Source organism: Merops nubicus, unplaced genomic scaffold, assembly GCF_000691845.1.
Source record: "Merops nubicus isolate BGI_N331 unplaced genomic scaffold, ASM69184v1 scaffold14365, whole genome shotgun sequence".
Classification (NCBI taxonomy): domain Eukaryota; kingdom Metazoa; phylum Chordata; class Aves; order Coraciiformes; family Meropidae; genus Merops; species Merops nubicus.
Window position 1 is genome coordinate 1 of NW_008609041.1, and position 53,885 is coordinate 53,885.

The window sequence follows — 53,885 nt, forward strand, 5'->3', positions numbered from 1 at the left end:
GTGCCTCCCGATGCGCTGGGTCGAAGAATCTTGTGTGGCACGGAGTATGCGACTGTGCGCTACGTTGGCAGTGTTTCTTCTACAGCAGGTGAACATCCCAATAGCAATCGACGTTTCTATTTAGTGGTTGTTTTCAAAATTGTGGGCTTGATTTAAAAAGAAATTGTCAAGTAGAGCATGCCAATTTACAAATTGTTTTTTCCTTGTTGTTCTTATGTAAATATGGCAATTTCTGATCTAGATAAGTTGCTGGGTTTTTTTTAGAAGTCAGAGTTGTCAAAAGGAGTGTAAGAAGTACTTTTGTTGGAAATTAAGTTTTTTCTTAAGAGTGGAAAGATCCTATTGCTTTCCATTTTCCATTAGTTTTCATGAATGGTCTGTTCCCTGATCTCTGTATCCTGGCATAGCCAGGGGAAGAAAGAGACAGGCAGCAGGTCAACAGACTAGTCACTCTTTTGATAACATATTCAAATTCATGGGTACAAAAAAGGTTTAGCCCAGCTTCCTGAGAGATCTGGCCAGTCTTATTGTGAGAGCACTATACAAAATCTTCAAAAAATTGTGATGACAGGGTGGGGAGATTGCTGATGCTTGGAAGGTCTGTTAAGTGGCAAAGTGCTAACCAGTGACTTGGTGTCTGGTAGTGCACGAGCACGACAGAAATAAGTACAGCTGGGATCCGTATTGTTTAACACGTCAGTCAGTGAGTGCCTCAGATAGTGAACAGCATTCACCCTCAGCTGGCTGATGTGACAAACAGTAGACTTGCAATCCAGAGCAAGCTTTATGAACTTTAGCTTTGGACCTAAGCGGCTCAAGAAGGATAACTTTCCACATGTGGTGTGAAATGAACCCATGTATCAGTACAGACAGGAAACACTGGCAACCCACAGGGATTGTTGTAAAGGACTTGGGAGTTAAGGTGAATATGAACAACAGCGAGCGCCTGTCGCAAGCAAGATAAGCATTGTACTGGGTTACTTTAGAATGGTGAACATGGGGCTCTTGATAACACTGCAGCTGGAATGATGTATCTGGTTTGGGACCATCCCAAATCAAGAGGGGCGTGGGCAAACTTGAGAGGATCCAGCAGAGAGCTGCCAAGGTGGTCAAGGCCATAGACCACATACATGTGAAAGCAGTTGAGGTATCCGGGCTTGGTTAGCGTGGTGAAGAGAAGGTTAAGTGGCATCTAATAGCTGCCTGCAGCTGTTTAGCAGATGTTTACAAAGGTGACAGAGCCAAAGTCTTCTTCCTAGTAATATGTTATATACTAAGTGACAGTGGCCACAAATTGGCTGGGAATGTTCAAACTGGATAGCAGGAAAATCTTTTTCTCCAGAGAAGTAATGCATCACTGGAACAGGCTACCCAGATAAGCTGGAGTCTTTCTTTGCTTGGAGATTTTCAAAATCTGGCTAGGTAAAGACTTACCTGGCTGCCCTGTTTTAGTGCTGGTTATCATCTCCTGCTTTGAGGGAGGAGGTTAGGCTAGATGAATTTCAGAGGTTCCTTCCAGCCATGGTTTCTGTGGGTATGATGCCATCAGTCTGAAAATGTATCTACTGTACTTTTCAGGAATTTGGCTTGGTGTGGAATGGGATGATCCTCAGAGAGGAAAGCATGATGGTAGCTATGAAGGAACACAGTATTTTAAGTGCAGGTGAGTTGATTCATAGTGTTGGCATGTCATGCACATTGACAAGATGATTATGGGAAACTGCCTTTTGCAATTCTTAGGGCAAACCCTTTTGTAACCAGTTGGCTGATATTAAAAAGATAATAAATCTGAATGCTGTGACTAGCCATGCCATAAGTGCTGTTGTGTTATTATTAATCCAGTTAAAGGGATTAGCAAATGGTAAATATTTAGAAAATACAAGTCATGTTTTCAAAGGTGTATAATAAAATGTGACTTTTGGATGTTATTAGTATTACCTCTAGTAGGTTTAGGTTTTCTACTTTAGTGAGGAAATCAGTATGTCCTACTTGCCATCCTTGGGTACTTCTTAAGTGAAATATTGCTCTGTATTAACTGTTTCAAATATAGTTTAGATTTGGACTTAAGATGCCTTGTGTGTATTGCGTTAAGGGAAATTGTCAAGTTCCTGATAATGGTTTGGATTGTATTTCTAGCACTAAGGAATTCCTAAGTATGTTAACTTCCATTTAATAAATGCAAAACACAGAGTAGCTGTGTGGGGATTTTTTGAGTATATACACAGATTACATTTAAGTTTAAAGACCTGAGCACTTAGTGTGTTTGAAATTGGGGAATACAGGACTCTAGGGTTGATGCTAACAGCAGCAAGCTGTTGATTTTCATGTTGGAGGACACTGCAGCACCTAAAAAGTTTGTGAGTTAAAAACATTACAAGACAAATTCATAGAAGAAAAGCTATCAGTGGCTTTTAAGTGCTAAGGGCTACTAGCTCAGTGAGTTTCTGAGCACTGAAGTGGTGAAGGGTGAGAGAATGTTCTCTGTGTGTATCATTAAAATACTCGCCCTGTTGTCGTGTTTTTCCCAACCATTTTCTGTTGGCAGCTTCTGGAGAAAGGATGTGATGTTACATGGGTGTTTGTTTTGGCCACTGGATCGCAGCCAGTCTTTCCTTAATGAGATGAAGTGGAGAGATTTCTAGGTCTTTTTCCACCTCCTACTTTCCAAGGCTGGCAATAACTGCAAAAGGGAGGTTTGATGATAGTTTGTTTCTAAGTCTTCAAGTGCTCATTCAAATGAAGTGAATCTAATATAAGTCAAATCCTGTGACAATGAGCACTGAGAATTAATTGAGGGCTCTTAAAAACATGAAAGAAAGTGACAAATGAAGAAAATAAATTACATGTTTTCTGTGGTCTTACTTTTGGATGTGTTTTTGCTTGGGTTTGTTGGAAAGTGTAAGAAGGCTTTTTTCTAAAATTAATTCCTCGTATTAATTATCTTGAAAAAGTTAAAGCCATTGATGAGAGGATAAGCAAATAATTTTTTAAACTTGCATGTAAACGAATGTCATAAGAATAGCTGGATAAAGCCAATCCAAAGACGTGTCTTGCTTAGTTTCCTGCCTGACATTGGCTAGTAGCAGATGACTGGAAAAGTGTAAACAAGAAAACTATGTATTGGCAGTTTTCCAGAGTCTCACTAGCTTTTGCTCCTCGTGATTCAAAGATTTTTCCAGAGCTAGAGGTGGTGTATTTGAGCATGTGCTTTGTTTTGCTCTCAATGGATGACTTAACAGGGAAAATTTCATATGAGAATTTCCTCCAAAAGAGTAATTAAAAGCATGTAGTAACAGTGTATGCATTTGCTAACCTTTGAGTGTGTGCTTTTTGTGGCAGTTGTGATCATTTCTATTTTTTATGAGTAGATGAGTCTTGTCACCTTCTCCTGTCTGAATATAGGAATATTATATGCAAGGGACTTAGTTGCCAAAATGTCACACAGAAGACAAAAAAAGAGATATTAAAATTATTATTTCTATACTGTGGGGAAAGTAGGTCGATTTTTTGTATCTACCAAAAGGTCCTCTGAAGACAAATGGAATTCCCTCAGGCAGCAAAGGAGGCTACTGTATTTATGCCAAGACATGACAGCAGTTCAGGGCTTATTAAAGAATATTCTTCATTGTCAGATGAGATCAAAATTGTTCTCAAGCCAGCAAGTAAAGGCAGTCGGTCTCAGACTGAATCAGCAGAAGAATTTATCTGTTAAAAAATGCAAAATTAGAAAGTAGTTATTTTGAAATCCCTTGTGGGAATACTACCCCTTAGCTGTAGCCAAACAGGCATAAACAGGATAGATAATGTTCAGTAGTGCAAATCAGTATTCTTCTTAACTTGTATGTTTGTGTAAAGTGGAAGCCCTAGAGAACTCATTATCAGCAATCGAGATGATAAAACAAAATCTGTTCTTTAGAAAACTAAGTAACTAGATAAAAACCCACCTGTAAGGATGGTTTTCCCCTTGTACCTAATAAAAATAATAAAAACAAAGCAAGGCTTAAGGAGGATAAGCACACTTAATGCAAGAAAAAAATCCAACATTGCTGGATTTTTCTTAGCTAAAGATTTGGAAATTATGATCTGAGACCAACCACTTTGTTTGAATTAATGTATTGGCAGAGATTGCTTCTTAAATGCTTTAAATTGGCTTGAAGCAGTTTCCAAGCTGAAGTCAGTTATATTCTGCTGTGGGAGAAATAACAGTAATTAGCTGGTCATTCCAAATCTTTGGACAGAAGAAGCAACTGAACATGTTGTGGATGTTTTTCAGAAACCTGTGTGTTATGTTTGTGTGTGTATAATATTGATATACATGTATATAGACTCTTGCTTTTCTAGCAACCATTAGTGTGCTTCCAGGAGATGGGATCTCAATTGTTATTGTGAGAATTGACTTTTTGAGTGAAGCTGCGTACACCCATACCAAATGGAAATGTAGTGATCTCTAAATGTGTTCTTACAAAACCTGTTCTTTGTATTCTGCTTTCTTCCAATCAGAGGAAGTCCCTCTGAAGCGTAAGAAACCTCTAGCGGTCAGCCATGACTCACAGATATAACATTACCTGTGCAGACTGGTTGGTTTGTAGTTCATGTACCAATTGTAGGCAAACTTAAGTAAAAAGTGATTACCTTAATCATTAAGGTTGGAAACAGACTCTAAAATCATCCAAGTCCAACCGTGAGCCAAACACTACAATGAGCAATAAACCGTGTCCTGGAGGGGCACACACATCTACACAGTTTTTGAACACCTCCAGGGATGGTGACTCCATGACCTCCCTGGGCAGCCTGTTCCAATGCCTCATGACTCTTTCAGTAAAAAAATTCTTCCTTATATGCAGTCTAAACCTCCCCTGGCACAATTTAAGCCAGTTTCTTCTTGTCCTGTTCCTTGGGAGAAGAGACCAACACTCAGTTCTGTAACCTCCTTTCGGGTTGTCGTAGCGAGCAGTAAGGTCTCCCTTCAGCCTCCTCATCCTCAGACTAAGCAACCAGAGTTCCCTCAGCCACTCCTTATAAGCCATGTTCCCAGGCCCTTCACCAGCTTTGTTGCCTTTCTCTGGAACCACTCCAGCACCTCAATGTCTTTTTTAAGCTGTGGTGCCCAAAACAACCCAGTACTCAAGCCGTGGCCTCAGCAGTGCTGAGTACAGTGGCACGATGACCCCTACTCCTACTGGACACACTATATTTGTTACAGGCCAGGATGCCATTGGCCTTCTTGGCCATCTGGGCACACTGCTGGCTCATGTTCAGCCAGCTGGCCACCAGCAGCCCCAGGTACTTTTCCTTCTAGGCAACTTTCCAGCTGCTATTCCCCAAGCCTGTAATGTTGCCTGGGCTGTTTTGACCAAAGTAAAGGCAGGACCTGGCACTTGCCCTTGTTAAACATCATACAATTGACCCTGGCACGTTGATCCAACCTGTCCAGAAACTTCTGCATTTTATCAAAAAGGTGCTAAAAGTAGCCAAACCAAACCCCACAACCTAAAGTGTTACCTCTTTAGTAATGCTGTTTGGAGAGCAGGGCAGGGAGGGCATTTGGTTTCTTTATATAATGTATATACATATGTAAAAACAATTATTTTTTTTTTCCCCCTCTAGCCTTACTAGTAATATCCTTTGCTTGCAACCCTGCTTTGCTCACTCACTGAATTTTGATAAGCAGAAGCAGCTGATGGAGTATTGTAGGCTTGTACTGTGAGCACGTGCAATGAAAGGACATTTTTTGTAAATTCTTCTCAGGGTAATTTTCAAGAGAATGCTTTAAGAAAGCTTTTGAAATACGACTATGCTTTCAAATAAATCTTGTCCCATAGACTCATTATCACAGTTATATGCATGTGCTCCCCTGGAAGATGTGGGTTACAAGCTCGGGCACCTGCCCTGGGAACACGAGTGCCTTAGCTGCACACACCTCCTGTGGAAGATGTGGGTGCTCCAGCTTCTGTGTCCCTGTGCTGCTTCCTGCAGTCTGTTAACGTGCCAGCTGCTAGAAAGCACCCCTGAGGTCACGCATGTGCATTGAGGTGTGGGGTGTATGTGTTGCTCCCCATGGTGTCTGCTCTTGCTGGGTACAGGCTCACATCAGTATCTGACCAGGAAGCAGCTCTGTCTCTTCTGCTGGTGGGGTGACCTGGGGGCATCAAACCAGGTTTTGACTGCTGCTCTCATGCCATCTTCTTTCTCCCCACAGTTAAAGATGTCCAAGCATCTTCTATCCTTCCCATCAAGTGGAGTCCTCCCCCCTGTGTAATCTGGCAGAAGGGTCATCTTCCTCCTTAGCCCTCCTCTCAGTCAGTTTTGGGTATTCCATTCACACGTACTGTTTACACAGGCATTGTAATGACTGTTTTTAGCATTGCCATTTCATTGCCATTTTGCTGGGGGAGATGTGTGGATTCCTCAGCAGCAGGTTAAATAATTCCCTGCTTCCCTCACAGGATGGGAGTAACGTTCTGCTGTATCAGACATTGGGAGTTGGAATTGAAAGGAACATGTTTGTGCCCCCCCCCGCTAAAGAATGTTTTGTTCTTCCCAGATCATCTTCCAGAGGAATCCTGGTGTTTCAGCAGATGCTGTTGCTGGAAGTATTGACCATATTAAGTTGTAGTCAGTTTCCCAGGTTTGCCTTTCAAAGCAAGCCAGAGAAATGGAGAGAAGTATAGTAAAGCTTGTTCCTGGCAGAACTGAAATTTGTTCTCAGATCTTTGTGGCCTTTTTTCCCCACTTTGTGTTATTAAATTTTATTCTGGTGGGATCTTTGACTTTTGTGTGTCTGTGTGGTTCTGAAACGCAGTGTCCTGGCAAAGGCATTACACCCTTTTTAGTTTTTCCTTCTTCGGTGAGTTTTGTAAGTTGTATATGGGCATGGTTTAAAATTTACAGACAGCAGTTGTGACCAGTCAGGTGCTGTCGTCGTTTGTGTGATATTTATGTTCCTACCCAAAATAACATCTGTTTATACTATCTCTCCTTTAACAGTGACAGATTCAGCTCCTGGAATATCTACTTAAAGTATGAACAAACTTTTAAAATACGGGAAGATGTCAATATCATTTTAGTGTCTGCGAAGAAAAAGTGGTTGCTGTTTAGCAAGGGGTGAATGCACTCCCAAGGTTCCTAAAAGCCTCAGGTCTCCATTAGGAAGTTTAGATTGTTTCACTGCGTGTCACTGTACCCATCAGAGACTTCTACTCTCTGCTGTCCGTAGAACAGTGTTGAAACAAAACCGTTGTCCCCAGCTACTACTTGAATGTGTCCTGTGCTCCAGCAGAACCTTAAGATAGCTTCTGGAACTGCAGATGTCTGTCTGTCTGTCTGTCTTCCCTTGTTTTGTGAAGGCTCAGACTCAGCTTTTGTGTCTGTTTGACTGAAGTAAACTTGCAAGAACTTCAAGAACTTGCTGGTGTTTGCAAAGCTCCTGCTGTGCAGTCAGGAAATTGGTACACCACAGCAGGGGAGTGTTACAAGCATTGTTTGATGCCATGCCTGCCACAGACTCTTCTAAAATTTGAAGGGTTTTCTATGCTGCAGCGTGTAGATTCTTCTAAAAGAAGTCTGATCCGTCGAGCACCTTACCTTAAAAGGAAGCGATCTATTCAGAGCCTATCTGGAAAAGACCTGCATGGATTCAACTGGCTATATTTTATGACACTTTGAGCTTGGTAGTACATGTGCCCCAGTTATGATGAGAATTGCCTTGAGATAATCATTGCAAACAGCCAGTAGTGGGCAAAGAAGCCCTTGCATCCACCTTTACTATCTAGGTTGATTAAGCCAAGATCTTTCTACTTCACTCAGAAGCTTGTTTCTGCAGCCAGACAGCAGGGTGCAGCTGTTGGCAGAGCACAGTTCATGTACTACTGCATTATTCTTCAGGTACCAAGAAGTGTATCTGTGTGATGTCTCCCTAGCGCATGACGAGCCATCACAGATACCTGTAATGGTGAGCAGTGTCACTGCTTGCTTTACATTAGCAAAGAAGAATGATGCTGAATTTTCTCTTTATTTGGGGAAATGGGTAACCAATGGAAGCTGATAGCTAACTTGAATTTTAATTAATATCTTTCAAGGGCCCAGGGCGTGCTAGTAGATGAGCTGTATTGCTTCAGGCTACTGAATCACAAATAGGAGGTGTCCTACAAGCTGACTTCTGAGATTGGGGCCAACCTGTCGATTTTAAAAGTCAGGAAGAAGTGTCAGTATTAACCAGAGCCAGACGGTTGTCAGAGCCCCACTTGGGCATATTCCAACTTTTCTGCTTAAGGAAATTGGGGCACATCTTCTGTCACTTCATTTTTGCACAGTGTATGATCCTGGCTGCAGCACAAATTCATTCATGTGTCAGCAAAATCCCTGTTCTCGGACTTCTGAATGTTCAGCTTAAGTCAGGTTAATCAGTAGTCCACAGGTTCTTCCATGTCATGATATGTATGTTGGATGGCTCTTTGGATGAGGATTTATCTGTTTAGTTCCCAGTTGTGGAGACTGGTGGCTAAGAGGTGAGCTTTTTCATGAGTCTAGGTGCTGCATATTAGTTGTTGTGTACACATGGCTTGTACAGTTTGTATTCCCTACAGGCAGTGTATTTTAGGGAAAATGAGTTACAGGTAAGCGACCTCTCTTCTTGAACACACAATCTTTTTCCCTGAAAATAGGTTCATGTTGGAGTCTCCTTTTCTGTCCTTCTCTGTGACAGTTCTTGAAAAAGTAGATTAAATTAATGAAATAGAACTGAAAAAGAAACTTAGGTTGTGTAAGGGATTTGAGTATGCATTAGATAGCATGCATACTGCTTGGAAGTGATGGGAACAGGAAAGAGAAACCCTATGATAAAACAAAAAATAGAAGGGATTTGAGAGAGAAATGCATCATAGTTTTCCTGTAGCTTCAAATGACATGGGGCAAGGTAGCTAGTTTCCTTTGCACTTCTTCCTAGGAATAGCACTGTCTCCTCTGAAGACAATGAGCAAGGAGATGCCAATAGAAATGGTGACCTGAGGGGACAGAAATGTGCTTAGAAATAGGTATGGTGGTAGAGAGACCAAAGGGTTTGACTATGCCAGGGATAAACAGAGGGATGCAGATGTGGGGTCTAGATTAGCTCAGGTGAGAGGGCTGGGGAGAGCAGAGGAGGAAAAGGAGCAGAACTGCTGGGTGAGGAGGGATGATGATGGCAAAATGGGGAGAATCAAGGTGATAGGAAAAAGGGCAGGAGACATCAGAATAAACACACAGCAAGACCTAGGATGTATTGCATAGTGATATGCAGAGTCATACACTTCACAGATAAGAAATGTTATAGTTAGGATGATGAAAATGTCATTTACTGTTTTAAGAAGTAGCGTTCAGAAAAAGTTACATAATTTTTACATTTGAGAAAGTTTAACATTTAAATTAGCCAGATGTTTGCAATCTGTGAAGAACTTCAAAGGAATAGAAGAAAAAACTTGAGAGAAGTTTACTGGATTAAAAATGTAGTTAAAAATGCTTATTGAAAATAAAAGCACACACTGGATTTACATTTTCTAAGAGCATGTCCTTATATGTGTTTTGTAATCATTGCACTCTAAACTTAGTGACTACAAAACTAGACTGAATATATTTTAAAAGTAAATAATACCTGATTTCTACCCAAATCCTGCTTTAGGATATGAGAGTACTTAAGTATTAGAAAAGTTAATGAATTAAACTGGCACAAGGAATTGCTAGTACTGCTTTTTTTTAATAAAAATGTTAAGATACATGTTGCCCAAGCTATTCCATGTACTTGTAGTAGGGCCATAGGATTAAGGGTCCCTAGTTACTCTTTTTCCCGAGAGAACTGTGAGCTCTTTATATTAGTGTTAGTAGTGTTAGTGCTTTATATTACGGTTTGCTCTTTAGCCATTTGACATTTACATGCTGTTTTGAAAAGAGGAGTTTTATTTACATCAGTGGTTTCTTCTTCCTGGTTACTTTCCAAATAAAGTCTGCACTCTTCTCAGGTGGAAGGCAGACACGTAATCATAACTACCAGTTTTCTTCCTGCTGTTTTCTGCTGATCCTCCTATTGGATCTCTCTGTGATCCAATGTGATATCATTCCAAAAACTTGTCTCTGCCAGCTCTTCCTAGATACTGTGTTTCCTTGCTAAATTGGAGGGAAATTGTCAGAGCAATTGCATGGCAAGAAATTGTCATGCAAGAAAGTGTTTTCAGTGCTCAAGAAAAACTAAGAAACTTTACAGGACTGTGCAAAGTATTCTGTCTGTCAATGTGTTCCAAGTGATACAATCCATGTCATTTGTGTGGATGGAAGGACAAGGCTGCCTTCTCGAACTGCAAGTGAGTTTTTCAAGTCAAATACAAGAAGGCAGTGACTACTCTGAGTGTTTGTATGTGCATTAGCCTGTGGTAAGACTCCAGACATATTTGTTGTATGATTTAGGTAACTTCGTGTCTGTCCATAAGTAGAAATTTAATTTTCTGGAAAAACTAAGTTCGTAGTGAGTTTGGAAGCAACAGAGCAGCTATTTCTCATCACAGCACTGACATTGTGATTTTGATGCATAAGTACATTTGGAGATCTGGTGCTTCAGTTCTTGTGGCATCTCACAATGTGAACGTGGTGGTTCAAATACTATCAAAGATCCTTTGCAAGTCTTTCCTGGTCTCACTGACTGGGAACAGTGGTGTCTAAAGTTAGCCTCTAGAATGGCCTTTTGACTGCTTTTGTTCCCAGTATTTTAAAGAAGTAATAAGTAGTATTTTTGAGACTAGTTTTTCTTTTCTTAAAGAGATATTTTTTTGCAGTTCAGCTCTTCCTGGCTGCTTTGTTCTAGGCATCCTAGAGGAGGATCGTTTATCCGGCCAAACAAGGCAAATTTTGGAGTAGATTTTCTTAGTGCAGTAAAGGATCGGTATGCACTGAATGATGAGCGAGATGTTCAACACGGGACAGAGAATACACTTGTATTTGGAAAGAAGACTGTGGAATTCATTGGCATGGATTCTATTGCAGAACAACAAAGGCAAGTGTAATATATGAAAATCTAAGATACGCTCTTAGCAGCTGGTGAGTCAAGTATTAATTCAGCTTTAAGGAGACTAAGCTGGGTGCCTTGAACGTGATATTATCGTATCTCTAAAAGTAAGGCAAACTGTGCTATGGTGGAAGAGAGAAGAGATCTGCCTGTTGCGGCTTCATAACTTACCTGTTTTACAGATAGGAACTGGGATTATGTCATGTTTGAGTGCTCACAATCCTCATTTTGATTTCACAAAGTAGGAGGTGCTGATATTTGGAGAGGAATTAGTGAGATAAATTACCATGACATTGGCTATCGCTATATACACGCATGGTCCTTTTTAAGGAGTTGTATTTCAACATTAATATTGTACAGTACTATTTAATTTTTGTTTACTCATCAGTAATGACTATGTAACTAAGAGGAGGAAGGCAGAAAGTCATTGTGCTGCTAGTGAAGAAGTCTTTCAGTCAGTTCATGTCATGTTCATTTATCTGGAAGGGTGACAAAGTAAGCAACTTAATGATGTGTAGTAGATTGCAGTTTTAATGACCTCCAGCCGTAGAGAGATACTGTTTCATAGATGGCAGTCTTCTCTGATTTGATATTCCACAACTGTTCTCCCTTTGTGTCCCAGAACATACTGAGGAGTCAAAAATACTTATGTCTTTTTTGGTAAATGATACAAACAATGCCCAAATAACGTGGAACTTCTTGAAAATAAGTTTTGCAAGAAACCTGCTTAGCTTGGAACCTCTTATTCAGTTCTGATTTGCATTGCTGTATTTTGTCTGTTTCATCACTCTTCAGTTATTTGGGGGCTGGTTGGGGTTTTCTTTCTGGGGAGGTTGGGTGGGCTTGTGGTTCAACCAGACCTATTTTGCAGTAGCAACGTAAAGGCAAAAAATAGAGGAGGTGTGCCCGTTTTTGAGTAAGAATGACACTGCAATGTAGCAGTCTGTTCACTGCTAAGTCTAGAGGAGACAATATGTATGAAAAGAATGTTACTTAGCTGCAATAACCAGGTATTTATATAATGTACCTATTTCAGTTTGAAGATTGCTTAACAGATTGTACTTTCTCATTTAGCCAGCTGAACCAACTGGTCGATATCTCGGTGCGGGAGTGCGCCGTGAGCCACGCTGGTCAGGAGGAGGAAATCCTCAGAGCCTGTCCTAGTATCCTTTTTTTGCTGTGCTGCATGATACCACAAATGAAGTATATATTTTAGCATTCCAAGTGTTCACCTCTGAATGATTTGTTTATCCTTTTATTTAAAAATGTTTAAAACCACAGCTTATGTCTAGATGCTTAACACAATGTTTACAGAGTTAAAAGGTAGATGCCTACAGTTTTTGAGAGGGATTGCAAATTGTCAATAAAAGCAGAAAAATTATCACAGATTGTTACTGTGACTGCAATTTCAGAAGGTGCCAGCAATGGCGTTTTTTTTTTAATTTAACTCAAGAATAGAAAATCCCTTAAAAATCCTACTGATATGTTCTGTAGTCACCAGAGGTTTCCAATATATAATAATCTATTCAATATACTGTATGTTGTAGTGATGTTACAGAAATGCAAAGCAGGTATTATTTGTTCATTTATAAGGACCGATAAGAGTTCCTGTCAATACAGAAATGAATCCATTTTAGGATTTGTAAAGTTAAGCTTTTTAATAAAACTATAAGCCATTTCCATACCACATATCAAAATAAAATTTGTTGTAACTGAGCAGCAGTATCACTTAGACCAAACACATGTAATCTATTTCTGTTTATGTGGTTCAAAAAAAACACACCCAAATTTTAATTTCTGATGAAAAAAATTTAGATTTTACTTGAGTTTCTTTTTCTTAATGGGAAATTTCAGATATCAGGCATATAAATCTGTCAAAAAATCTTATATCATCTTGGGAGACAGTAACAGCAATCGCTTCTCAAGTTCAAAATCTGGAAACACTTAATATCAGGTATGAATATTCATATTTAAGTTTCTGTTCCTTTGGGGTAGGGACAAAAAAGAAGAGGGTGTTTAGGTATGGTGTCAACTTTCTAAAGGTAACTGGATACTGCAATAGTCATTGTAATGAGAGCAGAGTTTTTAAATACTTTTTTTTCAAGTCTTGTCCTTAAACAACTTGTGTGTGTGTATTTTTCAGACATCTTTTCAAGGAAAGACTAGAACCCTAGGAGATGAGCATCTATGTAAAACTAAATTCTGGAGGAGTGCTCAGCACAGGCAGATGTTTACTGGAGTTTTGTAAAACTAGAAAAATCCAGTTGTCTGAAAAAGAATACATATTTCAACCATTAAACATTTACAGAAATTTATGTGTCTGTCAACGTGTTCCATGTAACACATTTCACCATTTTTATGCAAATTGGCTCATTGGTTAGGGAGACTGGATTAAAGCACATTATAGATTGTTACAGGTTGCTGTAGACTCTTTTAGGTAGTTAGACTGAAGGTAAAGAAATACTTGAGTACTTTTATAGAAATATGGAAACAGGGAGTATGGAAACATGTTTAAAGTGTCATAAAGATGTACTTACACACATCTGTGACATCTAAGACAATTAATTCTCTTGATTTTAAAGCTTTGCTTGCCCCAAGGCAGAACTGACTTTTACGTGTGCAGTGGGTCTGAGTCAGCAAGGAGACGGGTTTCACAGCAAATGTAGCCAGATTTGCTCTGTGCCTGTGCAGCAGGTCAGGCTCTGGACACTTGTGCATAGGGTCTGCATGGCACTGGCAGGGTGCAGAGACTGCTGGCAGATGGGCCCCTCAGAAGAAGCCAAGACCTTGAGGTGGCACTGCTGCAGGAGGCTGCAGCCTGCTTCTGAAAGCACTAGTAGCATGTCCTTAGCACTTAAACTCTCACTGAGCGTTTTTTATTTAGGTTTAGCAGTAGCTGTTTGCCTGCTAGGATTGCAAACCTGTTTGGGTATTTTCATGAGTTTAGATTTTTTTTCCTACATAGAAAACTGGTAAAGTAAATATATTTTCATTTTCAATTTTAAAGTCATTACAAGTGTCTTAAGACTTTTTTCCTCCATTTCTTATTGTTGTTGATAGAATCTGGCTACCCAGGCAAGTCTTTATTTAGGAGCCCACTTTTGTTTAAGTGTGATGCTTACCAACAGTGTCTTGACACCAAACTGAAATGTCCATAATGCTCTAACCAAACGTTAAGTATCCCAGGACCCAGTCTGTTCCTGTCATGGTCTATTCCTGTCCTGAAATGATGCTGATAAGAACTGTGGATCATGGTGACAGAACTGGAAGAAAATCTCTTGTACAGTGATGACATAGGAAAAAAAGAGAGGATGTTGTTAAATAAAGCTGCAGTTCCATCAAAACAAGGAAGAATTCACAAAATAATTTCAAAATAAAGAATGTTTCTAGTACACACCTATACGCTGTAGCTGGCACATGCAGAATAATTCTCTGGTGTAAAGTAACAGAATGGAGTACAGTTATTAAACAGATAGCAGCCTAAACCAGTAATTTAGAGAAGCTGATGTCACAGCTGCAACTTTAGGAAGTTTGTTTTATTGTATACTGCTGACTCTTCAAGCAGAGTTGCTTAGCTGCTGGGGGGGGTCATACTAGTCACTGAAGACAGCAGTAGGGCAATAGGACTGGAGGTAGAAAAATAAAATACGATTTTTTTTAGTCTTTGAGATATGCGTAGAGATGAGCAACTTCCAAAGCCTTCATTCCTTATACAGCACATACAATGTAACTAAGACAATTGAAAGTGACATAAGCTAAATTGATATAAATACCAAGTTAATTTAATAAAAACGTTACCCCAGTTTTTATATTTGTTCTTATAGATAATTTGACAAAAATTTATTTTTTACAAGAGATGTAAGTGTTCCATTTTCTTCAATAATTAGCACTGAACAGCTGTTTGCAACCTGGGTGCTCTCTGTAAGTCTGACTTTGCCTAGAGCATATGTTGCCATGATTTATTATCAGCAGCATTCATGAGAATACAGAGAATTTATTTTAATTTGCCCAGAACATTTTTTTCCATATTTTGTTGTTGAGAAGTGTAGTCTAGACTGGTTTTCAGAAATTATTTGTGAAAACACTGGAAAGCAAAATGGGATTGATGCTGGAATCTGACACTTAGGACTACAAACTGAAATAGTATTTGTTTTTTATTCTTTTGGCCTTCTGTTTACTTTAAAAAAAGAAAGACATTAGCAGGTAAGCCTGTTACTGATTTTTTTTGTGCAAGGAATGTTGGCAAAACATTAAAAAAAAGAATAAATTAAAAAGTAAGAGTGATCAGCTATCCACCAGGCCTAAGAGCTTGTTTAAATGGGGAAATTTAACCCGTAAGTGTAACTACACTGAGAGATTTTTATCATAACACGCAGGTAGATCAAACCTTAGGGAAGAAATGAAAACTCTTTTTTGAGGGTGAGTAATGAAAACTATTTTAAAGACTGCAGATTTTGAGAATCTTTTAACCATTTTATAGTGATATTTTGCTATTGAGAGTGGATTTTACATAATTTTGTTTTAGTAGGGCCTGGATAGTTATGTGGGCTCTTTACTTTCGATTGACACTAAGGAGTTTAAGCCCAAAATCTGACTTGGTTTGATTTAAAAATGAAAATCATTGTTTTCATATTAAAAACTTTGGGGAGAAAAAGGAGAGGAGGCCACAGAAGAATAAATATGCATTCACAAGGTAGAATTATAAATTAGGAGAGTATGTTTGAATATAACTAGAAGGATATTTTATAACATTTTAAAAAATTGGATTTGTCTTTAATATATGATTCCAAATTAGTGACTTAAATAAATGAAGTTATTAATTATGCTAGTAATTATTCTTTTTACACAGTGAAAACAAAATGAAATTCCCACCTACATCAACTTCTGTATCCAGTGTATTTTCAAAATTGAGGATTCTGGCACTTAATCAGACACAGATAACATGGACAGAGGTAATATGTAATAACTTTTCCCAGTTTTGTTTTTATTTATACTGTTAGATTTTTGAGGCAGGGAAAGCAGAATAAACATTTATGCATTGTATTGTTCTAGTGAATTGTAATCATCCTTAGGAAAGGTGCTGTGGTGTAACTGTATTAGTTACGTAGCTCCTGTGTGATGTGGGCAGTTACATTGGCACGGGAGTCTAATAAGAGACATTTAACTTCATCTACATTTGTAAATTACAAAGTCAGAATAAAGCAGTTGGTGTATAATACAACTGCATGTCCCAAAGGTTTGTGTGGATGAAAACTTGTTGGTTTATCTGTGTTTTTATGAATGCAATAGAACAAATGCAGATGGAAAGAAGGTATATCATTATGACACAAAGTACTTGTTTTGGCATCACTTTGCATTGGCTTAGTGTCTTTGTGTATGCTGAAGTTCTTCAAATACATCTCAGTGGTGCCATGTTACTTATAATGCCTTGTAAATTTTAGCCTATTAATTGGATTCCTCAGGGGCAGGTTTTTTGTATATACTGCATCATGAAATTACCTGAATTGTCAAATTTTTAGCTGCTAGCAACTATCCAGTAATAGAGCACTTACCAACACTAGAGCTTGAGTTAAAGTAGAAAGAAACTTATTTAGTCTCTTTTCTTGCAGCAGGGCTGGAGAAGGGTCATCACTATATTTTTCTTCAGTATCTATTCACTGTGCTCTTAAACCATCAGTGCGGGTTATTCTAGGACAGTTGGTAGGCCTTCCATAACAGCAGCAATGTGAATGGTGAACTGACTGGAAGAACTAAGTCACTACAAACACTTTCAGTGTCACCTAGTGCTCACCAGAGTAAATCTGAGCATTATAGCATTTAAAATGTTGGCAGCTGCCAGCAGCTCTCTCCTCTGTACCAGGGTGGGGAAGTCTGCTCTCAGCTGTTCCTGCAGGCAGGCTAGAGTTCTCTAGGGGTAGCTCAGATTCAGAGAGAAGCCCCAGGTTACTCAGAGCACTTTAAAATGATAATTTTAAAATTATTAGCTTTTGCATTTGTTGTTAAAACTCCTCTAGTTGGCAATTCCTCATAGGTGGTGAAGACATTTTTGGTTCCAAAATCTTTTTTTATTACTCTGAAATTTGTTTGATTCATTCCCTGAAGTGGGGAGACTTAAGCCTGTGTTTAAAAGTGGTGTTCCAGGGCAGCCAAACAAAAGGGGAAAAAATAAAGGAACCTACCTGACAATACCCTGTGAACAAACCACTTGAAAATATGACTGCTTAAGCAGTATGGGGAGTTACTTTGAAAAGTCAACTTTCTAATAGAAAACAATATGAATATGATCCAGGCAAAACACAAACACAGTAATTGTCAATGGAAATATAAGCAAAGTCTGAAAAACTAGGAGTGTCTTAAGTAACATTTAAAAAAAATTAATGGTGAACAGTGTTTCAAAATATCTTATTGCCATGTAAGAGTGTATGGCATGGGGTTAGTTTTAAAAAAGAAAACAAGACTTGAATACTTGTGGGTTTGTTGGTTTTGTTTGTTTGTTTTTTAATTTGTTCCTGTTTTGAAATATTTTTCATAGCAGAAGGACATACTTAACTGTTACACAATTATGCATAACTCTACATTTCCAAACATTTCTCTCCTTTGTATATCATATGCATATGTTTATATATATCTGAGAGCTCTATTCATAGATCAGTAGAAGATCTTATTACTATATAATTGTCAACTGACTGCTCAAAACATAGCATACAACCTTTAAGGGGGGAAGATGTCCTGTAAAATATCTTACAGTTAGAAACTATTGACTTGGAAATTAAATTAATGTATTTGTGAGTAATGAATTTATATTTATGGCTTCAAAAATACTTTTTCATATTCAGCATTTAGATCATAATGTTATATTTGTCATTCTGTTTCCAAATTAAGATTTTACATTTATAAAATAATCTACTAAATACAGGGTAAAAGAAAAATCCGGATTAGAGCAGAGATGCAGGATCACATTTCTGACACCAGCAAGTAGCAGGTAGTTGGGAAAAATTCTAGGCAAAGGGCAAGCATGTGGGAAGAGCTTCTTATAAAGTAATCTGGAATTCAGGGGCTTCCCGAGCTGGAGACTGTATGTCTGTTTCATTAGTCTTTGTGGTTTTTTTGTCTCATGATTTATCTAACCATATTAAGAACCCATTTGAAGAGTTTTATATCCACATCTTTTAACATCAGTTTAATCATGTGCTGTATGAAAAAAATATCCTTTTGGGTTTTTGATCTTGATGCCTGGTAATTTCATTTAATATTTCCCAGTATTTTATCTGCAGGTAACTGAGAAGAGCTATTTTCTGTTTCATTGCTTTGATGTTTCTTCATAAGCTTCTTTGTGCCTTTCCCATTTAGATTACTTGCTTCCTGGGATAAAGAGTCTAAAAATAAAGGAACATCATGGACTTACATGGTGGCAATTGTTTCTCATTATCTTTATTTCCTGTGCACTGGGATTTGGATTTCCATTTTTCTTTTTTGATGAGCAGTGGCTACTCCACTGGCTGTTTGCCCCAACCTTCCCACCAGCTATCTGCAGCAAGCCCCTAATCTTTTCCCAGTGTTAATCTGGTGTCAGATCTGTGAACTTCTGTTTCAATGTAGAAACTGTTTAAGTGATAGTTGAAAATTTGGCAGTTCAAGTTTCTTAGAATTGTGATGCGTCTATAGTTTGGTTTTGGCAATTTTCTAGTCATTTGGTCAGTCTATTGAGAAGTCTTCAGATTTCTGCAGTTTTTCTGTGCCATCCTTCACAATGAAGGGCTTCGGGGGGGGGAATATACCTGATTTCTTCTGACTCTGCAAGGGCCTTTTCATTCTTCCTCATCACTAATAGATAAACGATTTTGGTCCGTTTTGTTGGCGTAGGGCAACACTACCCAAATTAAAGAGATAAAATATTGGTGTTTCTTATATCCGAGTTCATAAGTTTACGTGTGTTGCAGATGTGGCAACAGGATGATGTTTCATATTTTGGGGTGTAAAGCAGTTGAGCCCCAAATGATATGCCACCAGTTGAAAACATCTCAAGAGTTAATATTTTGTATTGTATGCATAATAATTAAGTTAAATACATCTACCTTTATAAATTCTGACAACTATTACAGACAGAATGAAGAATAATTGATGACAGGAGGCTTTTTAGTGTCTAGGATAGTGGACATTTATAGGAGAATTTCTTAGCTATATACATAACAAATAGAATTTAATTCTCCAGGTATCTGAACTTCACTGCTTTATAAACTGTATAAAACAAGCTTTAGGTCATTATGTTGTGCATGTATATGTCTGTGCTCTTGCATCTCAAAAACTTTGAATATGCCAGCCAATTTCAAACACATTTTGAAAAGAGGTAGGGGCTTAAAAATGGTTTTGTTACCTGCAAGTTCCATGAAAATAGGAATGGAGATGGAGGAAAGAGCCCCTTTTGAGTTTCCTAACCAAGGAAAGTATAACAGGATGAGATCACACTTAATTTGACTCTGGAGAATACACACAAGAAAAAACTCATAAGAAAGAAAAAAAAAATTGTGACTCACAGGCACAAATCTGTAGAAAACCAGTCAGTTCCAGTGTTTATGGAACTCCACTTGTTAAAACTGCAGAATTTTTGACACTGCCATAGCTGCATTCAAAACTGGGGTTTATGACAGCAATTTCTATTGTTTTGTAGTAAGTGTTTATTTTTAAAAGTTTCAGTATCCTCAATAGATGTTTGGAAAAATAAATCTGTATAAAATAATCATTTTAATGTGATTTCTGGATATAAGATGAAAATGCGTCTTTGTTCAATTTGTAGACTTTTTGAACTAGTTTGTTTTCTTTAGGGTACTCAAAAACTTCAGGATATGTACTAGCTTAATGCAGTTCTTAGATTTTAGTGGCTTCCTGTGCTGACAGTCTCAAGACAGAGAAGCCTCCTTCCAGCTCTGATAAATTAAGACATTTTAAAAGCCTGTCTGACCTGATGAGAGGTGCAGAAGTTGCAGAGCTGTGAGCAGTCAAGTATATACTGCCATTTCCTCACCTCATCACAGGGAAAATCTGATCTCTCCAACACTGTTGAATAAAGTAAACTCAGTTTTTGAGGTTACACGGTCCTGAGGTGGGGCCACTACTATCCCCAAGCCCAGAACTGCAGGTCCTGTGGCTGGGCAGAACTCCTTTGATATCATCTGTGCTGGCAGATGCAGACCCAGGAAAGAACCAGCTGGAAGAAAGGGAGGGCTAGGCAATCTCTAATACTTGTTTCTCTGGGTTTGGGAGCTATGGCTTGTTCTGAATGAGGAAATGTGCATGAAGCATAATTTCTGGAATATTTTTTTCCTAAATTTTGTTATATTAAATAAAGTTTTGCTCTTAGGTTCTTCTTTGTGCTCCAGGATGGCCAGCTCTTGAAGAATTGTACCTTACTTCTAATAATATTACAGCTTTGGAAAGGTAAGATGGGTAAAATAAGTCAGTTGCTGTCAGACTGATTGATAGACTGCAAAGTTATACAGCAGGTTAAGTCACATTCCTGTAATGTTTACATCACCGTGATATAATTGTAAAATAAATTGTGAACTTCACACGATGTGCCTCAAAAAGTTTATAAATGTACACAATTATTTGCATGCAGCTATATACTTAGAAAATGAGTGGGTTTATTAACAAATAACTTTAAATATTCTGTGTTTGTGTTTGCTTTTTTCCAATGTGTCAGGCCTGATAATGTCCTGCAGACCCTGAAGCTGTTAGACCTTTCAGACAACCAGTTAGTGGATGGAAATCAGCTGCATCAAATAGCACATCTTCCCAGGTAGCTGGTAAACAAATTTGCTGGGAATCCTTTGTCCTGGATATTCATCTCCATAGTCTTTGTTGACTGAAATAGATAATTATATACTTCTGCAACAGAAGTGATTTGTCATGCTACGGAGTTCTTTATAGTTTAGTATGCGCAGGGTTTTACCCAGGGTGACAGGCCTATAGAGTCTGTGTGGTGTGGCAAAGTAAAGGAGCTATGGAAGTCATTAATTATGGAGAAGGTTACTGTTGTTACTTTATTGGTAAAAGTGTGGGGCACGTTCTCTGCACAGGCACTTTCTTTTGGAAGTTTCAGTGCTTTTTTGGGGTAGCTTAAAGACTTTGAGACATGCCTCAAAATTAAACAAAACAAAACAAAACAAAACAACCCAAAATCCCAGTATAATTCCCACGCTGCATTGGATAAGTGTACTTCTACTTTATTAAAAGAATGTCTCTGGTAATACCCTTTACACAGATTCTTCTGGCTTACTGCACTCCCAGTAGCAGTGTCTTTATGGTAGCTCAGGGTTAAGCTATGATTCCTTGCTGTGGGGTTCCAGCCAGGGAAAGCAGGTGTGTGTTCCTTAAGCACTTCAATTACAGCAACTGGAAAATTGTGGGACAGATACAATAGTTCTTCTGATTTCTGGAGTTATTATCTTGCACTATACACCAAAATAGCAGCCATGATTTTAAATAGCAACAAGGTATTTTAAAAAATCATCTGGCAAGTCACACTGTTTAAATCCCAGAGCCGTTTTGAAAGCTTGAAATTATTGCACTTATTCTCTGAAGAATTTATTCCCTCTGCTGAAGTCTGTGAAGCTGCTGTTCATCTGTCAGCGAGTATGCATGTCAGAAGTTTATTACGCCTTTGTTTAAAAAAAAAAAACACTAGTATTTCTTTACAAAAAAGAAATTCTTCCTTTGCCATGTACAGTCATCATTGCACCTATTATATTTCAGATTAGAACACCTAATACTGAGAAACACTGGAATATCTTCTATACACTTTCCTGATGCTGGATTTGGTATGTAAAAGAAGTAATTTATTTACAGCTTTATAGTTCTGTTCTGTTTATCTAAAGTTTTCACTATTGTCTTGTAAATTTACTCTTTTCCCTAGGGTGCAAGACTAAAATGTTTCCTTCACTAAAGCACCTTGTAATAAGAGACAATAAAATATCAGAGGTAGGTTAAATTGTGATAGTTTCACATTTTGTCACATTTGGTTATTTTTAAGACTAACTTGCAGTTTGTTTTTTTAAAAGAATTTCTGTGATTGTATGTGTAAGATCCTGAGGTGTAACTATTGAATACTTCATTCAACACAGAGGCATAATCTAAAAATGTTAAAACATTTTGTAACATCTCAGTTAAACGTGTTTATGGTATCTAGTCATATCCCTCTGCTGCCTCATGATTCCTCTTACAGAATTTTAATGATCTAAAATGCTGAGTAGTTGCTTTTTTGTTTTGGCTTGAGTGGGGTGGTTTTGGGGGTTTGGTGGATTGTTTGGGGTTTGTGTTTTTTTTTTTTTACTTAATTAAATGTAGTGCAGTTTTTTTCTTTAGCTAAATGAACGTGATGAAAGTACCAAAAGATGAAGTGACCGAAAGAATTTAGTCATGATCATGGAAACGTGAAAAGTGACTGTTACCGTGTATTGTTCCAAAACTAAGTATGTTTTATGTTTCCACAAAAGACTATTCCCTTTCATTTCAGTGGTCGTCTATCAATGAGCTTGATAAACTGCCAAGTTTAGTGTCACTGCAGTGTCACAATAACCCTTTGATGGATACAGAGAAGAACCCAGAGACCCTGAGACAGCTAATTATTGCCAAGATAAGTCAATTGGAGGTTTTGAACAAGTCTGAGGTACGTGACATTTCAACAAATTGCATGAATCTGGGGAAAAAGGTTAAATCATTGCCTGAGGAATTGTTTTCAGTTTAAGATAACTGACTTTCAAGGTGCAGGAAAAGTGCCAACTATTCCATCCCCTAGTAATGGAGCACTCAGTAGGGCTGCAAGGTCCAGCCCTGTTTATGAATGCTGCTAACTCAGCAGGGATGTAGGAACACTGTTTTTTTCAGTCATGCTGAAGTTGCAGGACTGTTAACAAAAACCATACTTTGAAAAAAAAAAAAAATCCAGTGTAGTTGAATCTGTCTCAGTGATAGTAATACAGGCCTTTGCTTTCTGTAATAGGAAAATAGCATTATGTAAACCAAATCAAACCTGATTATAAAAGAGAGCAGAAGCAGCATCTGGTCCTTAGCTATAAAACCCATCCTTGTGGCATCATATACAGTAACATCTTTGCTTAGACACTCATTTATGGACCAGTCTGTACACAGAGGTGGGTGCTGTGAGTGTTGGGGACTCTCAAGAGCTGTAAAATGTACTGAATACATGGATCAGCCAGTACGTGGAGATGGGGTTTGTGAGAGTCTTGGTAGTATTAAAACACACCAAACACGCAAGTAAGAGCAAGGAGTCGGTGTCATTAATTAGATTTTTCTCCTCTGGAAAGTTGTATGATTATATTACGTGCCATTCCTGGGTCAGTACAGATCCCTCCCGCTGAACGAAAAGGAGCGGAGCTTGATTATCGCAAAATATTTGGAAATGACTGGTTAGCAGCTGGTGGGAATTGGGACCCAGAGAAGAACAAACCAAGTGAAGGATTTCTTGCTGCCCATCCCAGATACCCGTCACTTTGCCTCAGTAAGTACAAGTACAGTAAAATTAGCATTTCCTCACTTGTGGCGTTGTGGTAGCGCTGCTTTTTCCATGCCCTAGGAAAGCCCAGCAGCTGGCTGGCCTGTGGGCAAACGTCTCCTGCTCCTGGGGGGCGGCCGCAGAGCACGGCAGGCTCCCGGGCTCTCTCTGCCTCCGGGGCGACTCCTGCGAGCAGCACCCCACAACTCCACTGGTGAGCTGGGGGCAGCTTTCTCCACGGGGGGCTTTACTGCAGCACCTCCATATGTCTGCCACCTGCTCCACCCCACAGTGCTCCAGCCGAGGGTCACGCCCGCAGCACTTTACAGTTCAGGAGCTGCCACTTGCTATGCTCAGTGTCCTAGCTGCTGAGGGAACTGGGGCAGCAGGCTTGTGCCTGGTCCAACAACATGGTCCCCTTAGGGCTACAGTTGAGTTTTAGTCTTTTAGTTTTTACTTTTTAAAACTTTTTAGTCTTTGGCAGGTTTGTGTTTACATGCACTTTCCTTCACACAGAGTATGGTGCCCCTGAAGAAGGAGAACTGAAGGGACAACAGCCTTTGACACTGAAAAACCAGCTTCTGAGTAAGAGGCCAGGAACGGTCAAAATTGTTCCTTCTGCATTTAGACTATTTTATGAGCTTAGTGTTTCCTGAGTGTATATGGAGAACAAAAGGTTCAAAAGCTTTTGAGATGTAACAGACTTCCATCTTGTAATTCTGCTTCTCTGAACTGTGGGCATTGATGAGTTTGACTAGATAAGTGTACGAAGAAGCAGGTATCTCATGTCCTCCTCAGCCAAATTATTTTATTAATTAAGACTTAGTGGAGAATAGAGGTAATCAATACTCTCATTGTGATAACGTGAATGGCTTCTCTGCAGAAGCCTTTTGAGGTTTTAACCTTGATATATTATCAAAAAACAATGAAGCTATTTTTTAATAGCTTCTTAACTTTAGGACAGTCAAAATAAATACAGCTAGCTTTGGTATTTGGGTCTGTCTACATATTTAAACCAGGTTACATCTCAGACTTACAAATTCATTTATCTTTGTTTCCCAGTTGATAGAACTGAACCTTTTTTTTACTTCATCTGCAAAACAGTATTTTAAGGCATTAGATTCTAATGCATTTAGGTGGAAGACTAGATGGAACAAGGAATCTAGTTGGCTGGATATAATAGAAACCTTTTTTTAAGGATGACTTTTAATTTTGTAAAAGAATTAGGCTAATAACTTCCTTAAAATGTGCTTGTACAGTGCTTTTGAGATACCATGGGTCAAAAGCGTGCTTTAAACTGAGTAAGCAGTTTCCATTCCACTGCAAGCTATTTTAAAAAGCTAACTAAAAATTAAGCATTTTTATGTAAATACTCCTTTTGACAAAAAAAAGGTATTAGGGGAGTAGGGGAGTCAATTCTAAAATATGTCCCCTATTTTATCAGAGGTGAATAGAAACTCAATTATTTTGCCAAAGTTACTTTTAATTTTTCTAAGAATGACTAAATGCTCTTAGCTGCTCAGCTACAGGCTATTCTGGTTTTTAGAAGCTCAGGCTGAGCTAAGGGGAGCAATCTGTAATAAAAACAGGCCAGAAAGACTCTGTGGTCCTGTCAGAACAGGGCTTAATGTTCATTCACGAATGCCTTGCTTGTTCTTCCTTAAGCTTTGACAATTAAATGTCCTGAGAAACCTGAACAGAAGCCAGTAGAGAAAAAGCTACCAGGTAAGAAGTGTGGGCTTGTGTTTAAACAGTTGATTTGTGACTCCTTTCCAAATAATTACATTAAAGAATGGCAGCTGCTGCTGGCTTTGTCAGCTCCTGGAGATTCTCCCCTGAAGATTCTGTCATATAAAGAAATATCACAAGTAGAAATTGTTTGAAAAAGTCACAACTTTTCAGACCTTCACACTTACTTTCACTCCAGCTTGAAGACAAAGTTGGTGGTTGTCTTATGACCTCTGCTGTTGGGTTCATGGTTTATCAGAGGCAACCAGAGGCTGATTAACGGGTATGAAATCTAGTGGATGTGTTAACTACATAAAAAGAACATGAAGCTGTAAGAGCCAACTACGTAGCCTGCAGTTCTAGGTACTGAGGTCCAGTACTTAACACATTAAGTTAGAAATCAAGTTCTGACCAGTATCAAATTTATCTTTTGAAATTTTAGTGCCTGTAGTGAGACTAGAATGAATAGATCTTGTTCTAAATCAAACGTTTTTGAAAGATGTGTCAGAATGGAGTCTGAGAGAAAATACTTACTCAAGCTTTATTCTAAAATAAAAATCACATTTATTATCACAAGTTGCATAAAATCAGATAGATACAGCTTTTACAAAAATGTTTGATAGAAAAATATTTGTCTAAGTACAACGTGTAGTATTATAGGAATAACTCACTATTGCTGTGCCTGTAGATAAAGCTTCAAAAGAAGTGAAAGTTCAACCAAAATATTGAGTATATCTATTGCAAACATAGGTCTCACCGCTGGAACAAACTATATTTACTCATTCAAGATTCATTACAAAAGGTAACCTTTTGTGTAACTGACTTCATAATATAAACCACTCTACTCCCAAACAAATTGCCAACAGAGTTGTAATGTCATACCATTTCTAAGCATGGCACTAGTTCCACAGTGACATCCATTTAGCTGTGCTGGGAAAGCCAGTTCCTGGTAATGAAGACTTCAAGGAACAGTTGCCAGATGCAAGCAGTCAGAACCTGACTGGGTATGTCCCAAAGGTCACTTAGTTTAGCATGTCGTAAATGCAAACTCAAAAGCAGGTAAACTATGAAGCCCTAACACTTTAATTTGGTGTATGGGATCAAAGCACTTAACCCATAGTTAGCACATCCTGTCCTACCCACCAGAGATTAAACCATTTTCAGTTTGATTAGCAGTTATGGTTTCAGGTATAAAAAGACATTATTGCAGTGTTAGAACTGAAGCAGCAATACAGCCTTTCACTGTTGCTATAAGCAAGTATAGTTGCAGCACTAGTACTTCGCTACAGCTCAGTGGTAGCAGCATTTTTCTAATAACCTTTCTTTCTTTCTTTCCCCTTGACAGAGTCTATGACTATTCAGAGGGTCAAAGGACTGCTGTATCGCCTACTTAAAATTCCTGGTTCAGAACTGAAACTGTCCTATGAAAGTTCTAAAGTGAGTGAAAAATGAGTAATTCAACAATAAAATACTGCAGGCTGCTGAAGGTCAATAGAGTTCTAAACCACCACCCCATCAAACTGATTTCACTTAAGGAGGGCAGTCTTCATGCTGTAATTTAGGACCCAGTTTCATTCCTGTCATATGACAGGTCCTCCCTGACTGCAGCTGTCTGATCTGTATTTGGTTTACATTAACAGATTTCCATTTAAGTCTGATCAGGGCTTTTTCCTTTCTTAATTCTAGCTGGAAGGAAAAGAAGTTGAACTGGACAATGACTTAAAGCCTCTGCAGTTCTACTCGATAGAAAATGGAGACTGCGTGTTGGTGCGGTGGTGAGCGGGGCCTCCCCGGCTCGGCCGGCACTGGGGCGGCGGGGGCCAGGCAGCCCGTGCCCAGCACACAGAGCTCCCCGTTCCTGGCACCAGAGGACTGCACAAGGACACCTTCAGCTCCATGGAAGCATTGGCTTGGGCTGAACTGCCTTACTTGAGAGATACCAAACACTGCTTCAGTGCTTCAATTAAATAAAACTCAAGGTACCTCTTTTGCCAAGATTTTATACTACCTGCTTGTAGATCAGTATGTGATTTGAGTTGTGATCACTTTACTTACATAAGAGGACAAAATTAGTGCTGCACTCAAAGAGGCTACTTGCTCTTTGTTTTCACCTAGTTCCAAAGACCTTAAAGCAAAACAGAAGTAAAACAGCAGTAATTGTAGAAGTATCTACACAGCCTTAGTCTATTTAAGATCAAAATCTGACAGGCCTTTATTCTACCCTATGGCATTAACATACCACAGTATAAGTAAGTTCTCAGCATACTTACTGCAAAGTGTTGCTATTTATTTTACATTCTTCAGTATCCTATTTTACTTTCACTTGTGTATCCTGATTCATTTCTAGTAACACATTGAGCTGTCAGAAATCCCTCCTAATCAGGCCAAGTTTGCAGTACTTCAAGATTTGGTATAAGCAAACTTTGATACTGGTCTTATCTAAAATGGCAATGGTATAAACAAACTAAACCTAAATCCTAACCTAAAGCTGTTCCAGCCCCTGCACAGTTGAGGGCAGCCCCTCAGGCAGCACAGAACCTGCAGCAGATGCCCTGGTGCTTAGCACAGCTCTATACAGAATTAAATCAGTAGTACTTTAATTTAAAAAAAAACAGGCCAGTTGGCATTCTTATGTGCATTTATTAATTACAAGTAGTCTTTGACTTTATATAAAAAGGAGGTTTTTTTCTCCTAAACATTTTTTGTCAGATCAACATCTATACTATAGAAAATTAATAGTATCAGTCCACTTGGTAACTATCAAAAGGGATGTGCAAATAGTTCTACTTGAGTTGAAACCCAGCACTAAACGATACCTTAATATTCCTTATTGTTCCAAGAATGAATCCAAATGGACACTTTTCCATGATCAGTCTATGCTACCCTGTTTTCCAAAGCAAGTCCATCATCTTTCCTCGCATCTACAAGGATCTCCACACAGTTCCTTTAATCTCCAGAGCTCCGTCAGTTCCTGTGGAGAATACTGGGGGGAAGACAGCATGCCACTCTCACATGTCTTCTCACACAACCAGAGACTATCCTGTTAGAGAGAGAATCAGTTCAATAATAGTTTTCTTACATAGGCTTCAGTCTTAACAATCTTCACTTCCAAGAAGAACTTGGTGCAGGGGGAATTTCTTCAGACTTACTTGGTATCGTTTCGGTCCTACAGCTGCCATCCAGATGCCCATACTCACATCTTCACCCTAAGACAACACATAAAATGAAAATTACAGGTATTAGCAGCAGGAAAGCATGCATCGTGACTTTGTGACCCAGGATAAGTTTCATTAGGTACCATCAGTAAAAAATGTTAACTACAAAAACACATGCTTGACTGACTTAGAGGTGTTAAATTAATCCTCTTAGCTCTCCTGTGATAATACATTGTTCTTAAAAGAGTAAAAAAAAAAATACAAGACTACAGCTCCAGAGGTTCTCATTCCAAAACAGTTGCGCTTTGACCTAAACCAGACACTACACAAAGCGACCAAAAGCCCGGCAGAAAGCCAGCATTCACCAGGAGAACCCAGCACTAACGCTGGAGCTACCTCCTTTCCAGCTCATCCAGTACACACGCTGTTCTCCCACACCAGTTGAAAACAGAAAAATTGAACCAACACTTTAGCACCTGGTATGTCTTTAATCTTTCAGAGTTGCTTGCCAGCCACTGAACAATGTCCCTGGAGATGACGTAGCCGGATCCACAAGCAAAGGCTGGATATGCAGGACTCGGGTACTCCAGCTCTTGCCATTTCCCGGTTCGATCAACTGCCCAATTTAGTCTGAAACTGAAGAGCATGTTAGATGTGAGATGTTTACACAAAGCCCTCTGTGAAACCTATGAACAGAGCTAACCACTGACATAATGATGGTAATAGACAATACTAAGAAGAAGAAGTAAGAAGGTGATCCTTATTATAGTTCCAGCCATATTTCTTTAGGGCACGCATCTAATCGAACAGAGCAGCTGAAAGTAGGACTACTGCTCAGTCTCAGTCTTGGGTGAGAAGAGAAAGTTCTGAGAACAAAAACAAAGGCAATACTGAGGGTCAGGTCTTCAGCACATCTGCACCCGCTGCTGGGCTTTGATCCAGGCCCTTTCCTGCGTTCTGCAACAGGCACATCTGTCCAACCCCCTTTGGTTAATCAGGGCGACACAAAGGTGGTGCCTCCAGTAGCACGTGGCTACTATACAACCCATACTCCTGATAAAACAAGTGACTGCTTAAAATCCAGGAAGCATGGCAAAGTACTGGGGTTTTATATGACTTCTCTAAACCATTTTCCAAATGAAACACAACAAAGTGGCTGTTCAACCAAGGCTGCCATCACTCAATTACAAAAAGCTTTCATGCCTGTTGCCTCTCTAGGGAAGACTACGTGCTGCTGGAGGCCTGCAGAAAGCCATCAGTGCTCTGCCTGCAGTCCTAACAGGCTGATGTTACAGCCCTCTTGACCTGCAAGTACTTCTTGCGCTCACAGCGAAGTGGTGTAAACGTGCCAGTGCAGCAGGTTCTCCCTGCTTCTGCAAGCAGGTCCAAGGATTGCCGAATTTGGTTACGAGCACAAGCAGCTACAAGCTTTAGTGAGCTACAAAGAACTGTCACCTCAGACAACAGCCCCATAAGGGAGGAACTACAGTTGAGTGGCAGATCTGTTATCAGTCTACACCTTCATAGCTGAAGCTGACATGTTAAAGCACCAAGTAGATAAGTCACATCTGATACTCTAATTCACTTTAGACTCAGTATCTTCCACTTAAAGGTACAACCCCCTCCAGACTGAGGGCACCTGCTCTGCTAATCTGCAGTGATTTCAGCACTGTTCACTACACCTCACACTTGCCTTACCTGAAGGCTGTGACTATGAGAGACTTTACACTCAAAGACGTCCCCTCTACATAAAATTCTTCAGACACAGAAAAGGTGATGTTTTGTCCAACTCTTCTCTCTTCCTTTTATCAGTAACCTAATAAAATTACTTGGTATTTTACTTCTACCCCAAGACTCAGCAAGACTGATTTTTCTCTCTGCAGAAGAAAGCATTAGCCATCCTCTCAGGTTCATTCGATGGCTCTTTTAAGGCCATCGTCCAGGAACACATCAGAACATGAAGCACGTCACACTCAACAGTGTATCTTAGACCCCAGGAAAAGGGGAGGTTCAGATTACAAATGAAACATTCTTCATGGAAAACCTGGAGTATCTGAAGTTTATTTTTGGCCTAAAGAAGGTCAAGGAAAGGTGCCACTCTGAACTCCCCCTGCTTTCCATAGCATGGTATAAAAGCCAACTTCAGCTGAACTGCCTTTTCCTTTACAGCATTCATACTAGATTCAGCCTCGGCCAGAATCAGCTTGGCACAGTGTACCCCACCATAGATTCGGCCATTTGCAGACACAGTCGGTGATCTGTCACAGGCACTGCTCCCATGCCTGAGGGTGACTGATCTTCTGACTGCAGCTGTCAAAGAACAGAGCAGCAGTACCTCAAGATAAGTATGCTTTCTCCAGGATGAGCCGAAGTCCTGAAGTAGAATACCTGGACCATTTATTTTTCTGAAGTGCTCTAGATTAGCTAGAGAAAAATTTTAAATGGCACAAAACTACAAGAATATGAAATGGTATCAGAAGAGGGCTATTAACTGACAGCACATGCAAGTGCTGCTCAGTCCAAAGCATTCCATTCCCAGTTTCACTGAGATCTCATCCTTGTTTTCTGCCACAGTAAACTGTTCATTTCAGAGTTCACAAGAATTCCCAGTAAGTTTCTCTAGTAATACAGGAATTAAGTATTAACAGATTATAAGGAACACTGGACAACAAACAAATTGTCTGAACTAGAGAGAGCTTAACAAGGTATAGGTGAAGAACGCCAAGTCAGTTCTTGGACACATGTTCAGAGGAGCAGAAGGAAGGTAGACCATCAATAACATCACTGCAAGGGCCAGATACACTCACCTTCTGCTCAGGAAGTTCAGGTCTCCACAGACCAGACCAGAACCAGCTCTCAGAGAATCCTAACAGCATTTCATTTGCCCTTCCACTAACGCTCAAGTCTAAATATACAAGGGATCACTAAGTTGAAAAGGAGAGCTTGGAAGGGTCCCCCCAAAAAACACCGAGAAGCCTCCTGTACACCCAATGCTTACCCACAAAGCTGAACACATAACCAGAAAACTCTGTCCAAGGAGCAGCCCCATAGTAGGCAGCAACACAATGGTAGGGACACATACCATTGCATAGATAGGGGCACTAGGGAGAAGGAGGGAGATACCTTTCTAACACATTGTCAGATCTTACAGCCAAGAAGATACTCCAGAAGAGCTTTCCCGACATCAGCCAGAACAGTAGCCCAGGCTGCTTACACAAAGTGCTGTTTTTGCTTTTGCAAGTTGGCTTCCACATTGTCATCGAGTTCCTGACCTTTTACATTGCTAGAATGAACCTATCTTATCTTCACTATTGGCCTTGCCTTGTGGTAAAGGCAGCCCCCAAATAATTGACAGGCACCAGGCAATCAGGGTTTTTGTACAGGCTAGGGAATGGATGCCCACCACTCAGATCTTTGAGATCATCACAAGATAGCCAGCTATTCCACACACACCTTATTAAATCACCTTACAGGTAGGCAAGAGTCAGCACCAGGTTTGTAAAGCGAGTCACCTTGAGCAGCAAAGGCAGCTTTGCTTCAATGAGATGGCAACAGGGAGACACATGGTGCCACTGTGGGATATTAAATGGTACAGCAGTGTAGCATCCTGCCACATTGGTTCCACCAGCGTAGCAACACGTGCCATAGGTGGAAGAGATGGGCTATTTGGAGCCTCCTAGTTATTCACAAGGTGATAGAGGCTGAGGAACCTCACTCAAGAATTCATGAATCACATCTACCATTTCAGACAGCAGCAAAATGGGTAGCAACACCTGTCATTCACAGGCTTCAAAATAAAGTGCAGGCTATAAAGGCAATTTTGTTTCTTATGTTTACCCCATTTCTTCAACCCAGCAAAAAAATCATCGGCTTCAAAAAAGTAACATAATTATAGTATGTACTGGCTTTTAACATCACTGTACTGCTGGAATACTTTTATTTACTTAAGTACTATGGCAGAGACATACATGACACGTTAAAATTAGGCAAGACATTCAGCAAGTCAACTCCTTGTAAAGGCACACTCTGGAAAGCTGTTGTGAGGGACTGATTTGTGTATTCTGAGGTTCAAATTTCTACATGTACAAAAGTTCTGCTTTTTATAACCAGCTTCCATAGGGTAGAAAAGGGGAACTCACATGAAAACAGACTGAAAGCAGTAAACTGTTCACTAAAGACATGGTATCTCTTAAAGACAAGTTTTAAAAAAAAAAACAAAAACAAAAACAACTCACTTTCCCCACCAAATGTTTGGCCTGTCCAATTTTTTCTGCATTATCCTGTTAAAAACAGCCTCCAAATCAATGTAACAGTCATCATCTGTCTTCAGCAACAAATCAAAACTCGTTGATTCAACTGTCCTGTAGCCAAAAAGAAAAGTGATGAGATGCTGAGCTGCAGCCCACGAATTAGTTACACAACAGAACGCTCCACAAGGGTTTTTAGGAAGCAGAGGGGGAAGGAAAAGGAACATCTTTCATACCCTTGACTTTTAAATGTTTTCCCTGTTGACCAAGGCTGACTGCTCATCCTATTGAAGGGAGATGCAGCTGCATCCTATGATGATCTTACAACATGGATTTGTGTACGAGCTGAATTAAAACTTGAAGTTTTGTTCTCCAGGACAGATGGTGCATTTATTAACGAATCTGCCCTCAGAAGGATATGAATCCCTGATGATGATGGCAGCACAGCTGCTAAAAGCAAGTGGCTACCTGTCAGTAGCCTACTCTTCAGGATGAAACAGTCAGTCCAAAGGCAATACAACTGTAGAAGGTTGTAAAACATCTGTGAAAACAACTTGGTACTCGCTCTTCCTCAGTAAAGCACTCTTTGTGCAAAAAAGTAATCTTTAACTCTTTGAAATGGCGGAATATCTGTCACTTGTAAAATAACCAAAGAAGCTTAAAATTCTAGGGATTATTCCTAGGCTGATCAAGCAACATTGTTTTTAAGGGTAATTTCTCTTAACAAGAAAGGCATTTTCCTTAAGACCTTTATTACTAAATCTGGAAAAATTTGCTAACCTGTAAGAAATGACCACAAAGACCTAAATCTTTACATTTAAACTCCCTTTTTAGAACTGAAAGTATGCTTCAGTTTTTGAGTTACATTCATAGCCATGAAGTTTGTTAAATAAGTGCATAATCTTGCAAGCAACTAAAACTGTCAGCTGTATTTCTTACTCCACAGCAACAACAATTAATTGAAACAGTTGCCTCAGCGTAAGAACGAGAATTACAAAATAGAAGTTATACCTTATTACATTCATCACAAATGAAATATACTGTGAAAATTCTTCCTTTCAACCTTCTGCCCCACCCTGTACACAAGCTGCCTGTCCTTCCCCTCTGCTCAGCACTGGTGAGACCACATCTGGAGTACAGTGAGCAGTCTTAGGTACCTCGGTACAAGAGAGACTCAAACATACTGGATGGAGAGTCCAGCAAAGGGCCACCAAGATGATTAAGCCACTGGAGCATCTCTTAAGAGGAATGGCTGGGAGAGCTGGGACTGTTGAGCCTGGAGAGAGGAGGCTCAGCAGGGAGCTCATCAATGTATACAAGTACCTGAAGGGAGTGTGTAAAGAGAGGGAGCCAGGCTGTTTTCAGTGGTGCCTAGCAACAGCACAAGAGTCAATGGCCACAAATTGAAACACTAAGTACACAAGCAGGCCAAAAGGCATCCTTCGAAAGACTAAAGCTGCTAGTTTTCACTCAAAGAAATCAAAGGAAATTACAAGGAGATGGCAAAATTTTCACACCTGGACTCCTAGAGCAGAAGCCTGTCTTGCCAGCTCATGCTTATTTGAGGCACCTAGGTTCAGCGTTCAAGAAATACAGATCCTGTTATGTTACTCACTACATCCCCCCAAAAATGTGAGAGAGAAGTACAGCTTAATGAAATCAGTCACGTAAGGCATGTATTTCATGGAACCTGTCAGGTAATGTAACATACTGGATCACCTTGCACTATGAACAGCAACATTCTAAGAGAGAATACTTTGTTTTCAACTTACCATCGGTAGAAGTTCAGCAGCTTGGCTGGAACGTTTCTGTAAGTGTCAATAACATCTACAAAAACAATATCGTCATAGGTACTGCTTTCTTCCTTCAATAAAGCATCTTCTTCTTCAAGATTTTTAATGTGACTTGTAAACCTTTCTGGGCGAGTATGGAGACTTTTTAAAAGAGCATCACCTTCTGAAGGAAAGAGCACCATCATTAGACACAGATCCAGACTGTCTCTTGGGTTGTACATGACATGCTGACAACATCAATCTGAAGAAGAGTTCAACTCAATGAGGTTATGAAAATGCTACAATTAATTGAAAAATTTCTGCAAAATGTTAAAAGTTGTAGAACAACACAGAAATCTATTTTTGTGTAAGGCCTGATACAGACAGTTTAAAGTAAAACAGTACTCTCTTCCTTTTCAGCCATAAAAGGATTCAGCTTTTTAAGGTTCTTTAATATAACGGCCTGTCTAGGAATTCACTATTACTCTTACCAGTAGAGTAAAAAAGTGACTGCTAACATCAGTTACTCCTCAGTACATATATCTGGCATAAAAAACTAAACACCATAACAAACAAAAAATTCCTGTGCTAAATGTAATAAATTTGTCATTGCTTTGATGTAGCATATGTGGTCTCTACTGAACCACATCACATAACTGACTGAAGGTAAAAGCTAAAGAAATATTGCAAGAATACTGATGGGCATAAAAAAAACAAATAAATTAATTGTTTCTCCTAAAAGAAAACCTAAGATAATCAAGTTCATAAAGATAGCACAAATTTTACCTCAGAAATGCAAAAGTTCCTGTTTTATCATAACATCAAATGTGATTCTACATTTTGCAAACTTACCTTGAATAGTATAGATAAAACCACCCGCTATTCCTTCCACACCCTCTGTGAGTTCATGTGGCAGCAAGCCTTCTCCTGCCTGCTAGAGACACATTAATGGCAAAAAATAAATTTGTTCATCTCTCACTGTGGATGTGTTTTTCCCTAAAGTTTTAAGGTGTGTAGTTTTCTGGCAACCGAGAATGAAAATAGTTTAAAGCTCTTCTGGTTTAGGTACCTGCATAATGAAAGGCTAAGATTCCTAAGATTTTTAATTGTAAGGTTTTGTGTTTTTTGAAGCTTCACCCAAAACTAGCAGTACTACTGAACTTTTAGACAACGAGTTTCAAAGCTGAAAGCACAAGGTGAAGTTATTCTGGCTAAATGGCACAGCATGTTTAAGCAGTTTTTGACTGGAAGAGATATACTGCCAAAAAGCAAAAACCAGGCCTTAATCACATTGCTTGGGATTTTAGCACAGCATTTTTGACCCACATTTTGCCACCTCCGATACACTGATACTACTTCACACCTGACAAAGACAACAGATGAACTTTACTCCCTGCATCAGTTTTTGCATGCCCTTGTCCTTTTCCCAGACAAAGCAAATTTCCCCTCTGAGACAAGAGGCGAAGCCAAACTGATTAACAATTTACAGAGAAACACAGGAAAGCAAAATGCGAAAAGCCCAAGACTTATAGGAAGAACAGGAACATGGTGGAAGTGCAGGTGAGGTGACTCACTGTAATGACTCTGAAAACACCCCCTCCATCATTCACCGTCACTTTATGAAGGTTTCTTGAAACGAGGCCCTGAAGATCCTGGCTTTCCCACACAATGGTACCTTCAAAACTCTGGCAAGAGAGCAGAACACTGTTATCCAAATATTCAAAGTCTTCAAAGGATGAAAATCAATTTGTTTGGTTTTGTTTTTTTTAAGTCAACTTAATGCAACATAGAGCTTGACCATACAACACAGATGTTTTACTTACACTTCAGTAAAAGTAAGTTACACGTAAGAGAAATAAGTCTTTAAACCTCAGTAACATAATCATGCTCTTAAGACTAATCATGAATCTCTATATTAGGAACATCAAACTTTTAACAGAAGTCTAACATAAAAGGCTTTGGCTTTCTAACATCATTAACATGGCATTTAAGGGTGACCTGAAGTGAATTTTCAAAAATAAACTATAAAATCCCGTAATACAAAGAGAATACATTAAAAGATATTTGGAATAGGTGCTGCTTTTTAGTTATCTGCCAAAACCAGAGATCAGAGACTCAATCCTGACATCAGCAAAACTCACAAGGAAAATGCAGCCACCTTTATCCTGGCAAAGCTGTCACAAGCTACTGTAGGAGAGTCACAGAACTCTGACCTCACATCTTGGCTGGTATGGAAAAGAGTAGAAAAACAAGTGAATATCTAAAAAAAATTCTGTTTTTAACTGTCAAGTTACATCACTCCATGTTTTTTATATATGTGTGCATATGTGCTAATTCTTGCATTTAAGAACATTTCATCTCAACTTTAAACTAATCCATCTAACAGTCCAACTATTACCCGTTTTATATAAGACTTTCCTGAAGGCCCCTGAGAACATGCAAAGGGAAAGTGGTACATTGTACAAGTAAGTGTACTGATAGTATTATATTTTTTAATATTTTAAGGCAGTTTCACCCCTACGACAAGTTATTATAGGGTAGTAGGGTCTACTCCTCACTGCTACATGAGAGCATTCCGTTTTGTTTCTTCTAATTTCACGGGAAAAACACTAGTAGTTAGTGCAGACCTTGGAACAGAGAAACCATTAGTTTCAGATACTTGTAGATATATCTCTGTTGCTGTAGAAAGTCTGCTTACTTGTATTAGCCTCTCAGCTCTTCCCCACTTTAGCCTCACTGTACTCCAGAAACATTCCCCAGACAACTATGTATCTTACAAGTCTCCCATTTATTACTTATAATGCCAGTTTTATAATCTAATAATGGAGCCCGTCAGAGTTTATTCAAGCCTGACGTGCATGCTCAATACCTTCCCCTTTTTTGTTTAATTACCTGTCAGTTATCAAAACAAATGGAGCACTACTAAGACTTTTCTTAGCGGCAGAACACCTGAACACCCTGCACCCACCACAGGCTCAGTTTCTCCATTTGCAGTGGCTTCACCTCCCGTTCCAATGTTTTCTGCTGTAGGGACTGGGCTCTAATCCCATTTTGGTGCCTGTTTTACAGACACAACCTTTGGCAGGTTGTTTAGTGATCCGGAGAGTCCTTTCATTCCTCAGCAACAAAACCATTAAAATTCTCACCGCTGACTATTACTGATACTGAGTTCAAACATGTACTGAGAGTTTTAATCAGTACATGTCCAAAACACCTGCAAGGTGTCCTAAAGCTGCAAACTGTCATTACTTTGCAGGTTGCCAGACTTGTAAGCAAATTTTCTAATGACTTCATCCTTCAGCTATTCTTTCTCTAAGCTGCTTAATGAAAGCGAAGGCCTGGAAATGCTTAAAGCAAAACATGAGGAGCACACCCGAGACTACATCATCTGGTTTTGCCATTTAAATCCCAGGCTCGTTGCTGCCGCAGCGAGTCCCGAAGAGGTGCCGTGACGTAAGGTGCAGCCCTGCCAAACCCTCTCCTGACGTGGAAGCGCAGGGTGCTTTTTGCTCCTCCAACTGCTCCCCACTAGTAACACAGAACAGGCCCAGCACGGAGTCCCCTTTTCATGCAAGCGGCCTGTGCGTTTGACAAAATAAGTGCATTGCTAAGACTTGGCTGTAAGAGTCCCTGTGTGAGTTCCAGTTATCTGCTAGGGCTTCTGCCCCTCCGTGCTTTCAGTCGTTCCCAAGCTGAATGATTGATTCTGTCTTTGACAATCTGGCCTGACAGATGCTTATTCTAATGCTGCATTTCCCTCCCTTTCCCCAAAATGAGCCAAAAGAGCAGCACTGCAGCTGGAAGATAAATGAAGCTCTTCAGCAGTCTGGACAATCCATTACTGCTTGAAGGTGGAAGGCAGAGAAGAGATACTGTCTCAGAAACCATCCTGAGACAATTAAACAGTTCACTAAATTTACTGCTCTCAAACAAGCAGATAGGAACATGTGGGCGTCCTATCTGCTCTGAATCATCTAGTATGGTTCAGCATCCTAAGTATCACAGGAGACTACATGCTGTGCACAAGCCCTATTAATCTACATTAGAAACATCATGTTCTCCTGTAAGCATTCAGCGCACGGCAAGTCAGATTAAGGAAGCCCACACAAAGAAATATATGAATACTAATATCCCCTTTATAAACGAAATACTTCCCATCTGCTTCTCAGGAAAAATGCAATCATTTATAGCAAAATTACAACTGCCTAGAATTTTAGTATCTTGGAACAAAGTCTTACATGTTATTCCACCGAATTAGTGGGTAAACAATACTCTCTTTAAAAAAGTAAAAATCCCTGAATCATTTTGGTTTCAAATTAGCTTGTCAAAACATATGCACAAACTATTGTGCACCCAAGAGGTCTCCTGCCAGCATAAACTTGCACAGTATTGAGTAAAAAATGTTTAAGATGATAAACCAATTAATCACCTTCAGATTTCCCTTAAAATAAAGTTTCCAAATGCATGCATTCTTCTAGAGCCAGAGGCATAAATGAATGATTAAACTGGCCCCAGAAGTCCTCTCCTCCCACTTCAGTCTTCTCTTGCTCTATTCTTTCACAAAACAATTTATTGCATAATAAAACAACCCAGGCCCAAAGACAACAAACAGAAATAACAGCAAGGGCCCAGTCTAATAGAAGGATACTTAAATGAAGAGAAAAAGCCTAAAGTGGCAGCTGACACATCTCATGAGAGATCACCAGCCCACCAGGAACAATTCCTTTTACCCGGGAGGGTCTGTTGAACTAGAATTCTCATTCCAAGTCAACTCGTGTTCACTAAACCTTCCCTGTAACAACATCAGGCTTTTTCTGCCTATATTCTGTTCCTTCTGAGTTTAAACACACTCCTTCCTAAGCAGCCACAAGTAGACTCCATATCCTCTATAGCAAAATGCTACTCTTGGACTGCAGCCCCAATCCCAAAGAGGATTAAAGAAAAAAAGATTTTAGACTCTACCTCATTAGCTTAGCTAATGGTATCTCAGGACAATCAAGAACACTAATGCTCATTACTGTCCAAAAAGCAGAAGCAGTCTTCTTCCAAATTCCTGAGGGGTGCTCATTTAGGGGAAAAAAAAAAGAGAAGCCACTTCTGCCATAGGACGTTAGCAGGTTTTAAAAACCAAAATGTCAGTCTTCTCTGTGCCATCTACTCCATCTAGACCCTACTAAAGATCTTCCTGAAGTTCTAATTCTCGTTCCCTTGCGTGGTTCAATGAATGAAAAATTCCTTACGATTGCTGCCAGAAAATGAATGACCAAAATTTCAGTAGCCCTCAGTAACAGCGTCTAAATTATAACTATTCAACTAATACCATCACTGCAAACATTACACACAAAATCTTGCTGTTGTGTCCAAGTTATCAGAAGCAGAAACCTCTTTTCCAGCTCTTCCCTAGAAATCTGTGCGCTCCTCCCCTCTCTATCTTGTGTACTACTGTCTGAAAAAGAAGGAGGGGGAAACAAGTGTCCCATTCTCCAGTGAACTCTCCCACAGAATTGAAGCAGGTACAATTTTCACTCAAAATGAAAAGGTTTCTGAAATTGGTACTATTTGTCAATGTCATTTTTTAATCCATTTGTATTTTTCAGCCTTTTGCCTTATAACTACTGGCGATAATGAGATGGTGAAAAAGAAATTCTGGATTTCAGCATACCCCCTCAAGTAACGTTCTAGAGGCTTTCACTTGCCCTCTCCTGCCTCAAGCAAAGGCCAGTTGTATCAGCCAATCTCTCTAGTCAAAAGCACTGCAGGCTGTTTTGGTAACTGCACATACCTCTGGCAAAATGAACTGCTCTACTGGCTTGTACCACAACCTGTTCACTTGCACTCCACAGCTCGGTGGACTAAAGCGAGCACTGAAGAGAGCTTCCTGTGAATGACAGAAAAGAAAGAAAAATAAACCACACATTAGAAGTGTTGTGAGATTATGCAAATCTTGATCATCTCAGTTGGTTACAATGGAAACATGCTTATTGATTCTATGAAACAGTGGAGGTTTTATTCTCACAATGGTCTCAGACTTCACAGAATTCAAGTGTGGGATTGGTATGGTGGAAGCAAACAACAATGGACGTGCAAACAACGAGTGCAAGTTGTTTGAATCCAACCAACCAGAATCCAACCAACACAGCACATCATCCGGAAGACTCAGACACACCTCCCAGTTTACAGTCTTCCTAATTTCAGTTTAAGTAGCTCACTACTATTAATTGCAACAGAGGATGTTAACCCCTAAAACTTAATTGCTACTATATTACATAGGCCACCGAGTGGCTCTTAGATAATAACAAACAACATAAAGACGCTCCATTGCCAGAGTCCAAATCCTCAGAAAATGGTCTCCAAGCACTCCCATGAGACTACTTTTTCTCCTCCAGTGGAAGTAAAAAGCTAATGCAGATCAACTTAATAGGCTCTCAACATTTAGATTTCTACCATTTAGCAAACAAACTTGAACACAGGATAGGGGTTTCTTTGCTATTATAAACCCAAATCTTTGGAAGTTCATCATAAAAGCCATAAAATTCAGTATAGTTTCTGTACTTAATTTTAATTGTTAGCTTAAATTTAAAATTCTTTCTACTGTAGCATAGCCAGAAGTCTTGAAATTGGCCTGCCAAGTAGACATGGTTATTTTGGTTATACCTTTTCTAGCAGCACTAGTGAGGAATTTTTCATTCATTGAAACTGGCCCCTTGATAGAGATAAATGCAACATACCAAATACAACAATCATACTCAATTATTTTTTTCCTCCAGGTTAGCACTAAGCTATTCTATTAAACCCATAACATCTTGGGATTGGAGGGAATTCTCATTGAAGCTTGATTATTACCTGTAAATAATACCAATTTCTAGAAATCTCAGAATGTTTTGCCAGAACACAGACAAGAAAAACTTACAGCTGCCTTGTATCTCTCTGCCTGAAGGCAAATGTTTTTCTGCACATCTGTTTTAAATATATTCAACATTTGATTTTCTTTTAATTCCTTAATACCTATCAATACTTTAGAACCTCAAATGCAATCAAAATGGTGTCTTGGAATTAGATAGAAGTTTTCTTTGAAAAGGGCATTTAAATTAACTCATTATGGATTTCATCTTTTCCTCATCTGGGATATGTGTGTGTGTGTACATCTATATCTCTGCAAAAAAAGAATTTACAATGCAGCAGAAGAAAAATACAATTCTTATGCTTGTCAGTTAAGTGCTCTCTTCTAAATCATCAACACAACATTTCGCTTTCTATAAGAATTTAATCCACAATAAAGAGACAACATGTTTTAGTCCACAGATAACCACAATACTCTACCTCATGTTCTGCCTGGTACAGTTTTACAGTGATGTTCCTCTGGAATCCCACCCCATCAGCCTCATAAAATACCCCAAGACTGGTAATGACAATGGGGTAAAGTACACGGAAGTTCACACTGACAATTCTGTCTTCAGATAGCACAGAAGGTACATCCTCAGGGAGACTGAAAGCTTCAATTTCCTGATTCAGTACTATATGAAAAAGAAAGGACAGAGGTGATGTGAGAAGACTTCAGGTCTTGAACTGGATACACACAAGCACATTGGAAACATGCAGTGGATTCTGATTAGTTAGCACAGCTCTCAAGTGCACAAGGACAATCAAACGCTGGAGGAGAAAACACAACTGGCTGCAGACTGCAGCAAAGAGAAACCCAGAGTGATGCAGCAATCTGCAGGCTACCAGCAGTGGCAAGTCAATACTGCAAGTCAATTTCCACAGGGAAAAGACTAGAAACACAATAAATCCACAGAGTGAAGATAAAAATGCTATTTGACTGCATGAATATCTGTATATTATCATATTAAAATAATTCTGCATGTATCCAAATGGCATACACCTCCACTTAATTCAGCTGCCTGCTTTTGGGCTTTATCATCTCCCTAAGCCCCGAGGTACCATTTATTCTTTGGAGACTGGTTAAGGAGTGAATGTTGCCATTCAATGAGAAAGTAACAGAAGTTTCATTTTACAGTGAATTATTGGCTTAAGTCCTTAGTTAACTTGCAATTAAAAGGCAAAAATTAAATATGAAAAAGAAAGACAGGAAGAATTTACAATTTTAGTCAAGAATTTTTGTATGGCAGCATTTTCCCCCCACTGTACATTTCTTAATTGCTCTCTCTAGAGTGGAATCTGGAAAACCCAATCAGCCAGACTTGTTTAGAATGCACTTTGTCACCCAGAAGTCCATCTGACACTTGAGACTGGTACCTTGCACACCGAACGACTCTCAGAAAAGACGTTTAATAAGTTAACTTCTATACCTGGGTTACTGATGTTCAGAAGTTTGCAGGAGTAGGGGTCTTCTCTGTCATCCAGTGGCACAGCACAACCATGAGCACCTATTATAAACTTGACAAGGACACTAAAATAATTTGGCTTTATTAACACCAGTTCTCTTCCCTCCTCCCTCCGTCTTCAATAAACTTAGTTCATCACAACAGCCTGTCTTTCACAGGTTAAAGATTTGGAACCCCTTAATCAGCAATGTCTAATAGCCACATGAATTCCCTCATAGGGGCTCAATTCCAAACCCACATTGGCCCTTTATGTTTCATAATGAGGACGCAGGAAGAGTGGCAACTAGGAACAGGATTTCAGACAGCCAGCACACTGAACAGAAAAAGACCTAAGGCAATGCTGAAGATCCTGAAGACTTGCCTCTCCCTGTCTGGCTTTGTTATTCATTTCAAGACTCTTTAAATATTCTGCATTCAAAAGGCAATTTTAAAAAATAGCAAGAAGAAAAAAGACATGGCATAAAAGCAAGAACAAGGACTCCAGACTATTTGTTAGAATTAAATGTCTCAATTTTGGGTTGTAACAAAGCAACAGGTTGCTCTTTCCAGCCTCAATCATGGTTGTGCCACAGTTAGGAGCAGTATGAAGAGCAGGAGGATCCACTTGAGTCTAGCCTTTCACTCAGCAACTAGATAGCCTCCTGGAACTCCATACAAGCTATCGAAAGGTCCCATTTTCAGATGGCTGAAGTAGCTATGCTTCCCTCCAAACTGCATGCTGCCACCTAATCTGTGAAGGGTAAACGGCTTTCAGTGCAAGGCAGGTACCAAGATGAGGCCCATCAAGATGACAATGTTCCTAGGAATGGACAGCAGCAGAACTTCCTCACCAAGAGCAGAGCTGTCTGTGACTGTTCAGGCCTATGCGAGCAATCAGGAAGGGTTCTGCTGGTCAGTCACCCTGCAGCAGTTTGGTGCACCTGGTAAAACCCAAACTTTACAGCTGAGGCTGTTGGAAGTTTTCCATGGTTTTCTCACCAAACATGATCCTGCCTGCTTTCAAGTATCCTGGAATGCTAGGTATTTCAAGTTGCATACTATACAAAGTGTACATTGCAACACAGAAAAGGGAAACTCTTATACATCACTAATGAAGAGTAGCAACTCAGCAAAAACAATTACATTTTATTCCTTGTATAAAAAACAGTCACAGCCCAGAACAAGAAGTATCCTTATATATCACTAAGTAGATTTTTTAAATGATCAAGAGTACAAGATGCTCACAGATAAAGCAAAGGAAGAAAAAAAAAAAAAGACTAAATCAAGATATTTAAGCACTATACATAAGTACATATATACAATCAAGATACATAAGCACTATCCCTTCACACCAGCCCCAGATTCCAAAACACTAGAGATTACCGTTGGCTCAGTGCAGGATGTTGTTTCAGGTGCTTGGACCAAGTGCTCCTTATAACACTGCGCAGTTCATGATTGTGTCGAGCTGACAGAACACCCACAATAACATCATAATGTTTCAGCTTCCACCAAGGAAAGAAGGCCAGTGGACCTAGAAATATAAAGTGACAAAAATTAATGATATGCACACATTGCCACAAGCCTGAGTTGCAAGTAATAATTAAAATACATCTCAAAAGCAAGAGTACTGCGAACCTGAAACACTAAAAACAAGTGAAATTAATATTGCATTCTTGCTTCAGAATCAGGGAAACATCTTCAACATGCCAAAACCTTCACTAGTGTCCTGGTTTGAGTTAGAACAGAACTGATTCTGTTTAGTGATTTGACTTTTCACCTCTGTCTCTTCTAAGTAACTGCACTGTCTGAAGTTAACAGCAGATTTTCACAGACAGCGTCTGCTTCTAGCAGTGATAATGCACCATGTTACCACCAAGGATGGTGTGCAGACCCAGGTCACTGCTACATCTTGTGTGCCACATTGGAGGGTGCACACAGTAAAAGGCCACACCTGCAGGGAGAATCAGGCAGGGCAGGTGACCCTAAACCAACCCATGAGGTGTTCCATCCCATAGGCATCGTATTCAGCATAAAGCTGAGGGATCATAAGCATCAAGCTCCCTTCTTCAGCGGCCGGTATCTGAGGAGGACTCTGTCTGATCTGCCTTTGAAACCAATCCATGTGTTCCTGAATCCAGCTCCTGACTCTGGTTTCCATCTGCCACTGAGTCCAGTATGGGACTTTAGCCAGAGCCTGCTCCACAGCGTCAGTGGTGGCAGTGAGGTAACTGCCATCAGGGGGGTTGGGTTCAATACCAGTTCTGTATATATTTATATATATTTAATCTTATTGTTACTATTTTCATTAAAGCTGTTTTAGTTTCTTTTCTAATCCATAAGTCTCTCTCTGTTAGTCCCTTTCTCTTCCCCTTTGGGGAGGTAGAGAGCTTAATAGAGAGCATCTGTTAAAGGTCTAGTGGATGGCCCTAAACCTTGACAACTAGCAATCTAGAAAAACGTTACTGCAATGAACTAAGCAAGTCACTGCAGGCAAAGTAAACTGAGAAACTGTGACTCACAAAGCAGGCAAGAACATAAGCCTTGGTTTTGACTGACAGCATCTTCCATTCTTTAAATATTTGCCTGCCTGTCTGAAGAACAACTGCCCCTTGGGAACATGCTCTTGCTGGGCTTCTTTTTCCTGTCAGCTATCAGAAACCTGGTGGACAAGATGCAAAGTCCTACTGTTCTGTCTGCAAAACTCTTGAGCCAGTCTGGGCCTCCTGCTTTCTCATGGATACATCCTTCAGTGTAATTTATCCTAAAGCTCAGGAGGCTTGTCATCACTGGTACTGGGCCTTCACTATTGGAATTCACCAATTTTCTACCTAGAAAAACAAAAAAAAATTTAAACAATGCCTGTCAGATTCAGAAATATGTCCACTTCCCCCTTCTCCTTAAAACTGCTGGCCCACCTTTCTGCCTCACCATTTCAATCCAGCATGTCGAGGTCTTATTGTTTCTAACCATTTGAGTGGGACACCACTCTACCTCCACATGGGGTACTACATCCCTGCACAGGAAAGTGCTCTGGCTTTACTCATAGCTGGGTGTCACTACCAACACTTGTAACCCATCATTTAGCTTATGCTGCTTTAATTTGGAGACCATGAAAGCTGGACTTGATTTCAAGCAAGATTATGACCAGACAGAGGCCTGAGAATATCTGACTTACAGCCTGCAAACAATCAGGCAAGTAGCTAAACTGAATTTGCTTGGTTTAATTTATCAGGTAATCCTGAGTTAAGAGAGATTTACATTTAGCTTTAGCAAAGGACTGCTTTCCTCTCATCTCACTATTTTTTTTTCATTAGGCTGAAGATAAAGAAAACAAATGTAAATATTAGGGCCCTCTAAACTACCGCATACAGCACAGACAAGATTTTGATTTTTTTTTTTTAAATCTAATTTTAAAGAGACCAAAAATATCACCAAGTCTGTATTGTGTGCTCCCATTAGAAAGAGCTGGGTTATCATCTGGATTCTACCTTCTGTCCCAGCATCCCCTTTCTCCACTTTGAGAAGACAGATGGGTCTTGTTACACCTGCTCACTCACCTGGGACCTCACAGCACCTGCAACAAGACCTGCTGTGCCAAATCATACCAGAGATCCATCTAGCCTTATACTCCATCTTCAGCGTGCAGGACGCAGTGGAGCAGCCTCGGCCCCACTCTGCACTGAATCAACATCAACAGAGTTCGGAATTTTTGATGTTTTGCTTTAGGGGCTATTGATAGTGGCTTGCACCCGAGGCCCTAGTCCCACAGCCAAATAAAACAGTGCTCTGCAATTGATTCTCAGAACAGTACAAGAGCCAGGAAAAGTAGAGAGTGATGTTTCCACAGGCAAGACAAACCTCTCCCTTTAGTCTATTTCCACTAAATATTTTAGTTCCAAGCATGCAAACACTGACTTCTAAGAACAAAAAGGTTAAGTGCTATAGCTGTTTAAGTGAAGGTTGCTGAAGTCAACCGTTACATTTCTTATAACCATACATTTAATTGGTGGCAATGTTCAGGAATGTGATTTGTTTGCTGACAGAGCAACAAACCTACTGCCATATGTAACATCCAAAGCAGCTTGTAAATCAAACGCACGGCTCAACTTGAATATGACTTTAGATTTCCGTTATGCTGGTAAATGCCACCTATCCAGAGGCTGGCCTGAGTGGCTTCAGAGGTCACCACACAGCCAAGATCCGCCAGGTCTCCACAACAGCAGAGCTATGTGAGACAGTCACACACTTATAAGACTACAGCATTATAACAAAGTCCTCTGTAGTCTCATCCCTTCTCACACATGCCTTTTCTTTCCTTTTCCTTCTTCCACCCTTTGATTACTCTTTAAACACCCTCTGCAGCCTTAACCGCAAGCCTTCCCATAAAGATCTCACTGGAGGACTAGCACGTTTGTAGACTGCACATGAGGTATTGTTTACACAGATTTGGTTTTGTCATAGCATGGGGTCAGGTTTTAAAAGATACCACTTTTAATTAGAAGCAGAACCATTTCATTAAACCAAATTTAAAGAAAACTAAAACTAAGAGCAGAAGTCTATGGGGTGACTTGACTCAGAATAGCATAGGCTGGCTTAAATCATTTAAAAAAACCCTGAAAATAGGTTACTCAAATCAGATATATAAGCTCTTAGTTTACATTTTAAAATGAGTGGAGCTTTTCCATAAGAGCCATTCACATGGGAACAACGTTAATGTGACAGATGCTGCAGAATTAATGCCCTACTGCTTTTAGAACATCCATCTCTTCCTTGGTTTAGGCCATCTTCAGGGTTAGTAAGGTAGCATTACAGTGGTCTATATTCAAAAGATTGTCTTCTCTGTCCCAAGGCTTATGCCATTTTAATTTTTAAATCAACGACAATGGGGAGGAAGCAAGATTACTTTCATAAAAACCTAATGGAGAAGCTCTCTGCTTGTTATCAATGGTTTCTACTTCCTATGGAAAAGCAGGAATAACACTTGCTAAACTTTCAGGAAATAAGATTCATACATCTCTCTCTGAATTAGCACTACTAAAAAATTGGGAGATAAAGTGAGGGGCATGGAGGAAAAAAAAGACAAAGGCTATTGTTTGTCTCTAAGGATAATTCAGCTTATGTGCATATACATGCTTTGATGCAGCACAGTTTAAGAGAAAACACTGCTGACCTCCAAGTCCATAATAGCAATTTATACAAGCAAGCAATACTCGCCACTGGAGACCAAACTTACTTATCCTATGTTCTGTTTTGTACATTCTTACACCAAAATTGTAAATGTTGGTAACAGGCTTAAAAAATGCATACTGTATTGCTCTTCCCTTGAACTGCTTGTGCAAGATCATTAAGCCTTTACATTTTCCAATTGCAAAGACAAAAAAATCCCTGTAAATTTTGTGATTTGTGAAGGCAGAAGGGGGCAGAAAATTAAAAAATGCGACATGTGACATTCCATGATAAACCCTAAGAAGCGCTGCTGCCTGCAGGGGTGCAAAGGAGAGGAAGCCTTTCCAACGCGAAGGTCACACTATCACTAGCTGCTCTGCTTTTGAATTCTCCCTGCCTTGCAGCTGCATCGCGGGCACATCACACAGCCCAGCACTTCCCAGTGGAACACAAGTAACCACATGTGCAGTGCCCAGCCTGCAGTCTTTCAGCATCAGCAACACAACTGCTTTGGCTTTGCTGTTTCACTTGAGGCCGTTAACCCACCAGAAGAGCTACGAAAACATGACAGGAAGCAGCTCTCTCAGCTGCGGAGGTCCATTTAATTCTGTACAGCAACTCTAAGGAGGACTTCTATCAGCACTAAAACTACCAAAGTCCAGTCTGCCACAGTCTCCTGTCACATGGTTAAAAACAAGCTCCTACTGAAGCTTTCTTGGGCTGTGTTATTTGTAAGACCAAGCTCCCACAAAATTCTCTGATTTCTGGCCACACAAGGACTTCTATTAGCAGTTTTTCACATCAGTGTGAGCTGCAGTAACCCTCCATGGGATTCTCAGTCACCAGTTTTCATGAAAGCTGATGAAAATGCTGGTCTCTTGAATCTTCACCTGTCTGCCAAACTTGACTGAGAACTACCAACAGATCAAAGTTTGGAAGCCACACAGAAAAAGGTAAAAAAAAAAGGTTAAAAGTGAGCACAAAGCACAACAAGCAGAAAGCTGTGCCCTTAGAAGGCAAGGCTAAAGATGCAGAGGTGTATCTGCTGCTGAGCTGGCCATGGAAAGAGGCCGCGGCTGCCAGGCAGTCTGCGGGCTGTAGTCAGACATTAACCATCTCAGCAGCAGTCAACAGCTCTTGAGGTTTTTCAGAATCCTGAACTACAAAGATTAATATGCATTTCTTCCTGTGAGACTGATTCTCAAGTAAAATGTCAAGTTAAGCTGTTAATTATATTTACTGACATTATAAGGAGATTAAAAGATTGAGAGATCACTTAGCTTGATTTTGTCAACAAACAAGGGAAATACAATCTTGCTGCACATATCTCTACTGAGATATGCCAGTCATTTTCAGTCAAGTTTGACTAGTGTGCTGTCCCCGAAGTGACCAAGTTCACACATTTCATGGAACTGGACTGGACAATGAAAAGACTTGTTAGTGGCCTGCACTGAGACACGCAGCAGTGTAGGCTAACCTGCACCACCAAGCACCAGAGAACCTCTACTGGGCACTGACAGAATGATCAAGCTCCACAGAAGGCTGGGCTTTGTGTCTTCTGCTACTCATGCAGCTACCTTTTTTTTAAAAAAAAAAAAAAACTTTATTAAAAAAATAAAATCAATGAGTGGAACTAAGTAGGACAGGCAGAAGATACTTAGAATATTCTCAACTAATCCACTTCATAAGTCTAAAAAGGAACAACACTCCTCAAAAAAAAAATCTCCAACACATCCCAGGTTGTTATCTCTGCCTATTCTTGTGGCTTTGCAACCATATTCCTGGCTTTTATTGCCTCCTTCTTCTGTGCCTCTTTGTGAAAGGTCCAAACAAACACGAAGGAAGGAATTAACTGAATATAAAGGTTTGTATTCACAGAATGCTGACACACGCAGAAAAAGGACAAACCAAAGAGCAAAAGCAGCTAGTTCCCCCCTTGCTAATCTTCTTCACTTAAATAACCTGCTACAGCTCCTCTGCATTACACATGTCTCTGCAAGCGGAGCTACACTACCCCCCTGCAGCACCTACTTTATAACAGAGCTAAAAGTTGCTAAGATGTGCACCCCTGGTTTCTGTGGGAGCACGGTACTTCTCAAGACAAACATGCCTTTAGAGAAGCTCTAAACATGCTTTACAGATTCAAAGAGAAAAGTCTCTGCAGACAGCGTTTGGGGGGAGGTTTGGTTTTGGTTTGTTTTGGTTTTTTACATCAGCAGCATTCCCATAAAGAAATGCGACAGCAGGGTCCTTCTGAGCTGCAAAGTGACAGCAGTAACACTGGTGAGATGGGGGTGCTCTCAACAGCACTGATGACACAGCATCTGCACACTTCTAGACAAATCTGTCAACAATGACCAAAGCATCAGAAGCAGAGACATGAAAGCAGGGGAGGGTCTATTCACAAGGGTTTGTAGTGACAGGATGAGGGGTAATGGCTTCAAGCTAGAAAAGGGCAGATTTAGGTTAGACGTTAGGAAAAAGTTCTTCAGTATGAGCGTAGTTGATCACTGGAACAGGTTGCCCAGACAAGTGGTGGAGGCCCCATCCCTGGGGACATTCAAGGTCAGGCTTGATGAGACTGAGCAGCTTGACCTCGCTGGAGATGTCCCTGCTTACTGCAGGGGAGTTGGACTAGATGACCTTTGGAGGTCCCTTCCAGCCCAGACATTCTATGATTCTATTCTATTAGTCTTTACATGCCTACAAAAGATGAAAGAACTTTGTGACCAAGAACACTACTCAGTGGCTTAACAGATTTCAGACAACATCTTTTCTTAAGAAAGTATCACATTTCGGCAGAATTTCTCCTTACAGAGCACGGCACCACTCGGAGAAACAGCCTCCAAGGTTACATTTTTCTTATTTCAGTACTGAAAAGCCAAAAGCAGGTTAAGCTCTCCCTCCTTCTCTCTCCCCTGTCACATACACAAGCTAGTCCATGAGGGGGGACAGCCCTAATTCTGCAAGGCAGATCACTAAATCCCAGCCTGACCAACCCTGTACACAGTTCCAGTGCCTTAAGTATGTGCTGAAACCGCAGGACAACAGATGGCATACAAGCAGCTTCTAGAAAATGGTGATTTTTAATCTGTTGCATAATTATTCACTAGTAAAAGACTGAGTCTAACAAAACCGAAAGGGCCAATTCTTCGTCGCCACACACCCCCGGAAATGTAACAGGAATAATGTCTTAAAGGGCATTAGCATCAGCAAAGCAGCAACATGTTACATGGAATGTGTGGGGCCTCCCAATCAGGCACTGGAACTGAAGCCCTACACTGAGTCATTTCCTGCTCGATAAGACTTTTGCTGTCAATTAAAACTTACAATTAGCAATGAATCCACCTGGAGTGCTAAAAGCAGGTCTGTCTGTTCTTTCACAAGTTTCTGAGGTCATTTTATAATTAGCATTTATCTGAGTTTTTTACAAAAGTTAACTAAAGCTTCCTCCTCACAAACTTCCTTTGGATAGCATTTGTTTGTAATGAGTTAGACAAGGACTTCAATTTAACCAAAAAGCACGTTCTTGCACAAGTTTTGCTCAGAAGAGTGAATTACCATCCCATTAACAGATAAACAAGAAGAAAGCAGGAAGCCACCACAATCAGGACACTGAGGCAAAGGCCACTGCCTTTGCTTTCAGAACAGATCCTATCTATTTTTTTCCAATTAATGAGCACTGCCTACAAGAAGTGTATTTTACCTTCTGTGACACCAAGGTGAAAGTGCTCACGAACACAGAGAAATTCAGAATCCTGCACGGGGAGAGACACAACCCAGGGTCAAAGCATGCAGGGAGACTACAGGCCTCTCACGTCGGGTAGTTAAGGAGGTTTTATTAAAGTACTTCCAATAGAGGAAGAGAAGTAGATGGAATGAGTGAAGACTGGAACACTGTCTACATTTAAAGTTATCTGACCTATAGACAACAAAAATGGATGGCTTTCCAGAAATAGAAAGCCTATTTTGACAGTTCAAGTATCCAAATTGCTCAGTTTAAGGAAGCAAAGGTTTAAAACAGATACCTTTGATCTCTCTGGTTACAAGATGGAGGCATACTTGAAGAACAAGGAAGATCCTTGTAACTGAAAAGCTTAAGAAGAGAAGGGCATAAACCAGTTGCATGTGAGTTTCAGCCAGAAATGAGAAAACATTTCTCATCAGGACAACAAAAGTCTGGAGCAGCCTCTTCCTAAGACTGCTAGGAATCACAGCCCCTTCCCAAGGCTGCTATGAATTCGGTCAATGAACAAAAAGCCACCCCAAGACTTCACTAAATAAACATAGGCTGCCCAGCTGCCATTTTAAGACAGAGATCAAGAGTTGCTTATAAGAAAAAGTAAGCAGAATTGATGGCCAGAGATGTACGTTCCAGTCCTGTGTGAGTCGATGTCAGGCTAACTAATCACTGGAACAGTCTGTCAACAGTTGTTTGTAACAAATTTCCATTTGCATGCATGTGAGCGATGACTACTGAGAGAGGAATTAAACTCCTCAAAAAATAGAACTGCTGTCACTCTGCCTTTGACTTTCACTAGTAGCTAATTTTATAACTGTTAAGGCTCTACAAAACTCCTGAGACACACAGATGCTACACAGGAATACCAAAGAACACACAAATAGTCCTTTTTTATGTCACAGCTGTTGTAAAACTCTGTCCCATTATGAGATTCAATTTTAATTCTTACCAGTGATTCCAGGTAGCAGGCAAGAAAAACCAGCAAACAACAACAACAAAAAAAAACAGATCACCCAATAATCAAATGAAATAAGACTGGCTTTACCAGACCATATCAGATCCTCTTAAATAATTTCAGATTCAAGCACTGCTTGTCCCTTTTAATAAATAGGGACATGTCTTACTTTTGTATACAAGTCCATTGGTGTTCCTAAAACACACTGAATAATAAACAAAAAAACATAACCCAGAAAACATCAGAGATAAAAAAGGTCCCTTAGCTCATCCTTCTTTCCCCTGCTGAGACAGCCATACCTACAGCTTGTACATTTTATGGTACTTAGAAGGCTGAGAGGCAGACTCATTCAAAAATTACCACGCAATGATCAGGCCCACAAAGAGACGGCACATGTAGAGCACTGAGTGTTTCCCTGAGGGTGCTCTTTTATAAGGGACATCAGTTTTCCTCACCTCTGTGTGAACACGTTAGTCAACAGGTTACAACTAAATAGCCCTTGCACAAATACAATGTACATTTACTCTTTCAGTATAGCAAAAAAGCAGGGTTTTTTATTCCTTGTTATCCTAATATTATCCAAAGCAACATAGTTTCACAGTAACAAACACAAACTCCAATAACAACTGCTTGAAACGGTGAATCTCTGAAGAGCAGAGCTTCTCCCCTCCCTCCCTTCCCAGCTGAGAAACTTCTGGATCTTCTTTAGAAATATTTGTTAGTGGAGAACACATCTCTGCAGGAAAGGCTGCCATGAGATTACACTTTTGTAACAGAAGTTACAAAAGCAGCGCTGTGAAAGATGAGGAACAAAACCAGCCAGACAACTCAAACACACTTCAGGCTAACAACTAGAGCTCCTGTTCTTCTATCACTCGAGCATCACCACTGCCCATCTGATATGCAATGGTCAGAATGCAGACACAGAGACACCCGTACACCTCTGCTGCCTTCGGACCACCCAAACGCCCTTTGTTCTATTCATTACCACTGGAAACCGAGACGACTCTCGCTTCCCCACAGCCGTGTGCTTGCACGGGGAGCAGGCACCGGCTGCAAAGCTCGCCCTTGTTAGTGAACAGGCTGCTGCCTCGCGAAACAGAGTTCTAAGAACATCTCCAGGAAGAAAAAAGAAAACAAAACCACACCATTTTCTCCTTATTTTTTTCAGATGTCCTGTAGAATATATCTTACTGTTCTCCAACAGCACGCAGGAGCAGCTGACAAGCGCTTCTGTCCGGCAGCCGCCCGTCTCT

At 39.9% G+C, this 53,885-nt stretch overlaps 2 protein-coding genes across 2 annotated transcripts; one reads left to right on the forward strand and one right to left on the reverse strand.

The window, feature by feature from the left end:
• Nucleotides 1-6: 6 nt before the first annotated feature.
• On the forward strand, nt 7-27,047 carry TBCE (tubulin folding cofactor E; the record flags this gene model as incomplete). The annotated part of the gene is made up of 16 exons (XM_008940481.1): nt 7-88; nt 1,579-1,663; nt 10,829-11,017; nt 12,104-12,192; nt 12,884-12,983; nt 15,879-15,981; nt 20,388-20,464; nt 20,730-20,825; nt 21,782-21,846; nt 21,942-22,006; nt 22,542-22,694; nt 23,393-23,546; nt 24,057-24,125; nt 25,206-25,265; nt 26,614-26,705; nt 26,955-27,047. Coding segments are annotated over 16 exons (1,572 nt in total), but the record flags the coding sequence as incomplete, so codon positions are not given.
• A 791-nt stretch (nt 27,048-27,838) lies between these two features.
• B3GALNT2 (beta-1,3-N-acetylgalactosaminyltransferase 2) lies at nt 27,839-44,888 on the reverse strand. Its single transcript, XM_008940482.1, has 12 exons — nt 44,759-44,888; nt 44,150-44,297; nt 42,752-42,852; nt 41,763-41,956; nt 40,225-40,320; nt 36,017-36,127; nt 35,295-35,373; nt 34,443-34,626; nt 32,659-32,784; nt 28,900-29,059; nt 28,418-28,474; nt 27,839-28,308 (listed from the first exon to the last, which is right to left on the reverse strand). The coding sequence occupies exons 1-12, from the start codon at nt 44,886-44,888 to the stop codon at nt 28,174-28,176; spliced, it is 1,521 nt and encodes a 506-aa protein (XP_008938730.1). The 3' UTR covers nt 27,839-28,173.
• Nucleotides 44,889-53,885: the final 8,997 nt, after the last annotated feature.

What these genes read in the sequence shown, in the direction of transcription:
- B3GALNT2 (XM_008940482.1), bottom strand. Translation starts at nt 44,888, where the DNA reads ATGGATTGGTTTCAAAGGCAGATCAGACAGAGTCCTCCTCAGATACCG. An exon ending in TGGGATGGAACACCTCATGG is followed by an intron (nt 44,298 to 44,758) that starts GTTGGTTTAGGG and finishes TTATATTTCTAG; the next exon opens with GTCCACTGGCCTTCTTTCCT. An exon ending in AGCAGTTCATTTTGCCAGAG is followed by an intron (nt 36,128 to 40,224) that starts GTATGTGCAGTT and finishes CTCTCTTGCCAG; the next exon opens with AGTTTTGAAGGTACCATTGT.